The 72,089-nt window shown below is 45.5% G+C and overlaps 1 long non-coding RNA gene across 1 annotated transcript; it reads left to right on the top strand.

Moving 5' to 3' along the window:
• Window positions 1-14,493: 14,493 nt before the first annotated feature.
• Window positions 14,494-71,728, top strand: LOC130300432 (uncharacterized). Its single transcript, XR_008851302.1, has 4 exons — window positions 14,494-14,624; window positions 67,581-67,743; window positions 71,159-71,258; window positions 71,395-71,728. It is a non-coding gene; the product is annotated as an uncharacterized LOC130300432 (long non-coding RNA).
• Window positions 71,729-72,089: the final 361 nt, after the last annotated feature.

Here is a 72,089-nt window from a genome sequence, read left to right as displayed (position 1 = left end):
GCGATACGGTCGTTGCACTCCACAGCCCTGCGTTCCTGCTGAAAGATCCCCCCTGTACCTGCTGTTATCTTATGCTGCAAGCATCGAATAAAGAAGAGTTTTTGCTGTAAGGGTGAGTCGTCCGTCTATCTTCATTTCTCACTGTTGTTGTATAACTACTATAATACTGCCTCCTTTGTACATTAATATAACTACTATAATACTGCCTCCTATGTACAAGAATATAACTACTATAATACTGCCTCCTATGTACATTAATATAACTACTATAATACTGCCTCCTATGTACAAGGATATAACTACTATAATACTGCCTCCTATGTACATTAATATAACTACTATAATACTGCCTCCTATGTACAAGAATATAACTTCTCTAATACTGCTCCTATGTACAAGAATATAACTACTGTAAAACTGCCTCCTATGCACAAGAATATAACTACTATAATACTGCTCCTATATACAAGAATATAACTACTATAATACTGCCTCCTAGCTGTGAGGTTGTGTGTCAGTAGTTCTCCTCATGTCTGGAGAAAGTCCAGGGCGGGGCCACCCTGGGCGGGGAAGCTCCTCAAGCAAGGCCCAGGCTTCTCGGCCTACACTGAAGGAAAACTCCCAGACTCTCTTGGATGGGGATGAAAATCCCAAAGTGGATTCTGTACACCAAAGTCCTCAGCATGGAAGCACTACAAGTGCAAGGATGGAAGATAAAGAAATGGATGTTTGTAAAGCAAAGAAAGAAGCAGCAGAAAGTGTTTGTGAGACACGTGTTATTATACAGTCAGCCAGCCAAGGCTCTCAGTGTGGGGAACAACAAAAAGGCTCCCAGAAAGTAAGTCCTGTAAGATACAAGTCTGCAATCCGAGGCCATTGAGGTGCACAGGAGCTGGGGCAGAGTGGATCACATGGAGGTGTACAGGAGCTGGGGCAGAGTGGATCACATGGAGGTGCACAGGAGCTGGGGCAGAGTGGATCACATGGAGGTGTACAGGAGCTGGGGCAGAGTGGATCACATGGAGGTGCACAGGAGCTGGGGCAGAGTGGATCACATGGAGGTGCACAGGAGCTGGGGCAGAGTGGATCACATGGAGGTGCACAGGAACTGGGGCAGAGTGGATCACATGGAGGTGCACAGGAGCTGGGGCAGAGTGGATCACATTCAGCAGGTGTGCAGCTCCACTCTCCAGCACAGAGACAGAGGAGGACATCTCTGGAGAGGCAAACACTGCAGGGAAACCTGAAACAACAAGAGGTGGTCTCCAGCATGACCCGCTCAGACCGCACCAGATCCCAGGCTGAAGGTAAGAGCCAAAATACTGCAGAGGGGTCTATGGGGGTGACACCTGGGAAATTTGTGGAGAAATCTCAAAGTGTCTGCAAAACTGTTCCTGCCCCAGACTCTTACCTGGCTTCAGCAGATACAACCAGCCATGGCTCCACTGTGTACACTCAGCCTGAGAGTCCATCCAGACCCCACCAGCAGGGCAACGAGACCACCCGGGCACCAGAGCTACAGCTGGCGGAGGAGATCCCAGCACTGGTGAGCAGGATGGAGGAGCTGAAACACCAAAAACAAATGCTACAAATGCAGATTGACTGTATATACAAACTAAAGACTACTAACCCACAATACAAGTCCATGCATGACAACATACTGTATACACTGAGCACAGAGCTGGCCACCATAGTGAGAGAGATGAACTGTTTACTGGAGAGGATGGGACCACTGGCGAAATCCTACAGGAACCAGGAGCGCTTTTCCCAGTACTAGCTAAATTTTGATTCATAGCCCAGATCGGATGTAACACCAGATATCACCGCAGAGGAACCCCCCAAGGAGGTGACAAGACCCCTAATAAAAACCCCAAGCTTCACCTTCAAGGATCAGCATAAGTAGGGAGAACAGCAACATCAGAGACCTGCAGCTGTTCCTAAACAAGAGCCTGCAATTCCGGTACCTGCAGAGGCACCACAAGTCCCAGAGAGCCCAGTACATCAGGAGGACAGTGGACATTTGCCGGTGTATGAAGGTGATGGGGTAATGGAGCAGAGCTCTAATGTTGCGGCACGGACTGGGGGTGAAGATTGTGATAATGTTGGGGCACGGACTGGGGGTGCGGACTGTGATGTTCCTGAGGGGTCGGTGGCTGGAGGGGGTGCACAATCTGTGTGGGGTGTAATGTCTGATAATGATGATATAGAGGTGGATGGGTCAGGTGTTGTACACAATAATGTGCAGGATTTCCCCCCTTTACCCACAAGTACAGCAGATGTGGCATGGCCCCCTAGAGTAGACCCCAACCCTGTAAGACAGGACGCAGGGACCCACCAGGTTCCTCCTAGAAATGCCTGGAGCCATAGTGCTCCATCTTTCACCTCCAGCGCCAATTACACTGGCCAGGCATTTAAAAGGAGGAACGTGGTGGGATTTCGGCACAGAGTTGCCAAGGAGGTCCTCCCAGATAGGAGGTTTGTGGTGAGGGAGCTCCTGTGCCATCAGATGGGGTTTGTGCCAGCGGACATCTTGGCGGTAATAAAACTTCCAGATATACAGGGCTTTGATGTCAGCTTTAAGCTCATGTCTAATCTGGATAGGTTCTGGTCCAAATTCCCCAGGTTCAGAGACACAGAGGGTTGGAATAAATTCAGCTTTATTCCCATATCCAAGCCAGATACCGTCATCATAAGCATCATCTTCTGGAATGAAGCTGTTCCTCCCCAGGACATTGTGGTGTGGCTCCGCAGACATTGTGACCTAGTGTCTGATCTCACCTAGTACAGAAATGATGACGGTATCTGGACTGGAGGGTGGAAGGTCCTGGTTAAACTGCGCCAACATGGGAACATCACACAACATCTGCCCAACTCCTTCTTCATTGGGAGGGAAAAAGGTGTTTGCTTCTACCCCGGTCAGCCCAGAAAGTGCTTTAAATGTGGTAAACCTGGGCATCTGGCAAACACCTGTACTGTGGTAAAATGTAATCTATGTGGGGAAACTGGTCACCTAAGTGCTGATTGCCAAAACATTCGCTGTAATCTCTGTGGTGAGATCGGTCACCCTCACAGGGACTGTCCCAATGCCTGACACAACATCTGCCAGGAGCTTCCTGATGAGGACCTTGTGGCGGGGGCAGAGGCTGTAGAGGAGGAGGCTTTAATATCTGGGTCTAAACTGACCAGACAGGAGGTCCAGACAGATGTGAGTAACACAACACCAGAACCACAGCAGTCAGAGAGCACACAGGGGGACATGGAGGTTGTGCCACAAGACGACCAGCAGCGGGGGGTATCCTCTTCTGTGTCTGAGGGGAATAGGATGCAGCAAAATAAAAGGAGGAAAAAAGACAAGTCCTCCCACAGGCCTGAGGGGGAGAACAGCTCCGGCCAAAGTGTGAAGAAAAGGGCTGACAACAGGGCAGGAGTGATGGTAGTGTCCAAAAGGTACGAGGTCCTGTCAGAGTCCGAGGGAGATTTTGACTCTGAATTGAAAATAATTGAGGATGACTGTGATGGTGGCACCAGGGACCAACCCCCAATAAAAAGGAAACCATAGAGTATAAAACCTCAGGTAGAGTCAGACATGGAGACAGGTGGTGGACAGCCGGACTCAGATTCTGACTTGTGATGATGGGGATCAGTTCTCTGCTCTTCTCTTTGTGGTACTTTGTGATGGCTGGGTTTACTTTAAACATTATCTCAAGTAATGTTAATAGCATTAAAGTGAGGAGGACACGACACATTGTCTATGACCATCTTAGAGATATAGAAGCAGATGTCATGTTTATGCAGGAGACGCGCTTGACAACATCGGGGCACTTACGTGAGACTGAGAGGGAATGGACGTCTGGTCCTTCTTTCTGGTCACTGGCTGTGGAGCCTTATGCCGGGGTGTCCATACTGTTTACTACCAAGACTGTGACGGTACATAGGATGACAGAGGTCGTCATGGGAAGGTGTCTGATCCTGGAGGTCACTATCCATGGTAGAAGGCTCCGGCTCATAAATATCTATGGCCCACAGACAGTGACGGAAAGGGTCCAGCTGTTTAACGAGGTCAAGCCGTATCTATTCCCAGTAGTCATGGCCGGGGATTTTAATGTCACTAGGACATCAGGTGACCTCAGGCAGAGCGGCCCTCAGGCAAGGTCCTAAACAACATGATCTTGCAGGCTGAGCTGAGTGATGTGTTCACACAGGGGGGAAGGAAACCAAAACTTACATACTCATGTTCTGACAGGAGCAGTAGGATAGATATGGCATTTGTGGGTCCTGTGGAAATTATTAGTGAGAGGAATGAGAAAACTGTCCCCTATTCAGATCACATGGCCTTAGTTTTCCATCTTGGTGTCACCAAACGTCTAGATATTGGAAGGAGGCTCTGGAAGCTCAATTCTAGTATCTTGGAGGATGTCTATGTCCAGAAATGTGTTTATTCCTTTATGCAGAGCCAGCTAGAGAGAGTGGACTTCTATGATGATATGGCCGCCTGGTGGGAGGATGTCAAGGATGATATCAGAACCCTCTTAAAGAGACTGTCCTTTAAAAAGGGAGGAGTAAGTATGGCCAGTATCTCAAGCTGCGCAAAGAATTGGAGTCACTATATTTGGCGGGTGGGGACCAACAAAGGATAGACCGGCTGAAATCTGAGATAAGGCAGTATCAGTACAGCAGGTATACCTCCTTGGTTCTTCAACGAGATTATGGGTCCTTAGGGTCTCCTGATCCCTTTGAGAATTGCCGGGAGCGGGTGGCAAATAAATCTGTCACCGGCTTCACTGACTCCCAGGGTGTTTTGCAGGAATCTCGGGAGGGTATCCTGGGGGTGGTGAGATCTTACTATGCTGACTTGTTTCAGAGGAAGGTTTTGGATAGAGAAAAGATGACCCAATTCTTGGAGACAACTCCGCTCCCTGATACTAATGATTTGGACTTTTCTCCTTTGCCAGCAGAATTGACGGTGGCGGAGGTCAAAGAGGCCATTGATAAGTTACATCTGAAGAAGGCACCAGGTCCAGATGGGATAACAGCAGAATTCTATAAAACATTCAGAGACCTCTCTGCCCCAATCCTCGTGGATGTTTACACAAATTGTCTAGAAAGTCACCTGATGCCTCCATCCATGAGAGTGTCCTCGCTGATTCTGCTGTCTAAAGGTAAAGAGCCGAGTGACATCAAGAACTGGAGGCCAATTGCCCTCTTGAATGTCGACAGGAAGATTCTGGCAAAGATCCTGTTTTCTAGGTTAGTTTGTCTGTCCCCGACACTGTTGGCAGGCTGTCAGTATGGCACTGTAAAAGGGCAGAACATCTCTGGGGCAGTGATCTCCATAAGGGAGAGGTTTGAGAGATGTAAAGCCCTGAGGTGTGGGAGATATGTTGTGAGTCTTGACCAGGCTAAAGCCTTTGACAGAGTAGATCATGAGTATCTATGGGCCACTTTGTTAAAGTACGGTATTCCGGGACAATTCATCGATTCGCTGAAGACTTTGTATTGTGAGGCAGAGAGCTTTCCTCTGATCAATGGTTGGCAGGGTGACACGTTCAGGTTTGAGGAGTGAGGTGAGACAAGGTTGCCCGCTGAGTGCACTGCTGTATGTTTTTGCCTTAAACCCGTTTCTGAGGTTACTGCAGGAGTGTGGTTTTCAGGGGGTGCCGGTCCCCCACTGCCTGCCCCTGAGTGTTGTTGCCTATGCAGATGATGTAACTGTAGTGATATCTGGGCCTCGTGAGGTGGAGATGTTGTCTGCAGCCATCAGAATTAACTCGGAGGACTCTGGGTCTCTGGTCAACCTTGAGAAGAGTAAAGCTCTCTGGATTTCAGATACTGATCCAGACTTTGATCTGCCCCAATTTGTGAGAGCGTCCACCTATATTAAAATCCAAGGGGTTAAATTCGGGAGGGATGATAACACCAAACTAAATTGGGAAGAGAAGTTGGAAAGCGGAAATGCAAAGGTTCAGCGATGGAAGAACTGGAGGCTGACCTATAGAGAAAGGGTTAAAATGTTGAAGACTTACCTGGTCCCTGTCTTCTTGTATGTCTCTGTCGTTTTTCCTTTGCCAGAAGCTCTTTAGTCTGTTCTTCCAACTTTTTGGGGGGAACAGGTTGAACCCAATAAAAAGAGGGATCACCTACCTACACAGGAGAGAGGGTGGGTTGGATATGCTGAATCCAAGGGTGTTCTTTGACTCCATGTTTCTAAAAATAAATGTTGGTTGCCTGGACTCAAACAACAGCTCCCTGTGGGCAATTAGTATCAAAGACTGGATATTGCCTTTTGCAGAGTCTTGGGTGCGATGCGGCAGTCTCAAGAGGAGGAGATGGACGCGTGACTACCTCCACCAGTACCTGGAATACGGGCTCAGATGTCTGAAGAGAAGTCCTATATAGAGAGTAAGACCCATAAAGAGCTATATGTAATTTTGTTTACAGCCAGCTCTGAAGGACTACACGACCACCATGTTACAGGACAGTCTGAGGCTTCTGAATAGTGTGAGGCTACCAAAAAAAGCTCCATGACATTGCCTGGCTGTCCTTACATGGTAAATTGTTTGTCAGGGGAAATTTAAGATACCTGAGTGTGTCGGATCGCCAGTGCCCCCGGGGGTGTCAGGAGGAGGAGACAATGGGGCATTTCATATCGGAGTGCTGGGGAGGGCGACACATATGGCAGGAAATATCCCGAAGGCTAAAGATCCCGCGACTACAGTCCTTAAAATACCCAGATATCATCTATGGGGTACCATCTATTGTGAATGACTTTGACCGTGAGACCATGTATATAATCATCACAGTCATTAAATACTATCACTGGCACACCAGGGCCCGAGTCTCCATGTATAGTGAACCCTTTCATGACAGAAGAGCAGTAGACCCTATCCTGACAGAATTGAGGTGAATAAAGTGTTTGGAGGTCAGGAAGGATAGGAAAAAACTAAAATTATGGAGGAATGTACATATAGATTAATATTCACCTCCATGATACTTTTGTGTTGTTGTTATTTATTTATTTACTTTCTTCTCATTTAGAAGCAATGGTCTTTTTCTAAGTTAACATTAGTGTTTCTTTTGTATTGGAAGTGTATGATTTTTAATACTTGATTATTGTTTTTGTTTTGTTTTTGGTCGAGTGTACTGTAATATTTGGTTGTTTTTTACTAATAAAAATTGCCTCCTATGTTCAAGAATATAACTACTGTAAAACTGCTCCTATGTACAAGAATATAACTACTATAATACTGCTTCTATATACAAGAATATAGCTACTATAATACTGCTCCTATGTACAAGAATATAACTACTATAATACTGCTCCTATATACAAGAATATAACTACTATAATACTGCTTCTATATACAAGATGTTACGCCGAGCGCTCCGGGTCCCCGCTCCTCCCCGGAGCGCTCACAGCGTTCTCCCATTCGCAGCGCCCCGGTCCGACCTGCTGATGCGCATCCCGACCCGCTTACCAGACTCGTTCCCCGTCTGTGCTGTCCCGGCGTGCGCGGCCCCGCTCCCTAGGGCGCGCGCGTGCCGGGTCTTTGCGATTTAAAGGGCCGGTGCGCCACTGATTGGCGCATGGGTTTTAATCAGTACCTTCACCTGTGCACTTCCCTACTTATACCTCACTTCCCCTGCACTCCCTTGCCAGATCTTGTTGCCCTTGTGCCAGTGAAAGCGTTTCCTTGTGTGTTCCTAGCCTGTGTTCCAGTCCTCCTGCCGTTGCCCCTGACTACGATCCTTGCTGCCTGCCCTGACCTTCTGCTACGTCCGACCTTGCTTTTGTCTACTCCCTTGTACCACGCTTATCTCAGCAGTCAGAGAGGTTGAGCCATTGCCGGTGGATACGACCTGATTGCTACCGCCGCTGCAAGACCATCCCACTTTGCGGCGGGCTCTGGTGAAAACCAGTAGCGACTTAGAACCGGTCCACCGACACGGTCCACGCCAATCCCTCTCTGGCACAGAGGATCCACCTCCAGCCAGCCGAATCGTGACACAAGAATATAACTACTGTAAAACTGCTCCTATGTACAAGAATATAACTACTATAATACTGCTCCTATATACAAGAATATAACTACTATGATACTGCTCCTATATACAAGAATATAACTACTATAATACTGCTCCTATATACAAGAATATAACTACTATAATACTGCTCCTATATACAAGAATATAACTACTATAATACTGCCCCTCTGTACAAGAATATAACTACTATAATACTGCTCCTGTGTACAAGAATATAACTACTATAATACTGCCCCTCTGTAAAAGAATATAACTACTATAATACTGGCCCTATATACAAGAATACAACTACTATAATACTGCCCCTACATACAAGAATATAACTACTATAATGCAAGGTAGTAGAGAAAAGGTAGGATGGCACTATTCAGTACAGGTAATAGGTAGCAATGGTCACAGGAGGGGAGGGTAACGTTTGGAGGACAGGGGTGCCAGATGTGCAAAGATCAGAAAGGCATCCAACTAGAATCAGAGGTAAGAAAATCACATCTGCACTCACCTGTAAAAATGCTTCTTTATTTCATCATCAAGGTAGAAAGGTACAAGCTGGCCTAGGTGGGATCGGGAAAAGGAACACAGACAGCCTTGACTGTTGCGTTTTCCTTTTCCATATCCCACCTAGGCCAGCTTGTACCTTTCTAACTTGATGATGAAATAAAGAAGCATTTTTACAGGTGAGTGCAGATGTTATTTTCTTACCTCGGATAACTACTATAATACTGCCTCTTATGTACATGAATATAACTACTATAATACTGCTCCTATGTACAAGAATATAACTACTATAATACTGCTCCTACATACAAGAATATAACTACTATAATACTGCCTCTTATGTACAAGAATATAACTACTATAATACTGCTCCTATATACAAGAATATAACTGCTATAATACTGCTCCTACATACAATAATATAACTGCTATAATACTGCTCTTACATACAAGAATATAACTATTATAATACTGCTCCTATATACAAGAATATAACTATTATAATACTGCTCCTAGATACAAGAATATAAGTACTATATACTGCTCCTATATACAAGAATATAACTGCTATAATACTGCTCCTATATACAAGAATATAACTACTATAATACTGCTCCTATATACAAGAATATAACTGCTATAATACTGCTCCTATATACAAGAATATAACTGCTATAATACTGCTCCTACATACAAGAATATAACTACTATAATACTGCTCCTATATACAAGAATATAACTACTATAATTCTGCTCCTATATACAAGAATATAACTGCTATAATACTGCTCCTACATACAAGAATATAAGTACTATAATACTGCTCCTATATACAAAAATATAAAAGAATATAACTACTATAATACTGCCTCCTATATATAAGAATATAACTACTATAATACTGCTCCTATGTACAAGAATATAACTACTATAATACTGTCTCCTATATACAAGAATATAACTACTATAATACTGCCTCCTATATACAAGAATATAACTACTATAATACTGCTCCTATGTACAAGAATATAACTACTATAATACTGTCTCCAATATACAACAATATAACTACTATAATACTGCTCCTGACATGTTAGCTATCTTTCCCTCCTTATAGTTGGGTTGATCTGCCCTTTCTATATTCCAACTGAACCATTTCTCTATTTTTCAGTATATTTTTTGTTCCTCCCAGACACACATGTTGTTAATGCACCTGGCGGTCAGAGAAGCAGATATGTGACAGTAACATCAATCAGCCTTCATGGTTCTCGACACACGTCCCAGCAGGAGACGCCGAATATTTCCTTAATAAAGACTTGTGAAATCCTCATTACGGCCAGGAATCAAGGCACATTCTTATAGATTACAATAATAGCTACAGGAGGCGAAATCAGATACATGTTAAGTACTGAGAATGGAGGATTAAACAGTTTGATCCCTCGGCAATGAGAGTGTAAAGACTCTCGAGCACTAGGTATTTCTAATTTTATGGCACTCGGGGATGAAGATTAAAATAACTGGATCATAAAGGAATGAGGAGTGATATACAGCAGCAATATATCCTTTATAGTTGTGATATAAAAGGCAGGAACAAGAATATAAATTACTGAAAGTAAACCTCCAGCTTGTATGAAATTAGATAGGACAATATTTCCCCTCCTGCCGCGGTATTACCTTGTTAGAAGGCAGAATGCGCTAAAACATCAAGTCACGTGTAATTCCAAAATAATAAACCCTTTGTATCAAAGTCTATGTACGACTTTGCTAAATGATCTGACAGTTTTAATGGTGTACTCCGCCCCTAGACATCTTATCCCCTATCCAAAGGATAGGGGATAAGATGTCTGATTGCGGGGGGTCCCACCGCTGACTGCCGATGTGGGGTGGAAGCTCGTGACGTCAAGGACAAGCCCCCTCATTTCAAGTCTATGGGAGGGGGAATGGCCGTGACATCACGAGTGGGGCGCGGCTGTGACAAGCCTTCGGCACTGCACTCAATGCTCTAAACGAATGCCGGGTGCAGCAGGGAGATTGCGGAGATTGGGAGCGCTAAGCAGCCGTCAGAGACAGACGGCTCCCCGCCAACGCGGGTTTAGTGCGCTCATCTGAGAACCATAAACCGGACGTGTGGCTACAGGAGTGTGAGTATGATAGCTGGTGCGATGCGCACTGTTTGTATTGCAGGTACTAGCATCTCCCATATTGATTGGGACCCTGTATCTTTATTATAGGTATCCGGGCAAACACTTGGAAACTGTGAATATGTGTCTTTTCTCTAGGTATTTATATTGATACTATAAATGGCCAGTAACTATGGAATTCGGATGGCACATTGAAACCTTTTTTCTATGTTTATGTTTTACTTACAGGTTGCCCTGAAGGATGATTGTACCTCCTGTTATGATAGCCACACCATGGCAATAGGGATATACACTATGTATCGGGTGTTTCCCTATTGGTTGAGCTAAAATTATTAAGGGATATACACTGTGTATCGGGTGTTTCCCTATGAATCAAACTATATCGTTTGTTTTATACTCTATTGATATTCTGTTATATAGCAGTATTACTATCTATTGCATACTGTATACATTTCCCCTGAGGAAGCCACGTAGTGGCAGAAACGCGTTGGGTGATATTTGGCAATAGTTATGCTTCTCCTTGATTGTAAATCCAAATAACATGTGGTAACTGCTATCTGTGTTGCTTTGCAATTTGGGCACTTATTCTTTATCACAAGGTGTGGTGCATTTTAGAGTACTATATTAAAAGTTATGTTTTTTAAGGTTTTTCCCCCTCTCAGCATCGAGAATTAGGTATTTCGAGTTGATTTTTGATACATTTATACCGGGAATTTTGGGCCCTTGCAGGCTCATTTATATGCAACTGTTGCAAATTTTTCCTAATTTAGATTGCGGGGATCCCCAGCGGTGGGACCCCAGCAATCAGACATCTTATCCCCAATCCTTTGGATAGAGGATACAATGTCTCAGGGCGGAGAACCCTTTTAATGCTACATAAAATATTAAGCAACTTTGTAAATACTTTGCTTAACTTAGTGTGTGCGGAGTTGTAGCATAAACTGTACTCACCTCCAAAGCTGCTTTCAAAATGGCGCAAGAAGAGCTTGAAAATATATACTGGACAGCCACTTAAACCCCTTTATCCCAAGATTAAAATTTATTCCCTATCTACATACTGGGGATATCTAGCTGGTATAGGTTTGACCACTGTGATCCCTACGGATCACGAGGGTGGACATCCATTGTCCCCTGAGTGAATGGAGTGACAACGTGCTTGTTTAGTGGGCACTCAGTTCATTCTCTATGGGACTTCTGAACATAACCGAGTGCAGAGCTCACCAATGATCAAAAGTCCCATACAGTATAAACTGAATGGCGGTCGAGTATGCGCTCTGAAATTCCATTCACTCAAGAAACAGTTGACCTATTTTCTCCCTGTGGTTGGATCTCCACCGATTTGCTGGTTTTCCCAAATCTTGTGGATAAGGGCTAACTTTTAAATTTGGGAGACCCCCTTTAAAGTGTTTCTGTCCTTTGGAGCGCCCTTCTTTGTGTCCTCTTTTTGTGTTTTTTCATATGTGAACTATTATTCATAGTTAAAACTTAATTTTCTTGGAGTCTCACAAGGGAACTTGAAGCTTCAATCATTTGATCTCTGATATAATGCTTTGGAATACTTGGAATTTATTAGTACTTATGGTATACGTGAAGCCTTAGCCATGGTAATTTATTGGCATCCCAAGAACAAATCATAGGGTGTCGATGGGTTGACACCTGGGGTGTTGTTAGAGGAGGGTAATGTGGCTATAGCTCCAGGTCTTAGGCCCATAGCCCCGGGTCTCAGGACACCACTATTTGTAATTATTATATATATTTTTTTAAATTGCCACCACTTTAAGACAGTGGTGGCTTATGGGAGGTGGCGTGGTGCAGCACAGCATGCCACTGCGAGCAGATGTGGTGGCGGGGTATGTGGTGCAGGACAGATGTTGTTACCCTAGGGGCAGATGGCATTAACCCATTGTATTCCTGACGCCAGGGCATGGTTTAGCCTATAACCACATAAAGGTATACCGCTGGATCCAGGGCTAGGCACGGGGGCAATAAAGACTCTGACGCCAAGTTACGGACAATGGTAGCTTTACTGAGGATAGACAGTTGGCAAAGTCTATAAAGTCTATACAGTTCAGCTAGGGCCCAAGGAGGTGACCAGTGTTGTAGAGACCTTAAGGGCTTGCTGGGACTTGTAGTAGGACTGGACAATTGACTGCAGACCACGCTGACTTGACAGATGACAGAGACTGACTTGACTTGACTCATAAAGCTGTGACTTTATCTTACTTGACTTGATGGTGGCTGCAGGACTGGACTTTGAGGTCTCCAACATTCTGCGCACACACACTAGACACGAATGCACTGGACCTCAGCTTAGCAGAAGAGCAAAGCTCAAAAAGTGAAAGGAAAGAGAGAGAAGCTAACTCCACCCAGGGCTTATATGGGGGAGACTAGCAGGGAGCCCATAGGTCACCCTTGGGATCACCTGGTCACTGGTACCTCCTGGGTAACAATCAAATGACATATCACGTGGTATAACTCTTAAAGCAACATTACATTTTATAACACTTTACATGGTAAAACATATTTACAATGGGGAAACAAGTGTAGGAGGCCTTGGGAACACTGAGGGAGGCTGCCTGACAGGACAACAGGAGCACGGGTTTGGAGGAGGAGGAAGAGGGGTCTGGAGGAGGGGGAAGAGGGGTCTGGAGGAGGGGGGAGGAGGGGTCTGGAGGAGGGAGGAGGAGGGGTCTGAAGGAGGGGGGAAGAGGGGTTTGGAGGAGGGGGGAGGAGGGGTCTGGAGGATGGGGAAGAGGGGTCTGGAGGAGGGGGAAGAAGGGTCTGGAGGAGGGGGAAGAGGGGTCTGGAGGAGGGGGAAGAGGGGTCTGGAGGAGGGGGGAGCAGGGGTCTGGAGGATGGGGAAGAGGGGTCTGGAGGAGGGGGAAGAAGGGTCTGGAGGAGGGGGAAGAGGGGTCTGGAGGAAGTCTGAGGGGTATGAAGGAAGACAAGTTTGGGATTCAGCCGAACTGAGAAGAAACTTTGTGTGAAAGTGTTATTAAAGGTACAGTGTGTGTCAGGTGACACGGTTTCTGACAGGGTTATATTCAGGTGACACGGTTTCTGACAGAGTTATATTCAGGTGACACGGTTTCTGACAGGGTTATATTCAGGTGACACGGTTTCTGACAGAGTTATATTCAGGTGACATGGTTTCTGACAGGGTTATATTCAGGTGACACGGTTTCTGACAGAGTTATATTCAGGTGACACGGTTTCTGACAGAGTTATATTCAGGTGATACGGTTTCTGACAGAGTTATATTCAGGTGACACGGTTTCTGACAGTTATATTCAGGTGACACGGTTTCTGACAGAGTTATATTCAGGTGACACGGTTTCTGACAGTTATATTCAGGTGACACGGTTTCTGACAGAGTTATATTCAGGTGACACGGTTTCTGACAGAGTTATATTCAGGTGACATGGTTTCTGACAGAGTTATATTCAGGTGACACTGTTTCTGACAGAGTTATATTCAGGTGACACGGTTTCTGACAGAGTTATATTCAGGTGATACGGTTTCTGACAGAGTTTTATTCAGGTGACACGGTTTCTGACAGTTATATTCAGGTGACACGGTTTCTGACAGAGTTATATTCAGGTGACACGGTTTCTGACAGTTATATTCAGGTGACACGGTTTCTGACAGTTATATTCAGGTGACACGGTTTCTGACAGAGTTATATTCAGGTGACACGGTTTCTGACAGGGTTATATTCAGGTGACACGGTTTCTGACAAGGTTATATTCAGGTGAAACGGTTTCTGACAGAGTTATATTCAGATGACACAGTAATAATGATTATTGTCTTTATTCAGAGGATGAGAATCTGCTGACAAATTAAGGGACCAATGATGTCCGGATGTCAGACTCTGCAGAGAAGATGGAGCTGGAAAAAGTCCAGATGGGGATGAAAAGGAAAGACAACAGAGAAGATATCACTCAGGTCACTGTTATGACTGTGTATTCTGTCTGTCTGTCCCATCACACTTGTATGTTCTGCAGATATGAATGGGTGATACTGTACCCCAACCTGTGGCTCTATAGCAATTGCTAAACTACAGCTCCCATAATGCCTACGGCTCTCCAGGCATGATGGGAGTTGTAGCTGTACAACAGCTGGTGGTAGGGTGACCACGTGTCCCGAGTCGACCGCTGCTGTGCTTTGACAGATTCCTTTTACTATGCGATCGCCGAATCAGATCGGCATCGCATAGAACTGTCCAGTGTGCGCGGCCGAGTCACGTGACGACGGTGACGTCAGCCGGAGCGGAGATCTCTGTGCAGTCATGGCCTGGAAGTCTGGGGGAGCCAGCCACTCCGAGCTGGTCGGCAACCTGCGCAGTGAGTGTGTGAGGGGCAGTCAGATGGCATATGTCCCCTGCCTGGGCCCAGACACAGTGACATGATCGTGTGTTATAGTGTGTGTGGTGGGTATGATGAGCCGGGGTGGTGGGGCTGCAGCTCCCATCTAGCCTGTGTGATCCTAGAGCTGCATTCATTTATAATGTGTCATTAGTGCATATTAATGGGACTGCTCCCTCATGTCTGTGTGAACAGGTGCTTACTGCAACTTAAAGGGTACCTCTCATGAAATAAACTTTTGATATATTTTAGATTAATGAATGTTGAATAACTTTCCAATAGCATGTTAATGAAAAATATGCTTCTTTCTATTGTATTTTTCCCAATCAGTCCTGTCAGCAAGCATTTCTGACTCCTGCTGAAGTCCTAAACACTCAGAGCTGCCAGCCTGCTTTGTTCACAGCCAAGCAGGCTGTGAACAAAGCAGACTGGCAGCTCTGAGTGTTCTCCTTTGTGAACAAAGCAGACTGGCAGCTCGTAGTGTTTAGGACTCCAGCATGAGTCTGAAATGCTTGCTGCAAGGACTGGTAGGGAGACCCCTAGTGGTCATTTCTTCAAAGTGGAAAACTAAATAGAAAGAAGCATATTTTTTAATAACATGCAATTGTAAAGTTATTCTGCATACATTAATCTATAATATATCAAAAGATTTTTTGATGAGATACCCTTTAACATCTGGGATGGCAAGTCACTGCAGTCGCCTGTAGCCCAAAGCTGCACTGGTGGTTGTGCCCTGTGGTCACTGTGACCCTGCCTGTCATTCCTGGCTGTACTAAAGGTGACACTGCAGACAGTGCCTTAATAATACCGAGCAGTCACCAACATCATGGTAAATGTGGCGTTAGAAATGACAAGGTAACAGGACTCTGTTACAATAGTTTATTTACTACACATAGGTAAGGGGGCTAGGTCACTATGACTCTATGGGGAGATGGAAACGGACAAGTCTCTCCTCCGGTCATGGATATTGGCTTGTGAATTCAGTTTTATGTATGATCTAGAGCAGTGTTTGCCAACCAGGGTGCCTCCAGCTGTTGCAAAACTACATCTCCCAGCATGCCCCGACAGCCTTTGGCTGAAGAGCATGGCGCTATTAACCTGTCCTCTGAGAACACTCAACTCTCCCAGATCCTGTGTTTCATCGCTGCTCTGGCCTCTTCTACTCCCCTGATAATCACTGGAAGGCCGGGCAGGGAGCAGAGTGTTTCCTTGCTGGCGCTCAGCTATTTAGTTGTATCAGATCCCTCTTCTATCTGGTTCCCATGAAGAGCCATGTGTTTGCAGGGGCAGAGGTGCTGCTTAGCGGCCCGGACAATTGGCCAGTGAGTAAACTTGGTCTGAAGGGTTAAACACCTGATATATAAGCCCAGTCACTACCACGCTTCCATCCTTGTGAAGGTGGCATACTGCAGAGCCGGGGGCCGAGAACGCTGCTGTGCAGGAAACAAAGTGAATGGCGCCGAATCGCTGATTCAGCAACAGACAGCGAAAGCAACAAATATATTACTGAGAAATAGAACAATGAAATGATGGGCGAAAAAATCCTGACAACAAGCAGCCACAACCCAGAGGAGATACAATATGTTCTGTAAGTTTACTGCACTTGTAAGTATTAGGGGAAATTTACAGAATGCTGCAGGGATCTATAATTTCCTTACAGATTAACCCCTTAAGGACTTAGCCCTTTTTCACCTTAAGGACTCGGCCGTTTTTTGCACATCTGACCACTGTCACTTTAAACATTAATAACTCTGGAATGCTTTTACTTATCATTCTGATTCCGAGATTGTTTTTTCGAGACATATTCTACTTTAACATAGTGGTAAATTTTTGTGGGAAATTGCATCCTTTCTTGGTGAAAAATCGCCAAATTTGAGGAAAAAAATGAAAATTTAGCATCTTTCTAACTTTGAAGCTCTCTGCTTGTAAGGAAAATGGATATTCCAAATACATTTTTTGGGGATCACATATACAATATGTCTACTTTATGTTTGCATCATAAAAGTGATGCGTTTTTACTTTTGGAAGACATCAGAGGGCTTCAAAGTTCAGCAGCAATTTTCAAATTTTTCACAAAATTTTCAAACTCGATATTTTTCAGTGACCAGTTCAGTTTTGAAGTGGATTTGAAGGGTCTTCATATTAGAAATACCCCACAAATGATCCCATTATAAAAATTGCACCCCCCCCAAAGTATTCAAAATGACATTCCGTAAGTGTTTCAACCCTTTAAGTGTTTCACAGGAATAGCAGCAAAGTGAAGGAGAAAATTCAAAATCTTCATTTTTTACACTCGCATGTTTTCTTGTAGACCCCAATTTTTGAATTTTTGCAAGGGGTAAAAAGGAGAAAATTTTTACTTGTATTTGAAACCCAATTTCTCTCGAGTAAGGACATACCTCATATGTTTATGTAAAGTGTTCGGCGGGCGCAGTAGAGGGCTCAGAAGGGAAGGAGCGACAAATGGTTTTTGGGGGGCATGTCACCTTTAGGAAGCCCCTATGGTGCCAGAACAGCAAAAAAAAAAAAAAAACACATGGCATACCATTTTGGAAACTAGACCCCTCGGGGAACATAACAAGGGGTAAAGTGAACCTTAATACCCCACAGGTCAGAGACGGCCCCGATCAGCCAGTAATTCCGGGTCACCGGGTCACTGGAGACCCGATTGACCCGGAATCCGCTGCAGATCGCTGGGCTGAATTGTACAGCGATCTGCGGCCATCGACGAGATGGTGGGGTCATCATGACCCCCCTGGTTGATATGCCGCGATGCCTGCTGAACGATTTCAGCAGGCACCGGCTCCGCTCCAGCTGGCTGCGGGGGGCCGGGAAAGCTCATGACATTCTCATACGTCATGCGTCCTTAAGGACTTTGAAATTAAGACGTATGAGAACGTCATGAGTCCTTAAGGGGTTAAAGGGGTACTCCTGCACTAAGACATCTTATCCCCTATCCCGATCCGTATCGAACATTCTCCGGGGACTGATTATAACGGGGTGCTGTGTGCAAGATCACGGGGATTCCCAGCGGCGGGACCCCCGCGATCAGGCATCTTATCCCCTATCCTTTGGATAGGGGATAAGATGTCTTAGCGCCGGAGTACCCCTTTAATATGTAGATCTTGTCTGGAGCTTGTATGTGCTCTGTGGACTGTATGAGACTTGTGCACAGAACAAACTCTGTATTGTAGTCTGTGCGGCTCCACGTACTATTATAGCATTTAATACAAAAAAGAAGGTTGCAGCAGCAGTCTTGGTCAAAAAATGGAGGCTCTTAGCGCACTTTTTGATCAAAACGTGTCCCTCATCCACCACGCGGAGGTGGCCTCATTTCGGATGAAGCCCTAACACTCATTTCACTCACCTCTGCTGGGCATATGGCCTCTGACTGGGCGATGTGCTGGATCCACTATCAATTAAAAACCTTCTGTGAAACAGGGGAGGGGTGCACGGCTACAGAGGGTGCCACTCCCTCTAATTGCACAGCAAAAACAAATTGCTGTGCAATTTAGTGCGCTAAGAGCCTCCATTTTTTGACCAAGAGTGCTGCGTCAACCTTCTTTTTTATCATAGTATTTTAGGATAAAATAGTCATGCACTGGAGCATTTATTGACTTAATGTTTCTTAAAGATTCTATCAGTGTGAAGGTCAGTAAGGAGAGTGCACTTCTCATATGTAAGATCCAGTTACTAGGAGGGGATTTCTTCACTATTAGGGTGCGTTCACACGTGCGGATCCCAGTGCGTATTATGCTGTGGATCCGCTGCTGAAGGACCGCTGTATGCTGCCTTTACAGGTGCCTGCTCGGAGCAGCAATACGCCGCTACAAGCAGACACACTGAAGCGATGTGCGAGTCGCTGCGCATGCGCGGTGTACTCTCACACATCGCCTCTATGAGCTAGGCCAATATCGCACATAGCAGTGTGTGATAGCCTGGGGGAGTTGGGTGTAGGGAGTGTAGCTGTGCGGTTACTAAGGGTGCTTGCTTAACCCTTTCTATTCGTGACGCCAGGGTGAGGGCTATTCTCTGTATGCTTGTCCTACCGCCACCCTTCCCAAAAGCGATAGGGAGATAGGAAATAATTGATTGTCCACAACCGGAGATTTGCAGACACTTGTCAGAACTTTTACTGAAGATTTTATGCAGTAAAGAACAGGAACAGTCCATATAACAAAGTCTATTAGAGCTTGACAAGTGGTTGGGACCTTGTGAGTCTATTGAGCTTAGGAAGATATTTGTTGCGGTGATCCACTGGATTTAGGGGTTTAGATTCGGTCCAGTAAACATGCTAGCTTTAGCGGGGATTGAGATTTTAACTCACGGTTTAGGTTAGGCTGAGGCCGGCAGGTTTTCTGGCCTAGTTTGTCTTTGAAAGTTACGCAGAACCGTCCTGATAGTCCGGCATCCACGAGAGCAGCAACACAAGAGAGTGATCATTGGCTACAGCTCCCTTATATGGGCAGGGGCTGGACTAGAGCTCACTGGTCCATGACAACTGTCAATCTTCTGTACAGAGAGTTATGGGTAACATGTTACCCAGGGACCTCCAAAGGTCCTCCAACATACCATAGAGGAATCAACATGGTCACATGACCGAAGGTCCTGCGACGCTAAGAAGGTAAGTAGACTAATATACACTATATTAAATATACACATTATTAAATATATACACAATAGCATTATGAAATTAGAGAAGGAGGAGGCGACTAGGGGCTGTCCCACCTGGGGGACCCTACCTGAACGTAGCAACTCTGACTTTGGGGACCACCATACCAGGTACGGTATGCAATATGGTACCGGGAAACCACAAGTGTGTCTGCTCCTAGCGGTTTATTGCCACTCCGAGAAGGCACCTGTAAAGGCAGCATACAGCAGTCCTTCAGCTGCGGATCCGCTCGTGTGAACGTACCCTTACAATACATTCAAGTATCTGTACAAGAGGAAAGTCATCAATTGTAACAATGAGCATAAATTATTAGTATCAGAATGAATTATCGCCAGTTAACAGTCTTCTAGTACTTGGCTTAGTCCATTTATCCAGACAAGTTCTAATTAATGAGCAAATGTAGTAGATTTATTATGCAATATTCATCTTGTTGCATCCATTAGAAGACAAAGCATAGTTACCAGTAGTAAGAATAGTACCCATGGTCAAAGAAATTCCAGAGTCCCATTCAGACAGTGGAATTTCCGCAGCTTTTTCCATGGTAAAATCCTATAGAAGTCAATGAGGCTTGAATTTCAAAGAAATTCCTCCACAATTCCACGGGAATTCTGCAATTCTGTTCGGCAAAGTTTGTGCAGAATTGAGGGAATTCCACTGTGTGAATGTAGCCTAGGAGGGGGAAGGGCAAATCCCAAAACCCCCAAAAGACCTATAACGCACGCCTATGAAGTTAGGGGGTCCATACTAGAAATAAATACCCTTGAACCTACAACTTTTCCATGTGTATTAGTACAAGTTTCAATATTTTTCTTTTTAGCCAGAATGCTGTTCACTTAAGGCCTCTTAGAAATTCCCCAAGCCTATGGGGTTGTGAGTAGGAATAGATATGGATTGTAGGTGTCTGGTATTAACATTTCCAGCATAACCTCATGTTTCTCGCTGTAGACGGGCGCTCAACTTTCCAGCCGCCTGTTTATGCTTTTGTTTGGACATCATTGTCTAAAGAGCCAGCGGGGAACAATAAAATGGATGTATTGTGGTTGCTAAGCTTGGCTCGTGATGGCTGCAGGATTTGGCAGCCACATAATGCGGAATGTTCGCTTGTTTGTAGAACAGCTTAGATATTCGGGATGTATAAAGAAAGTTTTGTCATAGAAACAAAATATCATGACAAAGTTCTGATATAATAAATGTCATTAAAGTGTACCTGGTGCTTTAAGAAACTTTTGACATGTCAAGAGACATGTCAAAAGCTTTGATCGGTCGGGGTCTGAGTGTTCAGACCCAAATCAGGCTGGGTTCACATCACGTTTTCTCCCATACGGGAGCGCATACGGCAGGGGGGAGCTGAAACCTCGCGCTCCCGTATGCCTTTCTATGCGCTCCCGTATGTAATTCATTTGAATGAGCCGGCCGGAGTGAAACGTTTGGTCCGGTCGGCTCATTTTTGCGCTGTATGCGCTTTTTCCCCGGACCTAAAACTGTGGTCAACCACGGTTTTAGGTCCGGTTGTAAAAGTGCATACGGCGCAAAAATGAGCCGACCGGACCGAACGTTTCACGCCGGCCGGCTCATTGAAATGAATTACATACGGGAGCGCATAGAAAGGCATACGGGAGTGCGAGGTTTAAGCTCCCCCTGCCGTATGCGCTCCCGTATGGGAGAAAACGTGATGTGAACCAGACCTCGATTGTTAGAACAAGTGGGGAGAAAAGTGCAGCTGACCGAGACAATCCCATAGAATTACATTGTAAATTTGTCTCACTTAGTGCCCCCTTCTCCCAGTTAGTTCTAGCCAATGGCCAATGGCCGACCAATCAAAACTTTTGACACGTCACTACAACATTATAATATACTACACTACACTACAACATGCTATATGTACTGAAGAAAGGAAAGGTGATCCGGCACCTACAGGACTAAGGTTGTTACGCCGAGCGCTCCGGGTCCCTGCTCCTCCCCGGAGCGCTCACGGCATCTCCCTCTCTGCAGCGCCCCGGTCAGACCCGCTGACCGGGAGCGCTGCACTGACATTGCCGGCGGGGATGCGATTCGCACAGCGGGACGCGCCCGCTCGCGAATCGCATCCCAAGTCACTTACCCGTCCCGGTCCCCGGCTGTCATGTGCTGGCGCGCGCGGCTCCGCTCTCTAGGGCGCGCGCGCGTCAGCTCTCTGAGACTTAAAGGGCCAGTGCACCAATGATTGGTGCCTGGCCCAATTAGCTTAATTGGCTTCCACCTGCTCCCTGGCTATATCACATCACTTCCCCTGCACTCCCTTGCCGGATCTTGTTGCCTTGTGCCAGTGAAAGCGTTTAGTGTTGTCCAAGCCTGTGTTACCTGATCTCCTGCTATCCATATTGACGAACCTTGCCGCCTGCCCCGACCTTCTGCTACGTCTGACCTTGCCTCTGCCTAGTCCTTCTGTCCCACGCCTTCTCAGCAGTCAGCGAGGTTGAGCCGTTGCTAGTGGATACGACCTGGTTGCTACTGCCGCAGCAAGACCATCCCGCTTTGCGGCGGGCTCTGGTGAACACCAGTAGCCTCTTAGAACCGGTCCACCAGCACGGTCCACGCCAATCCCTCGCTGACACAGTGGATCCACAACCTGTAAGCCGAATCGTGACAGTAGATCCGGCCATGGATCCCGCTGAGGTGCCGCTGCCAAGTCACGCTGACCTTACCACGGTGGTAGCTCAGCAATCGCAGCAGATTGCCCAACAAGGACAGCAGCTGTCGCAGACCGCCACGTTACAGCAACTTCTGCCTCTGCTACAGCAGCAACCATCTCCTCCGCCAGCTCCTGCACCTCCTCCGCAGCGAGTGGCCGCTCCTAGCCTCCGCTTGTCCCTGCCGGACAAATTTGATGGGGACTCTAGACTCTGCCGTGGATTTTTGTCTCAATGTTCCTTGCATATGGAGATGTGGTCGGACTTGTTTCCTACAGAACGGTCTAAGGTGGCATTCGTAGTAAGCCTTCTTTCAGGAAAGGCCTTGTCTCGGGCCACACCGCTCTGGGACCGCAATGATCCTGCCACAGCCACAGTCCTTCTTCGCTGAAGTCCGTAGTGTCTTCGAGGAACCAGCCTGAGCTTCTTCTGCCGAGACTGCCCTGCTGAACCTGGTCCAGGGTAATTCTTCTGTAGGCGAGTACGCCATCCAATTTCGTACTCTTGCTTCCGAATTATCTTGGTATAACGAGGCTCTCTGCGCGACCTTTAAAAAAGGCCTATCCAGTAACATCAAGGATGTGCTGGCCGCACAAGAGATTTCTGCCAACCTGCAAGAACTTATCCATTTGGCCACCCGCATTGACATGCGTTTTTCTGAGAGACATCAGGAGCTCCGCCAGGAAAAAGACTTAGATCTCTGGGCACCTCTCCCACAGTATCCTTTGCAATCTACGCCTGGGCCTCCTGCCGGTGAGGCCATGCAAGTGGATCGGTCTCGCCTGACCCAGGAAGAGAGGAATCGCCGTAGGGAAGAAAATCTTTGTCTGTACTGTGCCAGTACCGAGCATTTCTTGGTGGATTGCCCTATTCGTCCTCCACGTCTAGGAAACGCACGCACGCACCCAGCTCACGTGGGTGTGGCGTCTCTTGGTTCAAAGTCTGCTTCTCCACGTCTCACGGTGCCGTGCGGATTTCTCCTTCTGCCAACTCCTCCCTCTCAGCCGTGGCCTGCTTGGACTCTGATGCCTCTGGGAATTTTATTCTGGATTCTTTAGTGAATAAATTCTGCATCCCAGTGACCCGTCTCGTCAAGCCGCTCTACATTTCCGCGGTCAACGGAGTTAGATTGGATTGCACCGTGCGTTACCGCACAAAACCCCTCTTAATGTGCATTGGACCCCATCACGAAATGATTGAATTTTTCGTCCTTCCCAACTGCACCTCTGAGGTCCTCCTCGGTCTGCCATGGCTCCAGCTTCATTCTCCCACCCTTGACTGGACCACCGGGGAGATCAAGAACTGGGACTCTGCTTGCCATAAGAAATGCCTCCCCCCCCCCCCTCCCAGTCCCGTCAGGCAAGCCTCAGTGCCTCCTCGTACACCTGGTCCCCCCAAGGCTTATCTGGACTGTGCCTTGCCTCCTCATGGCCCCCGTCCTGGTGACACCCTGTCCCGTGCCATGCTTCACCCCCTGCCCTCCCTCCCCATTCCCACTCCTGCTGTACGACCTGCCTTTGAGGAAACCCTTCAATCACTCCCGGTGTCCTCATCCCATGGGAAGCAGTTGCCGGACAAAGAAAGGGGGAGACCTAAAGGGGGGGGGGGAACTGTTACGCCGAGTGCTCCGGGTCCCTGCTCCTCCCCGGAGCGCTCACGGCGTCTCTCTCCCTGCAGCGCCCCGGTCAGACCCGCTGACCGGGAGCGCTGCACTGACATTGCCGGCGGGGATGCGATTCGCACAGCGGGACGCGCCCGCTCGCGAATCGCATCCCAAGTCACTTACCCGTCCCGGTCCCCGGCTGTCATGTGCTGGCGCGCGCGGCTCCGCTCTCTAGGGCGCGCGCGCGCCAGCTCTCTGAGACTTAAAGGGCCAGTGCACCAATGATTGGTGCCTGGCCCAATTAGCTTAATTGGCTTCCACCTGCTCCCTGGCTATATCACATCACTTCCCCTGCACTCCCTTGCCGGATCTTGTTGCCTTGTGCCAGTGAAAGCGTTTAGTGTTGTCCAAGCCTGTGTTACCTGATCTCCTGCTATCCATATTGACTACGAACCTTGCCGCCTGCCCCGACCTTCTGCTACGTCTGACCTTGCCTCTGCCTAGTCCTTCTGTCCCACGCCTTCTCAGCAGTCAGCGAGGTTGAGCCGTTGCTAGTGGATACGACCTGGTTGCTACTGCCGCAGCAAGACCATCCCGCTTTGCGGCGGGCTCTGGTGAACATCAGTAGCCTCTTAGAACCGGTCCACCAGCAGGGTCCACGCCTATCCCTCGCTGACACAGTGGATCCACAACCTGATCGTGCCGAATCGTGACAAAGGTTATCTGGGTCAAGATAGCGGATAATGACACTCAGACGGAAGATGATAGCGGTGGTGCAATGTCTGAAAAAGTACGGTACAATATTGTAAAACAGAAGACAGGACGCGGCATACCAGCCTGAGGAAGCTCTGTGAAAGCGTGAAACAGTCTGTCCAGGTCCTGCATCCCGCCTCCACTTTTGCACCCACTCGCCACCATTGGAACGCCTGAATAAAGCTACATTGTATGGGGAGTGCTGTCCTGTCTTCTGTTTTACTATATTACAACATGTTATATTCTTATACCTAGGAGCAATATTATAGTAGTTATATTTTTGTTCATAGGTGACAGTATTATATTGGTTATATTCTTATACATATTTTCTGTGTTATATTAGGTTTATTCTGGTACCCTTGTTTAAGGGGTTGTAGTAAGAGAATTATTCATTTAATTTTACTCTGGCCCTGTGGTTGTCACGCCCCCTCCCATAGACTTGCATTGAGGGGGCGTGATGTCCCACGGGGCGGAGTCGTGACATAACAATACTTCGGCCCCGTGGTTGTCACACTGCACACTTGGAGCCTCCAGCGCTGTGGAGAGCTCACAAAGGTGGGTGCACAATGACAGATTGCGGGGGTCCCGCTGCTGGGGAACTCCTGCAACCTGTCATTGCACATCCACCTTTCAGACAGATAAGATCAGGGGATATGATGTATTAGGGCCGGAGTACCCCTTTAAACCCCACTGAAGCTTTCATGTGGGAGTGTGACTTTTCATCTTTAAAGGAGTAGTCCAGTGGTGACTCAGTGGTGAGCAACTTATCCCCTATCCTAAGGATAAGGGATAAGTTGCAGATTGCGGGGGGTCCGACCGCTGGGACCCCCTGCGATCTCCTGTACGGAGCCCCGACAGGCCGCGGGAAGGGGGCGTGTCGACCTCCGCACGAGGCGGCGGCCGACACGCCCCCTCAATACAACTCTATGGCAGAGCCGAAGCGCTGCCTTCGGCAATCTCCGGCTCTGCCATAGAGATGTATTGAGGGGGCGTGTCGGCCGCCGCTTCGTGCGGGGGTCGACACCCGCTATCTGGGCCGAGAGCTGGGGCCCCGTACAGAGAGATCGCAGGGGGCCCCAGTGGTCGGACCCCCTGCGATCTCAAACTTATCCCCTAGGATAGGGGATAAGTTTTTCACCACTGGACTACCCCTTTAAGTCAGCTCTAGTTTCTAAGGTCAGTCAGATTCTGGTGTTATAGTGCATCTTAAACCTGAAAACAAAAATGTGAAAAATATTTCTGCTTAGCTTTTGTTCTTATTACTATAAATTTTGACATTTGGTAAGTGAATTATTTTTTCTATTCAACTGATAACAATGTCATTCATCCCCCCCCCCCCCCCCCCCGATGACTGAATGTTATAAAAAAATAAAAAAGAGGTCTCTAATGTGGATTTTCTGTAATTGTTTTCCAAAATCTCCTTTAGCGCTGTGCATAGGGGTGCGCTTTTAAATGTAAACATTTTTTTTTTTTACAAATAACATTTCATTTTTATTGTACCAGTTATTAAAATTATGTTGAGATCAAGTATGGTATTATCTTGTTTTAGTACATGCATTATTGAGTGTGCGCAGGTGTGTTTGGAGGGTCGGGGATACAGGAAAAGTGCCTTTTTGCCTTTTTTGAATCTAAAAATATTGGGGTATTTACCTTCTGAAAAAGGGATTTCATTCCCTTAAAGACAACTATTATGTGTTTTAGTCACTTTAACACCTACTTAGATAAAGGCCATGGCTTCGAGAGAAAGTGGGCACAGTTTAAACACGACATTCTATACCAAAAATCTAGCCAAAATATTTTCAACAAAATTTTACCTCTCCAAGAGATCACCTCATTGAGAAGACCACTCCCTTGTCCAGACAAGTTTTCTGTGCAGATTTTTGGTTCCATCATATTTTTTACATTTTTTTTGAGAAGACCACTCCCTAGAAGACAAAATTTTTGTGCAATTTGCGTTGGCTATATCAAATAAGTGGTCTAAACCTAAGGCATAAATATACCAATCTAAAATTGAAGCAAATTTGTCAAAGAGTTTTATCCTATGTGGTGAAGTCAGATAATTTATAGACTATTTAGTTTACGGCCTTGTTCACATAACCATTGTGCTCCTATAAAGGAAGCTCCCTCAGCCAGTCCGTGGAAGGGGCGGGAGTTAAGTGGAGAAAAAAATAGCACATAACCAATTTTTTTTTGTCAGATCTAATCAACTTCTGTAAAATATTAGACACCCAGCGACCCTATTCAGGTCAATGGGACCATTGGGCGGTGTCAGTTGTGAACTGATCCATTCAGGAAAGAATGTTCTCAGAATGTTCCCAGAAAGATTGTTCTACCTTCACCCGGTATCATGTATGGCTAGTGTTTATGGCAGGATCTGCAAAATGATTGGTCACCAGATGATCATTTGTTCAACCACGACCTACTTCTACATAAAATGCACCTGTCACTTCAGGTGACTTTTCAGGAAAAGCTGCTCTGTGTGTGTATGTGAGGTGCAGCACTATTTCTGGTCATTATGTAACAATTTTTCAGCAGATTTCTGCTCTGCGGGCTTTATGTTTAATTTGCAGTTCTCCCAGAGCTAGTGGGCACAGCTTCTTCCCTCCATAGCCTTGTATTGCTTGTCTTGCAGGCACAGGACAAAGATGAGCTGATTTTCAGAGAAAACTTGAGCAGTAAGAGGGGGTGGGGGAACTTTGATAACAGGAGAAAGAAGCATTTTTGTCTAATAAGATATATTACAAATGTTCTAATATTCGCTTGTAATATAGACCTATGCTAAGTTTGTTCAAATGACAATGTCTGTTTAATGCACTACAACATAAAAAATAGGAATCATCCTGCTATTCCACCTGCTCATTTCTATTAATCTGTTTGGGGCAGTTACTCTCTCACAGCTGATCTATTGCTCTGGATCAGCTATCTTGACATCCAGCCTTCACTTTTTCAAAATGGAGTTCATAATGGTTAGTTTAACTTTAAAAGTCTCAGATTTATGCAGTTTTGTTCGGATTATGGGGTATTATCTAGTAGTTTGTCTTTGGTTCACAAGTTATTTCTTGGTACCGTATATGCTCGAGTATAAGCCGACCCGAATATAAGCCGAGACCCCTAATTTCAACCCAAAAACCCAGGAAAAGTTATTGACTCGACTATAAGCCTAAAGTGGGAAATACATCGTCACCGCCTGTTAATCCCTTCATCAGTGGTCTTCAACATCTGCGGACCTCCAGATGTTGCAAAACTACAACTCCCAGAATGCCCGGACAGCCGATGGCTGTCCGGGCATGCTGGGAGTTGTAGTTTTGAAACCTCTGGAGGTATGCAGGTTGAAGACCACTGCGACCTTCATCATCATCCAGACCCTTCTTTAGTTTTCTACTCACCTCCCCTCGGTGGGAAGGAAGAGTGAGCTGGTCCGGGCCATCTATGCTGCAGGGACCATCCAGTGGAGAGGGTTAGTCGTTCCGGGCTGTCCATCTTCACCGGGATGCCCTCTTCTCCGCTCCGGGCCGGCCCCGGACTAGTGATGTTGCCTTGACGACGACGCACAGGGACGTTCATGCGCAGGGACCTCACAGACCAGCTCACCCTTCCTTCCCACCGAGGGGAGGTGAGTAGAAAACTAAAGGGGGGTCTGGATGATGACGAAGGCCGCAGTGGTCTACAACCTGGGGACCTCCAGATGTTTCAAAACTACAACTCCCAGCATGCCGATGGCTGTCCGGGCATGCTGGGAGCTGTAGTTTTGCAACATCTGGAGGTCCGCAGGTTGAAGACCACTGAGAAGGGATTGACAGACGGAGAGTTCACTCGAGTATAAGCCGAGGGGGACGTTTTCAGCACGAAAAATTGTGCTGAAAAACTAGGCTTATACTCGAGTATATATGGTTTTCACTTCCTTGTCGAACCCCGGTACTTATATTTGCAAGTATCTTCTGTTCTGGAGAGTTATTCAGAGAATATTACAGGGACAACAAGGTTTAGTAGGCTCCTTCTTTGTATTTGTTCCTGTCTGCTTCACTCCCAGTTATTTATATTATCATTCGTTTGTTTCATCATCCATTCATCTCCAGTTCAAGTCCTCTATTTGTGAGATGATATTCTTATATTTATCTGTCAGTATTTATGCGTGTTGTGCCGGATTTTCTTGCAATTGTATGCTTATCACTTTGTTTGGTTGTACTGTAAGTCCTTGGGGTAACTGACAACTGTCACCATTGGGACTCAGGAAAAGTGACAGCTATATATGAAGCCAAGTCATGCTGTCTTTTGACCAGTTAGAATCAATATAGACCCTTCAGCCACTTTCTCACCCATTTCTCTCCAAGCACCCCATATTAGCCACATGGGCTGAATTCATAGTATAGACCTTAGTGGGTGGCATTAGGTCAATGCCAAGTCATTGCTGCATTATCTTTCGTGTTTTAATCAAGATGAGCCACTTTCCTGATGTGTGCTGGCTCAATGTTATTGCTGCCTCAGTCTAGTTAGCAGAAAGATATTTGGCAAACGCCGATGCCAAGCTAAAATGGATCTTCATAGCTGAGTGAAATTTGTTAACTACAATCTGATGAGTCCTTTGAACTTTGTTTTAATAGTGTCTGAATATGTTTGAATACGAGCGCTGGCAAACGTTGGGGCGAATGAAACATAATAAAATAAAAATGTTCCTATATGCAGTGAGAAATATGTGAAAATAATGGACCAGGTTCACCCAAATGAACTTATGATGAGTAGGAGTCATTATTGGAACAAAGGGAAATTGTTGTCATTTTTCACCAGAATCATTTTCTAAGCTTGGAATGAATACGAGAATACAAATCTAATGGAAATTTACTTTTTAAAATGGCCCAGGATTTAAAGGTGCAAATCTAGATTGCCCCTTTGAGAACACTGGTGCCAATGGTACCCAAGGGCAGCGCTAGATGTACAGAGTCGTGAAATGGGTGGTCACTGATAGCTGTTATGTCTACTACTATTCCCCTTCACTTGCATTTATATATTGGTGCAGTGACCCACGGGGAAGACATGGTGGTAGGACAATGTCAGGGAATACTTGTAGTTCCACACATTGAATGGTTAAGATGTCACAGTGGCTGCAGTGTAAAGTTAAGTTGGACCCCAATTGTTACCAAGAGAGGGTTTGCCGACAGTCAATCTTTATTTCCTGGAGCCCTTTCCAACTAACAATGTCCTGGCTGGTGATATCTAAAAGGCCCAGTTGAAAACCAAGAAATCAAGACTCCAGGGTGTTCCAGCAAAATGGGTAATTTTACTGAACTTTATCCACAAAGTTTGAGGCACAGAGCATAAACAGTTCCAAGGACAGTTCATGTAAAGGTAGATGGCACTGAAGGCATTAGCCCATGTGGTGTTAAGGTTGTAAGATAAGTAGTTGTTGAGGCTGTAAACTTCTTGGGTGGACTCGAAGGATTACTGCAGGTTGGATTCCAGCAGTGAACTGTCAATCTGGCCCGATCGGAGGTCCACCAAGCTAAGGGGCTTCCAAATTGCTATCCCATTAGACTTAAATTTCAGTCAAAAGAAATAAAGTCCTTCAGACCAGGGCAAAGTGCATACCTAGGATATCTTAAAAAGACAGCATGGTAGCCATTTCTGGTTTGACATGAGCCTGGTACTCATTAACAACTTACTCGTGTAACTTAAACTCTTGACTTAAAGGGGTACCTAGGGATAAGATGTTTGATCGCAGAGGGGCCGGCTGCTGGGACCTATCCCCCAACACCCCCCACGCGCGTGATCTCCAGCACAGCACCCCTTAATCCGATGCACAGAGTGAACTCCACTCTGTGCCACATGACGGGCGCCGGCCCGAGGATCAGACATTTTATGATCAATCGTTTGGATAGGGGATAAGATGTTTAGGGGCGGAGTACGCCTTTAATACACAAACAGCAGCTTCTTTAGACTGGAGGCTCTGAGATCTGAAAAAGTTGAGTTTCTAAAGGGAACCTATTATACTAGGCCCACCTTTACTCCAGAAAGTTCTAGAGACTTCTAAGGAGTTAAAGAGGTACTGGTGCCAGAAAGTTATACAGATTTGTAATTTATTTCTATTTGAAGATTGTAATTCTTCTAGTACTTCAGTTGTTGTATGCTCCAAAGGGAGTTGTGTAGTTCTTTCCAGTCTGACCACAGTGCTCTCTGCTGCCACCTCTATCCATGTCATGAATTGTCCAAGGCAGGAGAGGTTTACTAAGAGCATTTGCTCATGCTCTGGACAGTTTCTGACACAGACAGAGATGTCAGCAGAGAACACTGTGGTAAGAATGAAAAGGACTACGCAACTTCCTCTGGAGTATACAGCAGCTGATAAGTACTGGAAGGATTAACATTTTTTAATATAAGTAATTTACAAATCTGTTTAACTTTCTGGCAACAGTTGATTTTAAAACCTTTTTTTTTTTTTTTTTCCTTCCGGAGTACCATTTTATACTAAGGCACAACTTGAAACAATACAGGATCTAACACCATTGACCATTCCCTTCAGGCGGTGGTGATAATTGGCCTGATGTAGCTGTGTGTGTATAGCAGAGCTGACTATGTGTGTGTGTATAGCAGAGCTGAGTATGTGTATGTGTATAGCAGAGCGTAGTATGTGCGTGTGTGTAGAGCAAGGCCTGCAGCTGATTGGGGATCACACTGACGTAAGGCTGCATTCACATAACGTTTGGGGCATACAGCAGCCGGCTGCCGTATGCCCAAAACATGGAGTAACTATATGGGGTACTGAGGGGGTACCACCCAGGACTATGTGCTAAAGGAGACCAAAAATTTTGAATTTACCCAACATGAAGAGTTCGGATAAATAACATATGATAGTTGTAAGGCCGTGGTACAGATTTTACACTGGGGTCCAAGTGCTTCATGTTATGTCTTAAGAAGAGACTGAATATAATTATTGACAGTATTTGATTCAAGGGCTTATCTATTTCTATCTAACCTTAGAAGAAAATAAAGATGTCTCTGGCCCTGACTGCACATACGTCAAGAACAGTGGCATTCAGGAATTAAAAGAACCTTTCTACAGCAGGTCTTACGTAAACTACTATAGACATGTAGATTGGGACCATTTCCGTCCTCAGTGGGGGCAGCGATCGATTCCTGCCTGTTATACGTGCAGGCGGTGATTCTCAATACCGCAATTTAGAATGATTCAGATCTCACTGTAAAGTTCCAGAAACCAGCAGCTTCAGTCCCTGCCAGAATCAGCCCAACCTTCTCCTTAATCACAGCGAGCGCGATTCTTAAAGTTCGCAGTCTGAGGATGACATTAGGAATCTTATCACAAAACATCCTAAAGGTTATCAGCCATCCTCAAAGCAACTTACCTAAAGAGCCAGCAAAACGGAGGATCTGCAAACCACACGGGTCACATCGGGCTACAACATGATGTACATCACCAGCAGAAGGGGTGGCTGCGGGCACAATTATTTATCAAATTAGAATAAAAGGGTTCCCTTTACAAATATATTATAAAATGACACTGATACAGAATTTAGGACCCGACATTTAGAGTAGGTTTTAGTGGGGAATGAGGAATATTTAGGGTTTTGTTAGGAGGGTCCATGACATCTGTGTAATCCTTGACTACCTTTTCGGAAATTTTTTTTTTTTTAAAAAGGCACATTAGATCCCTCTACTCTCAGACTTGTCACCTAATACTGTGTAAATCCCACTTGTCCTATCGAAACAACTCTGATTCATTGAGGCATGGACTCCATAAGTCCTCAGAAGGTGTCCTGTGGTATCTGCAACAAGATGTTAGCAGAAGATACTGTAAGTCCTGTAAATTGTGTTACAGTCTTAAAGGGGTACTCCACTGGGGAATAAAAATCTTTTAAATCAACTGGCCCCAGAAAGTTAAACATATTTGTGAATTTCTTCTACTAAAAAATCTTTGCTGCTGTATGCTCCACAGGAAGTTCTTTTATTTTTGAATTTCCTTTCTGTCTGACCACAGTGCTCTCTGCTGACACCTCTGTCCATGTCAGGAACTGTCCAGAGCAGGAGAGGTTTGCTATGGGGATTTTCTCCTACTCTGGACAGTTCCTGATATGGACAGAGGTGTCAGCAATGTAGTCAGTCAGAAAGGAAATTTAAAAAGAAAAGAACTTCCTGTGTAGCATACAGCAGCTGATAAGTACTGGAAGAACTAAGATTTTTATATAGAAGTAATTTACAAATCTGTTTAACTTTCTGGCACCAGTTGATTTAAAATAAAATAAAAGGTTTTCCGGCAGAGTGAGTACCCCTTTAATGGGTTGGGCTTGTTTTTCCTGCATATCCTACAGATGCTTGGTCAGTTTGAAATCTAGGAAATTTGAAGGCCCCCTTGCGCTCTGGTCATGTTCCTGAACAGTTTTTGCAGTGCGGTCGGGGCATTATCCTGCTGGAAGAGGCCAATGCCATTAGGGAATTCAGTTGCCATGAAGGGAGGACTTGGTCTGTTCAATGTTTAGATGGGTGGTTTAGTTGCGCAACTAGAGTCACTTGTTCTTCTACAAAATTGTGGCTATATTCTGACACCCTGTGGCTTTACCACAGCCCCCTCAGGTGAGCACTGCCTGACATTTATATACGATTTACACTCTGATAATGTTACCCGATGTGGTGCTCCACCTTTTTTCTTTTTGTTATTCCCATAGGTAGGTGGTACGTGTCACAGTAACTCCTGCCTCTGCCGACTTATCTTCTTCCTATAGAGCAGTAGTCTTCAACCTGCGGACCTCCAGATATTGCAAAACTACAACTCCCAGCATGCCCGGACAGCTGTTGGCTGTCTGGGCATGCTGGGAGTTGTAGTTTTGCAACATCTGGAGGTCCCCAGGTTGGAGACCACAGCTATAGAGCATCCTGTTGCTATCTCTACCTGGTAAGTGATGCACCCAGTGTGATTGTTTTTACTAGGCTGCCTTCTATTATTATTCCTTGATTTAGTTCTGATGATCCTGTACTTACTGTAAGCACTTACAACAATGCACAAAGGCCAACATGGGCACTATGACTGGAATGTAGGGGTGTGAATCGCCAAGAATTTGGCGATTCGATTCGAATCGCGATACCAGTGTGGCGATTCGATATATCGCGATATATCGCGATACCGTCTAGGTGACGATACATCGCGATATATCGCCCACCTGGGAGCATTCATAGATCCCAATAGACGCCGCTGTCAGCTTTGACAGCGGCGATCTAGTACTCCGGTGCTCACTTTTCTCATGTTATCCCGTCCGGGCTGCAAAATAAAATAAAACGCACTTTATCTTACCTGCCAACGAGCCCGCGGAGCTCCGGTACAGTCCGGTACAGGTGTTCGGTCCCCGGGCTGTATTCTTCTTACTTCCTGTTAGTCCGGCACGTCACATGGAGCTTCAGCCTATCACCAGCCGCAGCGATGTCCCGCCTCCGCTGGTGATAGGCTGAAGCTCCATGTGACGTGCCGGACTAACAGGAAGTAAGAAGAATACAGCCCGGGGACCGAACACCTGTACCGGACTGTACCGGAGCTCCGCGGGTTCGTTGGCAGGTAAGATAAAGTGCGTTTTATTAAAAATTCCACATCCCTAAAAGAATCGATTCAAAAATATTTTGAATCGATTCTGTATCGGCAAATGAAAAATCGCGATTATCGCGAGAATCGATTTTTTCTTACATCCCTACTGGAATGTGACTGGGTAGCACAATACACAGGAACCCTTAGTCTACATGTTGTCCTTTCTTGGAGCACTTTTGGTAGGCACTAACCGCTGGGAACACCCTACAAGACCTGCCATTTTGGAAATGCTCTGTCTCAGTCATCTAGTCACCACAATTTGGCCCTTGTCAGAACTCAGAATCACTCAACATTTCCTTGTGTGGTGTCCCGATACCGTATTGCATACCATACCTAGTGTAGAGGTCCCCAAAGTCAGAGTATCTACTCTCAGGTAGGATCCCTCAGGTGGGACAACCCCTAGTCGCCTCTCCTCAAGTCTAATTCTCTAATGTTGATATATATATATATATATATATATATATATATATATATATATAAAATAATAATGTATATCTAAGATAATGTAAAGTACTTACCTTGTTTAGCGTCGCAGGACCTTCGGTCATGTGACCAGGTTAATATCCTCTATGGTATGTTGGAGGACCTTTGAAGGTCCTTGGGTCACGTGTTGCCCACAAGTCTTTGTAATCGTGATTGACACAAGTATGGAGCAATTAGCGTTAGTCCAGCCCCTGCCCATACAAGGGAGCTGTAGCCAATTATCGCTCTCTTGGGTTGCTGCTCTCATCAATGCCGGACTAGCAGGATGGATCTGCGTAACTTGTAAAGATACGCTAGGCCTGAAAACCTACCGGCCTCAGCTGAACTAAAACTGTGAATTCTAAACTACCCCCGCTAAGGCTAGCGTGACTTCTGGACCGCAACTTAATCCTCTAAATCCAGTGGAACAGCACCTAATACTTAAAGACTCTAAATTGCTAAAGTCCCAACCTTTGGCAATCTCCAAAGAAAGCAGTTGTATGTATAGAGACTGTTCAGTTTATGAAGCTTGCAGAAAATCTTCAGTAAAAGTTATACCTGTTTCAGAAAACTCTTCGGTTGTGGACATTCCATTATTATCTACCTCCCTATCGCTCTTGGGAAGGGTGGCGGTAGGACAAGCATTACCGAGGAGCCCTCACCCTGGTGTCTCGAATAGCAAGGATTAACAAGAACCATTTAATCAATGTACAGCTACACTCCCCATACCCTACATCCCCCAGGCTATCACACTTGTTTCCAAGATCAAGTTTAAAAACTCATAGGGGGAGAGTTATCAATACCACTGTAGAGGAAAAGTGACCAGTTGCCCATAGCAACCAATCAGATTGCTTCTTTCATTTTTCAGAGGCCTTTAAAAAAAAAAAAGTTTATGGGAAGGGGGCACGACCACCGTCACATAGAGTGACGTCACACTTGTAGTGGCTAACGGGACCGGTTTTAACTGCAACCCTTGCGTCCCCTTTTGCTACCCAACTGACAGATCCCTTCATCATTAAATAATTCAGTTTCTTTACTGCCCATTTCACTGGTCTAATCAGGAACAAACTGCCTATGTCTAATTAACCAGAGAAAGGCCATAGGCCCCACCAGAAAAGGAGCCTTGCTCTGGTTAATTAGAAATGGGCCGCTTGACCCTGATTAGGCCACTGGAAGTAAAACGGGCAGACATTGATATCGCTCTTTTCTCCTACTAATTGTAAAGGGTGGAAAACTGGGCAGTAGCCAGAACCTCGAAGATAGGATCACAAAAGCAAATTAACAATGAAGTCATAACCATGTACACTGAGAGGTGTTCCTAAATGGGCACCATCACAGAATGTTAAAGGGGTTATCCAGGAAAAAAACTTTTTTTTTATTTATTTTTATTTTTTTTATATATCAACTGGCTCCAGAAAGTTAAACAGATTTGTAAATTACTTCTATTAAAAAATCGTAATCCTTTCAGTACTTATGAGCTGCTGAAGTTGAGTTGCTCTTTTCTGTCTAAGTGCTTTCTGATGACACCTGTCTCGGGAACCGCCCAGTTTCGAAGCAAATCCACATAGCAAACCTCTTCTACTCTGTGCAGTTCCCGAGACAAGCAGAGATGTCAGCAGAGAGCACTGTTGCCAGACAGAAAACAACAACTCAACTTCAGCAGCTGATAATTATTGAAAGGATTAAGATTTTTTAATAGAAGTCATTTACAAATCTGTTTAACTTTCTGGAGCCAGTTGATATAAAAAAAAAAAATTAAAAAAATAAATTAAAATTTTTTTTCCCTAGAATACCCATTTAATTATGTCAGCGGGAAGAGGTTTAGAGGCTTTAAACATGACTGGGGATATTATATAAGCCAGAATCTTTTCCAAAAGGAAAAAAAAAAACAATTTGGTTGTTACATCAAACAGTGCAATCCCGGTATCCTACAGTGCACCTATCTATAATGCAATATTTTTTGGCATTTACAGTATGAATAGTGTTGAGTGGCATAGGCCATATTCGAATTTGCGATATTTTATATTCGCTAAATTCGCATATTCGTAATATTGGCTTTTTTTTGCATATGCGTAAATTTGCATATGTTAAAATGTATGCACTTTATAGCAAGTATACCAGTGTAACTTGATAGAAGCAGCAGAAGGGAGGGATCAATATTCGTGAATATTTGCATATGCGAAAATTTGCACGCCAGTCTCACACAGTAGTACTAGAGCCTTCTTTACACCACACAAGCTGGAAGCAGAAAGGGATGATCACTGGGGTGTGTACTGTGGAATAAAAAGTGAATATTCATAACTTCGAATATATAGTGCTATATTCGCGAATATTCACGAAATCGCGAATATGCAATATTCGCGAATAAAATTCGAATTATGAATATTCGCGAGCAACGCTAAGTATGAACAGTATTGTGCATATACTTTATGGGAGAATCATATGTGTATTGTATTGTATTATTTAACTCTTTGTCATCTTTGTCATTTAACTCTTTGTCTTTGGCATCAACCAGGCCACAATTTTACCAATGGGCCCAATGTTCATTGTATGCTATTGGGGCAGTCTGACCCTATGAATTAGTCTCCTTATGGCTCCTGTTGAAGTACCGCATTTTTCGCCCTATAGGACGCACCAGCGTATAAGACGCACCCAATTTATAGGTGCAAAACCTAAAAAAAATTAAGATTTTGAACCCAATAGTGGTCTTCAACCTGCGGACCTACAAATGTTGGCTGTCCGGGCATGCTGGGAGTTGTAGTTTTGCAACATCTGGAGGTCCGCAGATTGAAGACCACTGCATAGGAGGTAATACTCACGTGTCCCCGCCGCTCCGGACCCGTCACCGCTGCCCTGGATGTCGCTCCATCGCTGTCGCCGTGTCCCCGTCGCTCCGGAACGTCTCTGCTGCCGGCCGGGTATCCTCGCTCTCCATCGCCGCCATCACGTCGTTACGCACGCCGACGCACGTATGCGACGACGTGATGATGAGGAAGGAGAGCGCCGGCCATACAGGGGATCCCTGAACGGAGAAGACACCGAGGAGGCAGGTAAGGTCCCTCCCGGTGTCCTGTAAGCACTAACCCAGTTATTCAGTCGGGCTGTTCGGGACCACCGCGGTGAAATCTCGGCGGTCCCGAACAGCCCGACTGAACAGCCGGGTTAGTGCCACTTTCCCTTCTGACGCGGCGGTCAGCTTTGATCGTCTGAAGGGTTAATACAGGGCATTACCGCGATCGGTGATGTCTTGTATTAGCCGCAGGTCCCGGCCGTTGATGGCTGCAGGGACCGCCGCGATAGGGGTGTATTCGCCGTATAAGACACACCGACTTTTCCCCCCAGTTTTGGGGAAGAAAAAGTGCGTCTTATATGGCGAAAAATACGGTATACCTCTAATGATGGTCCAAGTGGTGGCAATTTCTGGTTTTGCCTGAAGTCCCATAAATTTACATGGGATTTCTGCCATATACGTCTCCACATAGCGATAGTCTCGGGGCAAGTCCCAGGCTCAGAAGCTGCCACAAATATTAAACAGTTATCCTTCTGCTGGGACCAAGATTAGAGGTACACTTTAAAAGGGATACTCTGGTGGAATTTAAATTTTTTAAATTTTTTTAGTTTTTAGATCAACTGGCGCCAGAAAGTGATACAGATTTGTAAATTACTTCTATTTAAAAATCTTAATCCTTCCAATATTTATCAGCTGCTGTATACTACAGAAGAAGTTGTATTTCTTTCTGGAATTCTTTTCAGTCTGACCACAGTGCTCTCTGCTGACACCTCTGTCCGTATCAGGAACTATCCAAAGTACAAGCAAATCCCCATAGCAAACCTCTCCTGCTCTGGACAGTTCCTGATAAGGACAGAGGTGTCAGCAGAGAGCACTGTGGTCAGACAGAAAGGAAATTCAAAAAGGAAATAACTTCCTCTGTAGTATACAGCAACTGATAAGTACTGGAAGGATTACGATTTTTAAATAGAAGTAATTTACAAATCTGTTTAACTTTCTGGCAATGGAGTACCCCTTAAACCACAAAACACCTCATGAATGTTCCAACAACCATCTTAATGAAAGTATAATTGTGTAATTTGGGATTGAAATATTGATAAGGTTATTCTCAGACAACCCAAAGCTCATGTGAAAGTACAAGGTGTTCCTTATAAATAATGGGAACATACAGGCATGAGTCTGACTTTACAAGCCAAAATATGAAGAAAAAATTAAATACTTTTTAAATAATTAAGAAGAAAATTTCCATTTATGTGGCTGTGAATCACTTCTATAATACAAGGTTTATTGCTCTTACTTAGCATTTTATTCTTCCTTCTTTATTAATATGTATCCACAGGGTCTTTCTTATAGAGAAACAGGTGACTCTTCACCGCAAAAAACTTCAGATATCAAATGAACACATTGTGCCGCAGACTCTTAAAGGGGTTTATCCAAAGCATAGGGGATAAGATGTCTGATTGCGGGGGGTCCCACAGTTCACGGCGTTCATTTAGATTGGCCGCGTGGTGATTGGCCGGCACCATCCGGCCAATCACTGCTCTGAGCTGCAAATATGAATCAGTGATGTGAATTTCTATTCACATCACTGGCAGAACAGAGTTCCGAGCAGAGTTGTGGAGCACAGAAGAGCCACTCCGCATCTCAGCAATATAAAGGACGATCGCAACGGGTGTCAGGAGTGACACCCGCTGCGATCTGTCTATTAGTACAGGTACTTCAGTTCCCAGCATGAAACAGTCTGTTCCATGCTGGGAGTAGTAGTGCCTAAATAATGTATAAAATAAAGTTACAAATAAAGTAAAAAACACACTTTATTTAACACATAATTAAAATACATTATTAATAAAAAGTTTCACAAAATGAATTACATAGTTAGTACGGTCGAAAAAAGACATATGTCCATCAAGTTCAACCAGGGAATTAAGGGGTAGGGTGTGGCGCGATATTGGGGAAGGGATGGGATTTTATATTTCTTCATAAGCATTAATGTTATTTTGTTCCAGGAATGTATCTAATCCTGTTTTAAAGCTGTTCATTTTTCCTGCTGTGACCAGTTCCTGAGGTAGACTGTTCCATAAGTTCACAGTTCTCATGGTAAAGAAGGCGTGTTGCCCCTTGAGACTAAACTTTTTCTTCTCCAGACGGAGGGAGTGCCCCCTCGTCCTTTGGGGGGGTTTAACCTGGAACAGTTTTTCTCCATATTTGTTGTATGGGCCATTAATATACTTATATACATTTATCATATCCCCCCTTAAACGTCTCTTCTCAAGACTAAACAATTGTAACTCCTTTAATCGCTCCTCATAGCTAAGATGTTCCATGCCCCATATTAGTTTAGTCGCACATCTCTGCACCCTTTCCAGCTCCACAGTGTCCCTTTTATGTACAGGCGACCAAAACTGAACAGCATATTCCAGGTGAGGCCGTACCAATGCTTTATAAAGGGGGAGTATTATGTCCCTGTCCCTTGAGTCCATGCCTCTTTTTATACATGACAATATCCTGCCGGCCTTGGAAGCAGCAGCCTGACATTGCATGCTATTCTGTAGTCTGTGATCTACAAGTACACCCAGATCCTTCTCTACCAGTGACTCTGCCAGTTGAATCCCCCATAAGACATACGATGCATGCAGGTTATTAGTACCCAGATGCATAACTTTACATTTATCCACATTGAACCTCATTTGCCAAGTGGATGCCCAGACACTTAGTCTATCCAAGTCATCTTGTAACTTATGCACATCCTCTATAGACTGTACCGTGCTACAAAGCTTGGTGTCATCTGCAAAGATAGAAACAGAGCTGTTAATACCATCCTCTATATCATTGATAAATAAATTAAACAACAGCGGGCCCAGTACTGAACCTTGGGGTACACCACTAATTACCGGGGACCAATCAGAGTACGAATCATTGACCACCACTCTCTGGGTACGATCCATGAGCCAGTGTTCAATCCATTTACAAATTAAAGTCAGATGTCTATGAGGGACAGTATCAAACGCTTTAGCAAAATCCAGAAACACTATATCCACAGCCATTCCTCTGTCAAGGCTTCTACTCACCTCTTCATAAAAGCAAATTAGATTGGTTTGACAACTTCTATCCTTAGTAAACCAATGCTGGCTATCACTTATAGTACAATTATCCCCTATGTATTCCTGTGTGTAATCCCTTATAAGTCCTTCAAACAATTTACCCACAATGCACGTTAAACTTACCGGTCTATAGTTTCCTGGGGAAGTCCTAGAGCCCTTTTTGAAGATTGGCATCACTTTCGCCTTGCGCCAGACACCAGAGAATGTCTAAATATCATGAACAAGGGTACAGATATTACTGAACTTACCTCTCTAAGAACTCTTGGGTGCAATCCATCCGGCCCTGGAAATTTGCTTACATTTACTTTACTTAACTTACCTTGTACCATCTCTACATTAAGCCAGTTCAGTACATTACATGATGTGTTACCAGCACTGACCTGGCCAATGTCAGCTCCTTCTTCCGTAGTGTATACAGAACTAAAGAACCCATTCAGTAGCTCCGCCTTCTCTTGATCGCCCGTGACAACCTCCCCATTATCATTATTAAGGGGTCCTACATGCTCTGTCCTTGGTTTTTTTGCATTTATATATCTAAAAAAATATTTAGGATTAGTTTTGCTTTCTTTGGCCACCTGTCTCTATTTTTGCATTTTTGCTGTTTTTATTACATTTTTACAGATTTTATTAAGCTCCTTGTACTGTTTAAATGTTATCGCTGACCCATCAGATTTGTATTTTTTGAAGGCTATTTTTTTGTTGTTTATTGCTCTTTTAACATCATTTGTCAGCCATGTAGGATTTAGTTTTAGTCGTTTATATTTGTTCCCCTTTGGTATATATTTAGCTGTATAGTTATTTAGAGTTGATTTAAAGATGTCCCATTTACCTTCTGTATCAGTATTTGAGAACACCTCCCCCCAGTCTATGTCCTGTAGTGCAGCTCTCAGCCCAAGGAAATTTGCCTTTTTAAAGTTATATGTTTTTGCCTTCCCCCTCTGTCTTTGTTTTCTACATTTTAAGTCAAAAGTAACTATATTGTGGTCGCTATAACCAAGGTTTTCTCTCACAGTTACATTACCAATCAGCTCTGCGTTGTTGGAAATGATCAGATCCAACAAGGCATCACTTGTTGTTGGGTCCTCCACAAACTGGCCCATAAAATTATCCTGCAATAAATTTAGGAATTGTCGCCCCTTTTGTAGTTTTAGCCAACCCCGGACCCCAATCTATATCTGTATAGTTAAAATCTCCCATTATTACCACTGTACCTGCCCGGGCGGCCCTCTCTATTTGTTTATGCAGCCGACCTTCTATCTCTTCAGTGATATTAGGGAGTCTGTAGATTACACCAAGTATTATTTTTTCAGTATTTCCCTCCTTTTGTAATTCTACCCACAGTGATTCCACCTCCTCAGAATCATCACACACTATGGCATCGTTCACATTGACTTTCATACCACTTCTTACATACAGACAGACTCCACCACCTTTTCTGTTCATTCTATCCTTGCAAAACAATGTAAACCCCTGCAGATTAACGGCCCAGTCATGCGAGGAGTCCAGCCATGTCTCAGTGACCCCAACTATATCAATATGTTCCTCCAGTATCAAGGCCTCAAGCTCCCCAATTTTATTTGCTAGGCTTCTGGCATTTGTGAACATACACTTTACATTTCCATCCTTTATGTTATTGGGGTTAATGGGATTCAAGGGTGTAAGTTTTATTTTCCTATGAAGCCTATTCCTATTAACTATTCTAATCCCTCCCTCCGCTCCACCCCCAGGTACATTTATAATTCCCAGCTCTCTATCTACACTATCTTCCCCCTCTTTGCTGTAGGTTCCCTCCCCCCAAGTCCCTAGTTTAAACACTCCTCCACGCTTCTAGCCATCTTCTCCCCAAGCACAGCTGCACCCTCCCCATTGAGGTGCAGCCCGTCCCTACGGTAGAGCCGGTAACCGACAGCGAAGTCAGCCCAGTTCTCCATGAACCCAAACCCTTCCTTCCTACACCAGCTTCTGAGCCACTTGTTTACCTCCCTGATCTCCCGCTGCCTCTCTGGTGCGGCTCGTGGTACTGGTAGTATTTCAGAAAATACTACCTTGGAGGTCCTTGCCTTAAGCTTGCGGCCTAAGTCCCTGAAATCATTTTTAAGGACACTCCACCTACCTCTTACTTTGTCATTGGTGCCAATATGTACCATGACTGCTGGGTCCTCTCCAGCCCCGCCCAGCAACCTGTCAACCCGATCCGCGATATGCCGAACTCGTGCGCCAGGCAGACAACACACTGTTCGGCGATCCTGGTCTTTGTGACAGATTGCCCTGTCTGTCCCCCTAATAATTGAGTCCCCCACCACTAGTACCTGTCTGGCCTGCCCTGTACTCCTGCCTCCCTCCTTACTGGAGCAGACACCCCCTTGGCGGTCAGAGGCAGTATCCTGCTGCAGTTCTGCTAGCTCTGTAATGGCAACCCCCTCATCTGCCAAGCGGGCAAACTTGTTGGGGTGTGCCAGTTCAGGACTAGCCTCCCTGACACTTTTTCCCCTACCCCTCTTTCTAACTGTAACCCAGCTAACTGCCTGACTGTCCTGCAACTCCGTCCCACTGTCCTCCCCCACCTCTATTCCCGAGAGTGCCTGCTCAGTGAGCATTAGACTCCTCTCCATGTTGTTAATGCTTCTCATTGTTGCCAGTCGCCCCTCTAGATGCAGGATCTGGGCTTCCAAACGGACAACTAGCACACATCTCACACAACAATATGCACCCTCAAACTGTTGTTCAAGGATTGCATACATTGAACAGGATGTACATTGGACTGCATTTTCCAACATGGAGGCCATCTAGTAATGGGGATTTCACAAATGTATAGGCAAAAACATACAGTCAAAATTACACTTAAAATTTTTTGGAGACCTTGTGGGTTCAGAAATTAACACTCACAGCGATCTCAACTTCCTGCTTTCAAACTCCTGTTTTTGAAACTCCTCTTTCACGCCCCCTCTTACACAGCAACACTCAGAAGAGCAAGCTGTATATTAGTAGTATATTATTATTAGTAGTATTATTATTATTATTAGTAGTATATTATGTTTATTATTACATTACATCCATTTTTAGTATTGCCGGCTACATTTTTATGTCCCTGCCCGTTCGCATAAATTGGTCCCTGTTCGAAAATTTATAAAAATTTTGTTCTAGAAAATATAAATTTCATACCCTACAATTTTTTCCATCTGTACTGTATTTTTTTTTATTTTATTTTTTCAATGGTGACCTACGAAATTGAAATTGAAAAAAAAAAAAGCTAACTCCATTCCTTTTTTGGATCGCGTTATAGAAAGGGAGTGGGCGAAGGGCATACAGGTATTCCCTCTGTCCTCAACAGGTTAATGACATAGACAGTGCATGTTTAGGGTCCATGTCAGGAACTGCCGGAGCAGGAGAAAATCCCCATAGCAAACCTTTCCTGCTCTGGACAGTTCCTGATATGGACAGGGTCAGCAGAGAGCACTGTGGTCAGACAAAAAGGAAATTCAAAAAGAAAAGAACTTCCTCTGGAGCAGCTGATAAGTACTGGAATAGTTAAGATTTTTAAATAGAAGTAATTTTCAAATCTGTTTAACTTTCTGGCACCAGTTGATTTAAAAAGTTCCCCTGTAAAGAGGACTAAGCTAATGTTTTTCCTAGCAGCGACAACTGAACTGGACACAAGGCAAAAATCATACACATGAAATAAAGACATGTTTTTAGCTGTTATTAAAACATAAACATTATTTTTTTTTTGTATGTCATGGTGTCCATCAAGTTGATGGGAAGAAAGATGCCCAATGAAAGACCTGAACACTACATTCAAGTAAGTAGGCTGTAGAGAGATCTGTACCGCTTCATAAAGTGAACGTTTCAAGCATTGTATTGTAAATAGCAAATTAAGTTGTGCTGAGTGGCCTTACTGATCTACTGATGTTAAGTTGAGCGTTCCTTTAAGGATGAGTGCCTCTACTATGAGGGGTTTGGACTATGTTAACCACTTGATGGCTTGGGACTGTATTCCTGCTACAGAATTGATTGTGCAACACTTATTTCTGTAACAACTATTTGTATTCACAGCCATGGATATTTGGGAAGTTCATGGAAGTTTATGGCATAGTGTCCCAGAGGAAACATGGGAAATGTGGCAGGGATTAACAGTATAAGGCGGGCAAAGCTGACAATGATTCTGACTGATTTGTTGGAGCACCAAATGGTCCCCAGCCCGAGAATAAGGATGGCTCAGAAATTGTTCATACAACTAGGATTGTTCTGCAACCTTCATTTGTACTCCACAACTAACTTTGTACGACATCCAACAAGTGTTCTGTGCCACTACATTTGTGTAAATTGTACCACTGCTCAAGAAGAAGCCCAGAAATTATTCATATCACTAAGGTTGTTCTGCAACATTCATGCTAAGTTTGTATGACAACCATCAAGTGTACTGTGTCACTAAGTTCGTTCTACAATTATGAAGAACATTGTGACATAATTACAGAAATTGTTCAGATCACTAAGTTTGTTCTGCAACTTTCATGTGAACTCCACTACTAAGCCTGTCAGCTGCCAGCACAGCTCAGACCGACATTGCCAGGTTCACGCGAGTCCAACCTGGCAAACCTGACAAAGTTCGTTTCGAATCTGTGTTTGGGTGGCTTGGCTCTCTCAACTCTATACGACACCCTGTCGTTCTGCAATTATCAAGTATATTGTGCCACTGTTCAAGGAAAATGAAATAGTTTTGTTTATACTGTGTCATTCTATGGGAGCTCTCAGATAAATTCTAAGTGAATCAAAGAGAGTTAATTTATTAAAGATTATTTGCTAAAAACTGACTTCCTATCTCCTTGAGAACCCATAACTAAATATTTTGTTGTCTACTCTAGATCTCCTTTCCTATTCTCTCTCAGCTTGCTATCAAGTTCTACCTACTTTACACTAATAAAACATCCCTCCATTTATCATTTTGTTATTAAACAGAAGACTCGGCTCAGGATTTTCTTGTTTTCTTCATGAGGTCTGTGAAAATAATAACTCATTGAAGTCACCCAAGAGAAGCCGAAAATCCAACCTCTACACAATAAAATTTTGTATACGATTGGAGCTGTGTCAGAAGCCAAGTGTCTGGGATTTATTAAAGGGGTATTCCAGGAAAAACCTTTTTTTTTTCTATATCAACTGGCTCCAGAAAGTTAGACAGATTTGTAAATTACTTCTATAAAAAAAGATCTTAATCCTTTCAATAATTATCAGCTGCTGAAGTTGAGTTGTTGTTTTCTGTCTGGCAACAGTGCTCTCTGCTGACACCTCTACTTGTCTCGGGAATTGCACAGAGAGAGTAGAAGAGGTTTGCTATGGGGATTTGCTTCTAAACTGGGCGGTTCCCGAGACGTGTGTCATCAGAGAGCACTTAGATAGAAAAGAACAACTGAACTTCAGCAGCTCATAAGTACTGAAAGGATTAAGCTTTTTTAATAGAAGTAATTTACAAATCTGTTTAACTTTCTGGAGCCAGTTGATATAGAAAAAAAAGTTTTTTCCTGGATAACCCCTTTAATTCCATTAACCCCCTTAAGGACGCAGCCCTTTTTCACCTTAAGGACTGAGCCCTTTTTTGCAATTATGACCACCGTCGCTTTACGAATTAATAACGCGAAAACGCTTTTACCGAATATTCTGATTCTGAGAGTGTTTTTTCGTGACATATTCTACTTTATTTTGGTGGTAAATTTTCGGTGTTACTTGCATCCTTCTTTGGCGAAAAATCCCAAAATTTCATGAACATTTTGAAAATCATGAAAATGTTTCTAACTTTGAAGCTCTCTACTTTGAAACTCTAGCAAAATGGATATTCCCAATAAATTTTATTTTTATTCACAAAAACAATATGTCCACTTTATGTTGGCATCATAAAATGGACATATTTTTGCTTTTTGAAACAATTAGGGGGCTTCCAAGTAGAGCAGCAATTTTCAAAAATGTCATGACAATTGCTAAATCTGAAGTGACAGATGTTACAGAACTGAACTAAAACTCCCAGCATGCCTGGGCAGTCCAGGCATGCTGAGAGTTATAGTTTGGCAACATCTGGAGGGCTACCGTTTGGGCACCACTGTAACAGTGGTCTCCAAACTGTGACCCTCCAGATGTTGCAAAACTACAACTCCCAGCATGCCCAGGCTGTCTGGGCATGCTGGGAGTTGCAGTTTGGCCTTTCTAGTGGTTGATCACTTTACTTTCACTTTCAATTGCCCCCCCCCCCCCCCCCCCCACCGTCGCTTCCCTACCTGAGCCAGGATCCAGCAGTCTCCAGCGAAGATCAGGGGTCCCCAGGCATCTTCTTTGCAGGTACCCGGCCCCCAGGACCCCCCTGGGCGATGTGCTGGGATGCCTGCTGAATGATTACAGCAGGCATTCTGGTCCGGTCCCCAACCGGCTAGCGGCGGGGACCGGAATTCCCACGGGCGTATGCATACGCCCCACGTCCTTAAAGACTCGGGATGAAGGGCGTATGCATACGCCCGGCGTCCTGAACAGGTTAAGAAGTTGTGCCCATCTTCTATATACCTGATATATTTATATATTTAATTTATTTATGTTTTTATTTATTTTGTTTATGCATTTTTTATATTATTTATTAATTTATTTTTTTATTTTGTGAGACAGATTTTTCTAATCTACATATTTCTTGTTGTTGTTGCTTCGAGGCCTTCTCTATATTCCGCCGACTTCCTAATTCAATTTGTTTTTGTTTTTTAAATAATTGATTGCCTTTTTGATACGGCTGTTTTATTCCGAGCTCGGGAAAAACCGTCAAACTTGAAGAAGTACGCCGCCCTCCCTAAATATTCTTCTCACATACATAATCTATTAATTCTCTCTCCTTATCACATTGTCTTCCTACAAGCTGAATTACAACAGAGAAAGAAGAATCATGGAAATGAGTCTTTATTTAGTTTTTCAATAAGCTCGGAAACATTGGAAGGTAAATAAAACCAGACTATAATTATTATTTTTTTAAATGTATTTATTTTATTTTATTTTTTTCAATAAATTTTTTTCTTGTTTGACTGAAAACAGTATATTTTCCTACATCTCTAAAGATCAACAGAATACTCTAGAATCAATCATGCATTTTGTTTTTGTTATATTAATGTCTTTCTAATTCCGTCTGTAAAGAGCAGAACAATCTTATTAATATCTAATTTTCTTTTATGTCTCCAGAAACGGCAAAGAGACACAAATGCAATTTAAGGAGCCTAGGATTAGTCTCTAGAAATTCAAATAAAAAGGGATGATTTGTAAAGAGTAATACATTAACTTACGTTATCTTTTGGAATGAAGATGTGAAATGGTATAAGATGTGATGTATAATATATTATAATTAATAAGGCATAAACAAGCACAAGCTCTAAAGTAGCAAGAGTGAAATCGGACCAATATATCTCTTCTCGGATAAGAGGACCTCAATGGAAATCCCAAGGCCTATAGAATATAATAGTGTAGGTTCACCCTTCCCCTTTCCTATGGCTAAAGGGCCTATTGAGAGATATAACTCTCAATAGGCCCCTAAGCCATAGCCATAATAATTTTTGGGTCATTGTAATCTTTACTATTACTTTCATAGTATGCACCCCCCTTTGATATAAAGGGTAAAGACCCTCTGGGGTGTGGTTAGTTAGAGTACGAGAATACAAGGAGTTTGACATGGGACATGGGTAAATAACATCAATCTAAAAAGGTTTGTAAATGATTAAGGGGCAAAGAAGAAACTATCTTTGTAACCATGAGGCCAAAACTGACTAGGTTTAAATATTTCCAGTTTTACTTTAAAGTCAGTCGATCAGCTGTATTTGCTACTAAGAGATGTAGACACCATGTGGGTAGCTGTTAGTGTGTAAACGTAAACTATAGCTTACCTAGAGTTGGCAGTGGATGTCAAGAGGGCAGGGCCAAACTGATCAAGTGCTGCATTCTGGCAAACCTCCTTGCGAGTCCTTGACTGATGTAAAGAGCCCCATATGTCAGTCAAGGAGAGGCTGGAAGATGAGGGCAAGCACCTCCTTGACACTTGGCTGGGAACTAAAACAAAGGCAAATGAGTCCCCTGGCCTGGTAACCATACATACGCTGTACATTGCCAATTGAGGTAGCCAGTAGAACCAGAGCTACGGTAAAAAAAAAGTTTAATATGATTGACACATGAGATTTGTCTAGGTGAACTGGGAGGAAGTCAGGACTGGGGATGTCTGGGTTTTGCACTTCCTACAGAGTAGATCCAGAGTCCTTCCCCTCCTGTATGCTAATTACTCTGACTGAGAAGAGGTTGCCAGTCCTTATGCCAAAGTGACAGCTAAGAATGAGGACTATCTACCAATCTACCTCTTCTATCTTCTATATATCTATCTAAACATTGGAGAGACCAAAAAGATATCCTACACTTTGTGTTATCTAACCTGCGGCCAGCACTGGGTGAGAGCCCCTCTTTTCTTCTCATCTAGCAGGGGATAGTGGTGGGGATAGAGTCCAGTGATAGCTTGTGAGCTCCTGTGGCTCCGGACTGGATACCTTGATCACAATGAATGTCGGATGATAGAGATGCTGAGACACTTGGTTAACCCCCTGGGGACGGAGGGTTCGTTTTTTTCCTCCACGCCTTTTAAAAATCATAACCCTTTCAATTTTGCACCTAAAAATCCATATGATGGCTTATTTTTTGCACCACCAATTCTACTTTGTAATGACATCAGTCATTTTACCCAAAAATCTACGGTGAAATGGAAAAAAAATCATTGTGTGACAAAATTGAAAAAAAAAACACACAATTTTGGGTGCTGTCGTTTCTACGCAGTACATTTTTCGGTAAAAATGACACGTGATAGCCTGGGGGAGTTGGGTGTAAGGAGTGTAGCTGTGCAGTTACTAAAGGGTGCTTTCTTAACCCTTTCTATTTGTGACGCCAGGGGCTATTCTCTGTATGCTTGTCCTACCGCCACCCTTCCCAAAAGCGATAGGGAGATAGGAAATAATTTATTGTCCACAACGGGAGATTTGCAGAAACTTTTCGGAACTTTTACTTAAGGTTTTAGGCAATATGGAACAGGAACAGTCCATATAATAGAGTCTATTAGAGCTTGACAAGTGGTTGGGACCTCGTGAGTCTATTGAGCTTAGGAAGATAATTGTTGCCGTGAACCACTGGATTTAGGGGTTTAGATTTAGTCCAGTAATCATGCTAGCTTTAGCGGGCATTGAGATTTCATGGTTTAGTTTAGGCTGAGGCCGGCAGGTTTCTGGCCTAGCTTGTCTTTGTAAGTTGTGCAGATCTGTCCTGCTAGTCCGGCATCCACGAGAGCAGCAACCTAAGAGAGCGATCATTGGCTACAGCTCCCTTATATGGGCAGGGGCTGGACTTAAGCTCACTGGTCCATAACAACTGTCAATCTTCTGTACAGAGAGTTATGGGTAACATGTGACCCAAGGATCTCCAAAGGTCCTCCAACATACCATAGAGGAATTAACATGGTCACATGACCGAAGGTCCTGCGACGCTAACAAGATAAGTAGACTAATATACACTATATTAAATATACACATTACTAAATATATATATAATAGCATTATGAAATTGGAGAAGGTGGAGGCGACTAGGTCCAACCTGGGGGACCCTACCTGAATGTAGTAACTCTGACTTTGGGGACCATCATACAAGGTACGGTATGCAATACGGTACCGGGACACCACACATACGATTAAAATGATACCCTAACTATAGAGGTTTGATTTTGTGATACTTCTGGAAAAAAATCATAACTACATGCATGAAAATATATACGTTTAAAATTGTCATCTTCTGACCCCTATAACTTTTTTATTTTTCCGCGTACGGGGCGGCATGAGGGCTCATTTTTTGCTCCGTGATCTGAAATTTTTAGCGGTAACATTTTTGTGTTGAGCAGACTTTTTGATCGCTCTTAAATTTTTTTCATGACATAAAAAGTGCCCAAAAATACGCTATTTTGGCCTTTGGAATTTTTTTTGTGCGCACGCCATTGACCGTGGGGCTGTGTCTCCAGTCTCGGAAACCTCTTTCCATGCAGGACTGCATCTCCAGTCTTTGAAACCTTTTTGTTTCCGGGACTGGAGATGTGACGTCTTGCCATGCCCCCTCCATTCATGTCTAGAGTTAAGCTTCCAGCCCTTCAGCACTGGGAGTGTAAATAAGGCCACTTCAGGTGCTGCTCTGGGCTGGTAACTACACCTATTACTCAGACCAAGTTTTCATTATTTTGCTATGTCTGTGTGTGCACACTAAAGTATTTAGGCATGGCTCCATGTCCTAGTTATTTGATATAGATTTTAGCTTGCCTTGTTTTAGTACCTTTGTCAGGTTTTAGTATTCTTGTATTGTTAATTCTGCTTTGTATTGTTTGTTCTACTTTGCCTTAGTTTGTATTTACACTGTGCGTTTGTCAGTCCTGTTTTGACCTTGTTTTATCCTGGATCTCCGAGGATAGATTTCTGTTCTGAGCCCTGTGCTAATCCGTCTATCTAGGAGTGAGTTAGTCTTGTGTCTGTACCCATATTTGCTTGTATTTAGGATTTTTTTGTTCCCTCCTCGGCTAGTATCCTGTTCACACTGTGGAGTGTGCCCACTAGCTAGGAGCCTAGTTAGCTTTAGTATTGATGTCCCTCCATGATTGAAGTGGGGTGTCCTGTGTGCTTCTTGTTCTGAGTCCAGAGTGAACAATTCTCTTGATTTCTTGACCTGTTTAGTGTTCTGACATTCAGTTAAACTGTTCATCCCCTGCATCTCCTGGTTTTGTCTGCTGTGTACTTATCTTCATATATACTCTTGTTCATATTATCATATCTGCTATTAATCTTGATCCTGGTTCTTGAACTGTTTGTTAGTATGCTATATCCTGCCTGGTATATCTGTTTGTAGCTTTGTAGTATTCCCTTTATGTTCCTGACTTGTTTCTCGACATGTACAGTTTGATCTGTTTTGTTTGACTCTTACGCCCATGCACTTTAGCACAGTATAGGGTCCCTCCTCGTGGTTGTCTATCCGTCGTTTACGGTGGATGGGCAATAGGAAGGGACAGTGGTTGTAGGGACAGTTAGGGCTCACTAACTCCCTGCCAACCCCTCTCATGACATAGGTTGCTGGGTCACCTCACTACCTAATCTCCAATTCAGACTTTTTGTGGGTATTATATAGTACTGTACACAACGATGAGTGACTCACAATGCCTCTCTCATTACATGATCCAACACTAGCAGGTTGGTAGTGGCACATCTGACCAAATGAGCAAGCAGATGGCCTACAGTATATCACAAAAGGGCTGGATGAAGGTGGTGCTGCATATATTGCCTATTTGGACCTCAGCATAGCCTTTGATCCGGTTACACAAAAAGAACTAATAGAGATGTTGGTAAAAAAAAAAAAATTCTAAATCCCTGGATAGTTCAGAAGATATGCAGTTGGCAGAATGATAGATATCAGAGGGTTATTGGCAATGGTGTATATTCTGAGCAGAGGCTGGATACAAGTGGTGTGCTACAAGTGTCTGTCCTGGGTCCTTTGCTCTTTCATATGTTTATAAGTTACATAGCATAAGGTTTGTTAGGTAAGGTTTGCCTGTTTGAACAAACTGTTCCAAAAGCTTGAGATGGTGCCAGTAGCTCATGACATCATAGTCCAGTCCCCTCATGACCTCACGCCCCTTCCCCTCAATGGAAGTCTATGGGAGGGGGCATGATTCCGTCACGCCCCCTCCCAGAGACTTGCATTGAGGGGTTGGGATGTGACGTCATGAGGGGGCTGGACTAGGATATCACAAGCTCCAGGCGCCGTCTCCATCATTCAGAACAGTTTGTTCCAAACGCTGAGCAACAGAGTACCCCTTTAAAAATGGTGAAAGCTCTTCTGCATGAAACTTATTAGGAAAGACTTAAATAGGCACTGTTATTTCAACTAACCTTGCATAGATCAGTAGCACAAGTGAATATAAGAAACTTTTTATTTTCCATTATATATTGTATATCACATCTTATTTTATATTTTTTGTGCTTTCATGAAAAAATGCCCTGAAGAAACGAGTTGAGGTGCAATGAAACTTAAGATGGATTATCAGAGTTTGTCTGAAAGTTCAATGGACCCCTGGAGGATTGGCCTATCATCTATTGTGATGGAGAAATGTAATAATTCTTCTTCCATCGCGTTTCACTATCAATTATCCTTTGTAAAAATAATTAAGTTGCTTAGATTTGTAAATCCTAAAAGTGTCAGAACTATTTCACACCCTTAGTGGGAGTTCTGTAGGGGGAGATAAGACGCAATAATTCAATTTGGGCCCTGTCGTCGTCAGTCTATGATAATTTGTTACCAGTCATTATGACTTCTTCTTTACGCACGCAAAACTTCATTTTCGAGAAGCATACTATGCATAATTAGAATGAAGACAATGAGCTGTAGAAAAATGTGGCTTGAATAAACTGATAATCTGTTAAATTGGTGAGAGACTATGACTGTGATGAAACTTTTTGTGAAAGAACCGGAGATTTTATGTGTGAACATATTGAGCGGTTGCTCATTACAAGATCCACACCTGTTGAATACTAGAAGGAGCCGGATTGTCGGTTCACAGATCTGAGGTTAGGATTTTTCTTTTTTTTTTTTTAATAAAAGATGTCTGAAAAGATAGACTGAATCTGCACAAAAGATACTTCATGGTCAGGGGGTCAATAAAACAGAAAGAGAATTAATGAATCCAGTACATCTGAAAATTAAAGAGGTATTCCGGGTGTGCAAAACGTATCCCCTATCGACAGCATAGGAAAGAAGTGTCTGATTGCCATGGTGTCTGACCACTGGGACTCACCAAGATCTCCAGAATGGGGCCCATCTCTTATCCCTGAGTGCTCAGGCCCCCACCTTCCAAGACAGAAACGGACTGTTTCTGAAGTGACTGCCCTCCATCACTCCTGAGACCATTTTATCTTGGAAGGTGGGGGCTGGAGTGCTCAGAGATAAATTCCGAGCCCCGTTCTGGAGGTTGCTGGGGTCCCAGCGATGAAATCCCCTACCATCAAAAACTGGATAGGGGATATGTTTTGCATAAGCTGGCCCTAGGACTATGTTACCCTCAGTAAGCCAGATGTTTATTAATACATAAATATGTTAATATAGTAATATAAAAATCTGTTGCTATGCTGCAGTGTATATGTACCCAGCAGTACCACCAAGTTGGACTGGCATAGTTGGTAACAGGAATGTTAAGGGTATTCCGGTTTTGTGCATCTTATACATCCCATCACTGGGGACCACCGCAATCTCGGTGCAGCCCCCGGAATTCTGTGCCGGGCGCTGCTTCTGAGATGGGGATGTCACATCATGGCCAGGCCCCCCTAGTGATGTCACACCACGCCCCCTCCATTCATGTCAATGAGAGGGGGCATGATGGTCATCATGCCCCCTCGCATAGACATGAATGGAGGGGGCGTGGAGTGATGTCACTAGGGTGTATGGTGTGACATCACGTCCCTGTCTCGGAGCGCAGAAGGTCAGAGGCTGCACTGAGATTGCAGGGGTCCCCAGCGGCGGGACCCCTGTGATCATACATCTTATCCCCTATCCTTTGGATAGGGGATAAGATGTATGAAGCCAGAATAACCCTTTAATCTTCTAGACTGCCAACCATAGGAAATATAAAGATTGTCATAGGTCCTAGTGGGAGCCTGGTACTGACAAAGGGTTATGCATATTCATGATGACATGCTGTGCCATCAGTGTGAGAAGGGAAGGTACTACTGACTGCAAAGTTGGTTTATGCCTGGTGTATCCAGCTGGTGCCCATAGGAGTAACCTGCATCCCTCGCATAGTATGTGGCATTGAGGGTAAAGATAAGCCCTTTCCTAGGTTGGCTTGATAAAAAACTTGTATTTCTCTAGTGTCCATAACATGATAAATCCCCTTATCATTGCTCCCACCCCTGTAAATAGTCTCACTGTAAGATGATTTGACCTAAGCTCCTGGGAGGAGAAGAAGAACCTAACATCAATACGAACTGTTGACTATTGTTATATTCTTGGGGTACTCCCCTGGAAAACAATACTGTCCAAATAGATCCATATGACATTATGTACATTTATAGGTCTATATTTCATATAGTTCCTCTACAAAATGTGAACATTACCCTACTATTGTCCCTCTTTGCCCCTTTGCTGTTGCCTCCGAGCTGCACTCCATACAATTATGTATTGTTCCTAATGGCCTTATCGGGAATGGTACTATCCACATCCATACCGATATAAGCGCGCTATATACTTACCAGTAAATCTGTTACATGTTTTCGTAATAGTCCGGCCACTGATCGGGAGCGGTGTATACTGAGCATGTGCCATTGGCTAGGCGACGTTACACCCATCTCCGCTAGCGTCACAGAGATGGGTGGAGCTAAGCACATTACTTCCGCTCTATGCCGGAAACTATGTCAGACGCCGAGACACTGCCATACTAGGTGGCCAGAGCCGGAGTTCTCGGCTCCCTGCATAACCTGCAGGTTGTCTGCACGTTCGGGACATAGCCACTAACTGTGAGTAGATAGGGAATGTAACTACATACCCCCATCGTTGCCTTGGCAGGTCATGTACTGAGCAGGCCTTTCTGTGCCTGTCTTGCTTTTATTTTGCAGGTGAAAAACGTGGCATCCTGAGGCTATATAGAGGGGACAATTGCAATGGCACTACTGCTATACATGATTCCTTTGCAGGTTTTGTCTCCTTACAGGTGGAGGGATACTTTCCCTTATTGTGCAAAAGACTTATGATACAATATGTTGCTTCTTCCCTCTATTGGCCATAAATAATACATTTTACCTTGTCTTTTTTACTGTGTATATTTGCCATAAACTGGCTCTTATATGGTGACAATTCGCCTCTCTGTTTATAAAACCACCCTGATGACGCCTCTGTTAATGTAAGAGGCAGAAACTCGTCGGCGTTTTTTTTTATGCATATTGGCATTCGGGCTGTTCTGGGCCCATGACTGCCTGGATGACCATGTGTGTGGCAGATACACCACATTTGTATAATTAGGTGATTGGGTGCACAGGCACTATTTTGTTTTTGGTGACTTTTAGATTAATTATTAAAAGTTATATTTTAAGCACACCCGTATGACATTAACTTGATGTTATAATTTGAGTCTTCTTTATGCTGGGTGAGATTCCAAGTGCTAAGCAGGGGTACATGCAGAACCCACAACATAACACTGCAGATATTGTAATTGAATTTCCTTTTTGTCTGACCCCAGTGCTCTCTGCTGACACCTCTGTCCATTTTAGGAACTGCCCAGAGCAGGAGCAAATCCCCATAGCAAACCTATCCTGCTCCAGACAGTTCTTGACATGGACAGAGGTGTCAGCAAAGAGCACTGTGTTCAGACAGAAAGAAAATTCAAAAAGAAAAGAACTTCCTGTGGAGTATACAGCAGCTGTAGGACGTATGCATACATCCCAGCACCCGACACGTTCACACGCTGGGATGTATGCATACGTCCTAGTGATCTCCTGCACTGCCTCAGGCAGAGCAGGAGATCAGCAGCAGGACCTGGCTGTCAATCACAGCCGGAATCCGGTCCTGGCAGCATTAACCCTATAGATGCCATGATCAATCCTGATCACGTATCTATGGTGTTGACAGGGGGAGCGCTCTTCCCCTGTTCACAATCGGCGGTGCCGCGATATGATCGCGGGTCGTCATTGGTTGCTATGGCAGCAGGAGGTCAGATCATGACCTCCTGTCTGCCTGCTACGGAAACCGGAGGCTGTACTGTGTGCAGCTGATCGTGTCAAACTGTGCTACAGTACAAATGTATTGCAGCATAGTATAACCTGTAAAAAATAAAATACAAAGTTCTTAACCCCTTAACGACCACGGACGTAAATGTACGTCCTGGTGCGGCGGTACTTAGTGTACCAAGATGTACATTTACGTCCTGTGTATGACCATTTTCCTCCCTCCCACACATCAGCCCATCAACCAATTGAAACATAAATGAGCTGCATCCATCAAAAGACCTGTGGTTTTCAATCAGTGTGCCTACAGCTGTTGCATTAGTTGCAGATTGATCTCTCTCCCACCAAGCGATCACTCCACCCATTGAAGCAGACAGGCTCCCTGTCATCAGCTGACTAGTGAGTCAGGTCTCGGCAGCATTGCAACCTGGGAAAAATTTGAGACAACAGTCATTTTGTATGCTGGTAAAAATAAATATTGGAAAGAAAATCACAGAAGAATTGTGAGAAAACTGTCACACACAGGTACAGACACTATATTATGAACTATACTAACTTTACAGCCCCTGTACCATAGTCAAATAAAAAAATTGCTGGAATACCCCTTTAAGAACTGTCCAGAGCAGGAGAAAATCCCCATAGCAAACATATGCTGCTTTGGACAGTTCCTAAAATGGACAGAGATGTCAGCAGAGAGCACTATGCTTGTGATGTCAGCAGAGAGCACTGCGTTCCAAAAAGAAAATAATTTCCTCTGTAGTATTCAGCAGCTTATAAGTACTGGAAGGATTAAGAATTTTTAATACAAGTAATTGACAAATGTGTTTAACTTTCTGGCACTAGTTTATTAAAAAAAAAAAGTTTTCCACCAGAGTACCCCTTTAACCTCTTAAGGACCCAGGACGTACGGGGTCATCCCAGCACCCTGGGCTTTAAGGACCCAGGACGTCCCCGTACGTCCTGGCGTTTTCCGGTCCCTGCCGCGCGCCGGGCAGAGATCGGAAGCGGATGCCTGCTGAAATGCTTCAGAAGGCATCCAGGGCAAACGCCGAGGGGGGCCCGACCGCCCGGTAATTTTGCATGATCCCGGTTGTCACAGACAGCCAGGACCATGCTGGAGACTAGGAGCGAGGTGGCAAGCCTAAACCGACCAATCGCAGGGGGGGGGGGGGGGCGGTTACTTCCTCCTGCCTGGCCCCTGGAAGTCCGGAGAGAATGGGAGGAAGACCGGAGGACACGGCGGGGGACGTGGGAGTTCTGGGACCCAGCCCCGGTACTTACCTCGTCCCTGAAGACCCGGATCCCCGCGGCAGAGACGGCGGCGGTGGCGACAGGTGAGTTGATCTTCGGCGGCGTCGCGGGACCTTTGCAGCAGTCCAGACCGCCGTAAAGCGATCCACTGCTCCATCTGGTCCCCTTACACTAAAACTCCCAGCATGCCCAGACAGCCCTTGGCGTCTGAGCATGCTGGGAGTTGCAGTATTGCAACATCTGGAGGTCCACAGTTTGGAGACCTCTGTGCCCTTCCAGATGTTGCAAAACTACACATCCTCAGCATGCCCTTACTGTCCAGGCATGCTGGGAGTTGTAGTTCTGTAACATTTGGCCCTTCAGATGTTGCAGAACTACAACTCCCAGCATGCCTGGACAGTTTTGTCATACTGGGAGTTGTAGTTTTGCAACATCTGGAAGGGCACATGACTAGGGGATATTATAGCTGCTATGACCCCCACCAGTTCATCTATCATTTAACACCGATAAATGACACAAGACATGTGTTGGTTAAACAAAGGCCACAGCAGCCCATTTATTAAATAACATAAATAATCAATTACAACATTGTAAACCGATGTATGAACGTCATACATAACAATATAACCTGTCCTAACATTAGGATGTCTATTAGCACAGGAGAAGAACCTGAGGGGCACCGTTACCAGACCAAAAGGTGATGGGATCTTCACTTGCTCCTAGCCGTAGCTCACCTGCACAGGAGTACCATTTTGTGAAGCCCACCAACCTGAATTCCACTTTCGGGCTGGGAACTGCTCCCAGCCCACCTCCACACCATCCAACATACCATGCCCATCCACTGGTGCCTCCCCAGATTCCTCTCCTGACCCCGCCACAACGGGGACAAGTGACCCCTTACTTGCCCCTGTTCCTCCACAGCCTCAATGCCCTCTCCACTGTCTCCTTCAACTCAAGAAGCCAAAGATCCATACCCATCACATTAAGATGAATACCATCGGAGGCAACAAAATCCGCACCCCCCTCCTCCAAATCCCGGTGCCGCGCCACCAGACCCCTATTTCTGGCCACAAACTTACTCACCGCCTTATTAACCTTAATCCTCGCCTTGTTGATCGCCACCACTGACCGAGCCTGCCTCCATTTCTGCCAGGCAACCATCTCGGACCACACCAGGACCAAATCCGGGAAAGAGGACCACAAGCGCAACAGGTCCAGTTTAATGTCCCTGATTAAGTCCCGAGACCTGCGCACCCCCACATCATTCCCACCTAAATGGACAACTAGGACATCTGGGGACCGGTCTAGCTGAACAAAGAACTGGACCCTGGACAACAGTTCTGACCACCTCATGCCCCCCTTTCCCAACCAGCGAACCTGGGCCACTGAACCGTCCTATCCCAACTGTCTGCCCGCCGGCCGAACCCCCGCCCGTACTGCCCCACGCGTCACATAGGAATGGCCGACAATCCAGACAAGCCCAGCCGCACCACCTGAAACGACTAAAGAAAAGAATACAGTACAACCCACAAGCGCAAACACATGCACATCACAACAAATGAGGACGAACGTACAGCCTATACCTCTCAGATTCCCACCTCCCAATCCGCTTAACCATCTCCGATACCAGGCCCAACCGAGATGCCTCGGTCGCCGCACCTATCCGGAAGGAATGAGAACTGTATTCCTCCACCACGTATCCCGCCACACGCAAACACTTACGGAAAACCCCCACAAACTGAAAACGAGACAAAAAACCCCCGTCAGCATGGACCAGCAACGGACCCACAACCCCCACCCGCAAAGCCAAAAACGCGGAGTAACAAGCCACCGGGCACATCTCCGAACCCCCCAGTCACGCCAAACGCACCACCGCCCCCCCGACCTATCTGATCCGTCTTTGACCGCCGAACGCGGCACTGCAAAACCCCTTCCACCAAAACCTCATCTGAAAAAAGAAGCCCCCCGGCCCGACAACGACTAGGAGACACCAACTCCGATATACGAAAAGCCCCGAAAAACGCCAACCAAAAGCCAAACGGAACAAACATTGCTCATATACCGAAAAACACACCCCTGCCAATAAAGAACCCAAGCGCAACAACAAAGAAAACGTCACCGGTTTGCGCAAATCCCTAGAACTAGCCCCCTTACGAAACCCCCGCACCGCCTGCCGCACCAGAAAAGACTTTGTCCCATCCGGCACTCCCCTGACCTTGAACCAGAAAGCCAGAGCCGCCATCCGGCGATCCAGACCCGACACCCGCTCACAAAAAGCCCTGCCCACATAAAACAAAAGGGCCACCTCCCTTCCGAAGGGGCGCCCGCAATGGAAAGCTGCCGAAGCAATAGCTCCCAATCTGCCCACCACCAACTATAGGACTCCCACGTTGACCTGGCCACAGACGGCCCACAAGGCCCATCACCACAGCTTAACCAGCCTCCACAGCTACTCCGGATAAAGGATCCCCCTGCTCCTTGGCCTCCGGTGCCAACTCCCGAAACCGGTCCCACTGCAAACGAGAGAGAGCATCAGCGACTGAGTTAATCACCTGCAAAGCGACAATCACATGCAAAGCGACAACATGCGAATTAAGCTCCAAACCCCGTAGCACCAGGTGACGCAGTAGCGTAACCACCGGCAGAGAATTCACCGTCTGGTTATTGATGGCCTGTACCACCCCCATGTTATCGCAATGAAAGCAAACCTTCCTATTGCGAAACAAGTCCCCCCACACCTCCAGTGCCACCACAATCGAAAACAATTCAAGCAAAGCTAAGTTCCGTGTCAAACCCGCCACCCGCCAGACCTACGGCCACTGTCCCACACACCATTGACCCTGCAAATAGGCCCCAAAACCACAACCGCCCGCCGCGTCGGTAAACAACTCCAAATCCCAATTAGAAACCGGGCATCCCATCACCTCCGACCGACCGTTGTACCTGCCCAAAAACTCCTGCTAAACCAGCAAATCCGCCCTCAAGTCTGCCGACAACCGTACATAGTGAGTAGGCCGCGAAACCCCCGCAGTAGCCGCCGCCAGCCGCCGGCAAAAAACCCTCCCCATAGGCATGATCCTGCAGGCAAAATAGAGACGACCCAGTAGTGACTGGACCTCCCGCAACTGCAATTTCTTAACCCTGCATGCCCTATCGACTTCCCCCTTCAGCTCACTCAGCTTCTCATCAGGCAGCCGACACTCCATCGCCACGGTATCAATAATGATACCCAGAAACTTAACAGCCGTAGACGGGCCCTCTGTCTTGTCTGGTGCCAACGGGACGCCAAAACACGTTGCGACCCGCTCCATCTCCTGCAACAGCACCGCACAGACCCTAGACCCAGCCAGGCCCAAAAAAAGAAAATCGTCCAAGTAGTGCAACACCGAGTCCAACTGGGACTCCCGCCGCACCACCCACTCTAAAAACGAACTAAACTTTTCAAAAATGCACACGAGATAGAACATCCCATGGGCAAACAAAGGTCAACGAAAAAACGATCGCCTAAACAACAACCCAACAAGTAAAAACTGTCCGGATGAACAGGCAGCAGGCAAAAAGCTGCCTCTATGTCAGTTTTCGCCAATAAAGCCCCCTGCCCGAAGCGCCGCACTCACACCAACGCAGCGTCGAAGGAAGTGTACAACACCGCACACAAGGCCGGGTCAATGCCGTCATTCACCGACCCCCCTTCAGGGTGAGAGAGACGGTGAATGAGGCGAAACTTGCCAGGCTCCTTTTTGGGCACCAGGCCCAAAGGCGACACACGCAATCCCTCAATAGGAGGGCCACCAAAGGAGCCAGCCATCCTCCCCAGCTCCACCTCGCGCAAAAGCTTTTCTTCCACAAGCTCCGGACGGGTCCGTGCTGAAACCAAATTCCGCACCAGACCCCCCGAACCCGCCGACCCGGAAAAAGGGATCCGAAAACCCTCCGCAAAACCCAGGCGCAACAGCTCCGCCGCCTCCCTATTTGGGTAAAGCACGAGGAAAGGCAACATCCTTTCCACCCACACTGGCGTCACCTCTCTTCTGGTCAGCCTCTCCCTGCTTACCCTTCCCACGCCAAAAACAGCGTGACAAACCGTGTCCCCCACCCCCGCAACCGGAGCATTCGTGCTTGAACCAGCAATCCGCCCCGAACTTGCAGCTCCCTTCGTTAAATTGCCAACAAACCCCACGCCCGGCCCCCCCGGACCGCCCTGACCCCAAACCCGAACCCCCGACACCGTCCCGAAAGGACTGCGGCCCAGTCCGGCTACGAGGAGCCGCCATCAGCCGCATCAACAAACCGATATCCTTATGCTCCCAACGCAGATCCGGACGCACCGCCATGCGTTGCCGGAACTGCTCGTCGTACCGAAGCCACGCCGTGCCCCCATAAACACGATACGCCTCCCCCACCGCATCCATGTAGCAGAAGAGACCAGAACAGGACTCCGGCGCCATCTCACCCACCACGCTAGCCAAAATGGCGAAGGCCTGAAGCCAATTGGAGAACGTCCGCGGTATCAGTCGATACCGCCGACGCTCTTCCTCTTCCACTTTCTCCAACCGCTTAGACTCGTCCGGCCGGACCCTTTCCAAGTTGAACTTATCCAGCGGCAGGAGCGAAAAAATGTCGACATACTCCCGCTTCCAATTTTTTTCCCTGACCTCCGCCTTGAGATGAGCGCCCAACGGGCCCTCAAAACAAACATAAATCTCCCCCCTAGCCGCATCCGCAAGCCGCACCCCTCCCCCAGAGCCCGACGCCGCCACCACCGGGGCCCCCACCGACGTGCCCGACCCAGTCCCCCCAACCGGGCCTAACACCCCAGCACCCCCCCCCCCCCCAGACAGGTATCGGAGACACCTGGGAACCCCCCGCCCCCAGACCACTCCCCTGCAGTAAAGCATGCAAGCCATTAAAAAACAATTGTAAATCGCCCCCCCCCCCCAAAACGCCCCAAATCCAGAAGAAGGGCGACTCCGGACATCACGGGTTGCAGGCACATCAACCAAGGAGAGGACCGGGGGGACCCGGTCCGATGACTCCGCAGCAGCAGAAGGCGCCCCACCAGCTGCATGGACGGACAGTGGCAGCGACCGGAGCCCGCTGACGCCAACACCTGCTACAACCCCGGAGGGGAGCAGGGGACAAGACAGCGGGTCCAGGGTCTCCGTGGAAGCTCCAGCCAGCAGCAGCAGATCATCTTGACTGACCTCACTGAGATCAGCCTCTATCTTGTCTCCTCTCAGAAGCACCACCCCCCTGCCGGCAGCAGCAGCAGGGGACACTGCAGAACCAGCCCTCCTGCTCCCCCTGGAAGAGAAAGCAGAGGGCGCAGCATGAATCACGGCCCGGGTTGCAACCAGGCCTGCAGGAGTCTGCCCCCCCGACTGAGGGGCAGAGGAAGCAGCAGCTCCGGATCTCCGCCGGGCCCGCCCTCCAGAGCGGGCCGCACCTCGCGCCGGTCCCTCACTTAGGCCCTGGGATGCTCCGACAGCACGCACCGCTCCTCACAACAGGCCGACCGAGGGGTGCCTGCCCGAACCGCCCCCCGCCCGACGCTCCGGACCCACGGCAGGAAGCGGCCGGAGAAGGACTCACCCGTCGGTGCCTGGGAATGGGGGAAGCAGCAGGTGACAGGCGCTCCGGCGGGCGAGAGCGCCGGCCGCTAGAACGGGGCCCGGACTCCCCCGCCGAAAGCACCGGAGAGGCGGTGAAGGATGGGAGCGCGTCCTCCAGCCACTGGGAGCCGCACCGGAGGACCTCACCCCGCATGCGCCGCTGAATCGCTTCCATATCCGCCATGGCACAGGTAGGGACACTTCTTCAGCCACGCAGATTGTGGCCCCTGCACAAAATCCCCTATCCTATATACCCTCCTTAACTCCTCCCCACTCCCTCACTAAAAGCCCGCGCTTCCCTAGCTCCCTCCTCCAACCTCCTCTCTTTTAACCCCTACCTGCCCGCATAATACCCCTGTCATGGGGCCCCTCCGTTCCCATTCTGTCCCCTCCAGGGCTTTCTGATTGGAAACCACTGTATTAGTGGTCTGCAAACTGTAGTCCTCTGGCTCTAAAGATGTTGCCGAACTACTACTTCCAGCATGCCTGAGAATGTTTGGGAGTTGTGGTTTTGCAACAACTGGAGGCTGAATATCACTGAAGAGATAGAAGGTCGGCTGTATAAACAAATAGAGAGGGCCGCCCGGGCAGGTACAGTGGTAATAATGGGAGATTTTAACTATCCAGATATAGATTGGGGCCGGGGGTTGGCTAAAACTACAAAGGGGAGAAAATTCCTAAATTTATTGCAGGATAATTTTATGGGCCAGTTTGTGGAGGACCCAACAAGAAGTGATGCCTTGTTGGATCTGATCATTTCCAACAACGCAGAGCTGGTTGGTAATGTAACTGTGCGGGAAAACCTTGGTAATAGCGACTAGTGTTGCTCGCGAATATTCGCAATTCGAATTTTATTCGCGAATATCGCATATTCGCGAATTCGCGAATATTCGCGAATATAGCGCTATATATTCGTAATTACGAATATTCGTTTTTTTTATTTATTTTTTTTTTTTTTCACAGTACACATCACAGTGATCATCCCTCTCTGCTTCCAGCTTATGTGGTGTAAGAAGGCTCTAATACTACTGTCTGAGACCGGTGTGCAAATTTTTGCATATGCGAAAATTTGCATATGCTAATTTTCACATATGCTAATTTTCTCATGTGCGAATTTTCGCTAATGCTAATTTTTGTATATGCGAATTTTCGCATATGTTAATTTTCGCACACGCGAATACTCGCATATGCGAAAATAAAACGGGAATATTACGAATATGCGAATATTCGCGAATATGACGAATATTCGTACATATATTCGCGAATTCGAATATGGCCTATGCCGCTCAACACTAATAGCGACCACAATATAGTTACTTTTGACTTAAAATGTAGAAAACAAAGACAGACGGGGAAAGCAAAAACATATAACTTTAAAAAGGCAAATTTCCCTGGGCTGAGGGCTGCACTACAGGACATAGACTGGGGGGAGGTGTTCTCAAATGCTGATGCAGAAGGTAAATGGGACATCTTTAAATCAACTCTAAATAACTATACAGCTAAATATATACCAAAGGGGAACAAATATAAACGATTAAAACTAAATCCTACATGGCTGACAAATGAGGTTAAAAGAGCAATAAACAACAAAAAAATAGCCTTCAAAAAATACAAATCTGATGTGTCAGCGATAAAATTTAAACAGTACAAGGAGCTTAATAAAAACAGCAAAAATTCAAAATGAGAGACAGGTGGCCAAATAAAGCAAAACTAATCCTAAATATTTTTTTAGATATATAAATACAAAAAAACCAAGGACAGAGCATGTAGGACCCCTTAATAATGATAATGGGGAGGTTGTCACGGGCGATCAAGAGAAGGCGGAGCTACTGAATTGGTTCTTTAGTTCTGTATATACTATGGAAGAAGGAGCTGACATTGGCCAGGTCAGTGCTGGTAACACATCATGTAAGGTACTGAACTGGATTAATGTAGAGATGGTACAAGGTAAGTTAAGTAAAGTAAATGTAAGCAAATCTCCAGGGCCGTATGGACTACACCCAAGAGTTCTTAGAGAGGTAAGTTCAGTAATATCTGTACCCTTGTTCATGATATTTACAGATTCTCTGGTGTCTGGTATTGTGCCAAGGGACTGGCGCAAGGCTAATGTGGTACCAATCTTCAAGAAGGGCTCTAGGTCTTCGCCAGGCAATTATAGACCAGTAAGTCTAACGTGCATTGTGGGTAAATTGTTTGAAGGACTTATAAGGGATTACATACAGGAATACATAGGGGATAATTGTATTATAAGTGATAGCCAGCATGGGTTTACTAAGGATAGAAGTTGTCAAACCAATCTAATTTGCTTTTATTAAGAGGTGAGTAGAAGCCTTGACAGAGGAATGGCTGTGGATATAGTGTTTCTGGATTTTGCCAAAGCGTTTGATACTGTTCCTCATAGACGTCTGACAGGTAAGTTAAGGTCCTTGGGCTTGGAAACTTTAGTTTGTAACTGGATTGAACCCAGAGAGTGGTGGTCAATGATTCGTACTCTGATTGGTCCCCGGTAATTAGTGGTGTACCCCAAGGTTCAGTACTGGGCCCGCTGCTGTTTAATTTATTTATCAATGATATAGAGGATGGTATTAACAGCTCTGTTTCTATCTTTGCAGATGACACCAAGCTTTGTAGCACAGTACAGTCTATAGAGGATGTGCATAAGTTACAAGATGACTTGGATAGACTAAGTGTCTGGGCATCCACTTGGCAAATGAGGTTCAATGTGGATAAATGTAAAGTTATGCATCTGGGTACTAATAACCTGCATGCGTCGTATGTCTTAGGGGGGATTAAACTGGCAGAGTCACTGGTAGAGAAGGATCTGGGTGTACTTGTAGATCACAGACTACAGAATAGCATGCAATGTCAGGCTGCTGCTTCCAAAGCCGGCAGGATATTGTCATGTATCAAAAGAGGCATGGACTCAAGGGACAGGGACATAATACTCCCCCTTTATAAAGCATTGGTACGGCCTCACCTGGAATATGCTGTTCCGTTTTGATCGCCTGTTCATAAAAGGGACACTGCGGAGTTGAAAAGGGTGCAGAGACGCGCGATTAAACTAATATGGGGCATGGAACATCTTAGCTATGAGGAGCGATTAAAGGAGTTACAATTGTTTAGTCTTGAGAAGAGACGTTTAAGGGGGATATGATAAATGTATATAAGTACATAAGTATATAAATGGCCCATACAAAAAATATGGAGAAAAACTGTTCCAGGTTAAACCCCCCCAAAAGACGAGGGGGCACTCCCTCCGTCTGGAGAAGAAAAGGTTTAGTCTAAAGGGGCGGCACGCCTTCTTTACCGTGAGGACTGTGAATTTATGGAACGGTCTACCTCAGGAACTGGTCACAGCAGGAACAATTAATAGCTTTAAAACAGGGTTAGATACATTCCTGGAACAAAATAACATTAATGCTTATGCAGAATTATAAAACTACATTTCCCTTATCCCCTTATACCCTTCACTTCAATTCCCTGGTTGGACTTGATGGACGTATGTCTTTTTTCAACCGTTCTAACTATGTAACTATGTATGAATTTAGAGACTATGGCCCCTTATATACTAGGGAGGCTGGACTAAAGCCCAATGGTTGCAAAGCCTGTAGGTCCTGTACCCAGGGAACTCTGGGTACATCACATGACAGTAGATCACATGACCCAGGAAGGTCCTATACATTTTATACATTTGAACAACCTTTATACATACCGAACAATATGCACATAATGCATACAATGCATTTATATGAAGGTGAGCAAGGGGTGAGCCCTGCAGGAGAGCCCAATGGACTTCAGGGACTCTTCCTGAGGGGACATAGAAAGGGTACAGGACCATGTCCTGTACTGGGACACCTTAACAGCCTCTCAATTACATTGCCTTTTCCGAACACTCTGTCCAGAAACTTAAAGTTATCTATGAGGAAAAATAATGGAATTCATGGTTAATAATCTGAAATAAATACATCAAAGGGATGTTGCTCAGGCTGGAAGAAGATGTTTATTCTTTACTTGACCACACACTTTATCCTCTGCTTGACCACAGGTTTCTCAAGCGTAGTACACCTGGGGGACGATAAAGCTGTTAAGATGCTGAATTTGATTATTCGCAACAGAAGAAAAGGACAGATTGTACTCGGCAACGTAATCACAGATGTGTAGGGAGGTATTCGCTGAACCGAAAATCTTCTTTTTCTCTGAACATCAAGGTATGGGGGGGAAATTTATTATTATATTACCATAAAACAAGTGTAAGCTTTTTTTTTTATCACTAGACCTCAAGTGTAGTGATGGTGTAGACCAGTGTTACCCAACCAGTGTGCCTCCCGCTGTTGCAAAACTACAACTTCCAGCATGTCCGGACAGCCAAAGGCTGTCCGGGCATGCTGGGAGTTGTAGTTTTGCAACAGCTGGAAGCACCCTGGTTGGGAAACACGGGATATAGAACAATAAATGTCATATTGCTATTATGTCATCTACTATGTCAACTCTATGAGGAACTCACCACTAGTTTAATACTAACTGTATATATCCATATACCGTAAACTCCCCCTAGTGGTGGTGGCACGCATAGACAGCAATGCATTTCTGAGTGGATTCCACCAAATGAATAATAAACATTCTTTTGGCGGACACCGAAATTGGAATTATCAAACTACATTTTTCTGCCAGATTCCGTCTTGTGAGGGAACCAATCAGCAGATTTTAGCATATATAATGCTGGACAACGCATTAGATATATATACAGTGGTCCCTCAACATACGATGTTAATTCGTTCCAAATGAACCATCGTTTGTTGAAATCATCGTATGTTGAGGGATCCATGCAATGTAAAGTATAGGAGGTAATACTTACGTGTCCCTGCCGCTCCGGACCCGTCACCGCTGCCCTGGATGTCGGCCTCCATCGCTGTTGCCGCGTCCCCGGGGTGTCCCCGTCGCTCCGGAACGTCTCTGCTGCACGGGATCCTCACTCTCCTGTGGGGAGTTAAGGCTCACTATACCCCTTCTTACGTTCCGTGAGGGGTGTACTTTCCAAAATGGGGTCACGTGGGTATTTATTTTTTGCGTTTATGTCAGAAACGCTGTAAAATCAGCCACCACTGTGCAAATCACCAATTTAGGCCTCAACTGTACATAGTGCGCTCTCACTCCTGAGCCTTGTTGTGCGCCCGCAGAGCATTTTACGCCCACATATGGGGTATTTCTGTACTCAGGAGAAATTGCGTTATAAATGTTGGGGGTCTTTTTTCCTTTTACCCCTACCCCTTAAGGGGTACAAGGAGAACCCCCCCCCCCCCCCCACCCCCCAAAAAAAAAAAAATAAATTGTAGTGCAATTTCTCCCAAGTACGGAAATACCCCATATGTGGCCCTAAACTGTTTCCTTGAAATACGACAGGGCTCCGAAGTGAGAGAGCTCCATGCGTATTTGAGGACTAAATTAGGGATTGCATAGGGTTGGACATAGGGGTATTCTATGCCAGTGATTCCCAAACAGGGTGCCTCCAGCTGTTGCTAAACTCCCAGCATGCCTGGACAGTCAGTGGCTGTCCGGAAATGCTGGGAGTTGTTGTATTGCAAAAGCTGGAGGCTCCATTTTGGAAACACTGCTGTAAGACACGTTTTCATTTTTATTGGGGGGGACAGTGTAAGGGGGTGTATATGTAGGGTTTTACCCTTTATTATGTGTTAGTGCAGTGTTGTGTTTTTTGGGTACATTCGCACTGGTGGCAGTTCTGTTACCTAACTCGGTATTTTCCAACCAGTGTGCCTCCAGCTGTTGCAAAACTACAACTCCTAGCATGTACTGATCGCCGAAGGGCATGCTGGGAGATGTAATTATGCAACAGCTGGAGGTGTGCAACTACAACTCGCAGCATGCCGAGACAGCTATTTGGGCATGCTGGGAGTTGTAGTTTTGCAAGATCTGAAGGGCCACTGTTTCGAAACCACTGCACAGAGATCTCCAAACTGTGCCCCTCCAGATGTTGCAAAACTACAAATCACAGCATGCACTGACAGACCGTGCATGCTGGGAGTTGTACTTTTGCAATGGCTGGAGGCACACTGGTTGGAAAACCTTCAGTTAGGTTATGTTACCTAACTAAGTATTTTCCAACCAGTTTGCCTCCAGCTGTTGCAAAACTACAACTCCCAGCATGTACTGATTGTCGAGACAGCTATTTGCTGTTTGGGCATGCTGGGATTTACTGTTTTGCAACATCTGGAGGGCTACAGTTTAGAGACCACTGCACATTGATCTCCAAACTGTGGCCCTCCAGATGTTGCAAAACTACAAATCCCAGCATGCCCAGACAGTAAACTGCTGTGTGGGCATGCTGGGAGTTGTAGTTTTGCAGCATCTGGAGGGCTACAGTTTAGAGACCACTATATAGTGGTCTCAAACTGTAGCCCTCCAGATGTTGCTAGGCAACTCACGGGCTTCCATAGGATCCAGGGAGCTGCATCGCCGTCCTCTTCTGCCACGATCCTCGCCACCAATCGTCGCCTCCGCCACCGCCGATGGGTAAGTGGATCTACGGCGCCGGTCCCCTTCCGTTTCCCCGTTCTGCTCCGCCTATTATGGGTGGGCAGAAATGGGAAACCGAAAGTTAACCCCTCCGCCCCCTATCTGCTATTGGTCATCGCTTCTAGACAACCAATAGCAGGGATAGGAGGAGTGGCACCCCTGTCACCTCACTCCTATCCCTTCTTGGGATCGTGGGTGTCTTGGACAACCCTGATCCCCCTTATTTTCCGGGTCACTGTAGACCCGTATGACCCGGAATAGCCGCAAATCGCCGGTTTGAATTCACCTGCGATTTGCGGCAGTCGCCGACATGGGGGACCCCCCTGGGCATTGGCACGGGATGCCTGCTGAATGATTTCAGCAGACATCCCGGCCCGATCACCGCCCGGCGATCGGCAGTGATCGGAAATGCGGAGGAGGGCATACAGGTATGTCCTCTGTCCTTAAGTGACGAGACGCGAGGGCGTATCCTTAGGCCCTCCGTACCTAAGGAGTTAAACTTTTTTGTTAGACTTTTGTTTTACACTTTTAGTCCCCTCAGAGGACTTTTAGGAGAAATCATTAGATTCTTCATACAGATCAATAGAGTTCCATAGAACCACATTGATCCGTGTGCTCTGCGCTCAGTTGATAAAGCCTAGTCCTGCCAGGCTCTATCATTCTCAGCACAGCAGCAGCCACAGGTAGCCCTCCAGCTACCTCAGAAGTGGATCGCACCCCCGTGAACGCCCTGCAGGGGGGAGGGGGGCTGGGCTGTATGTGCGATCCACCCCACTACACCACCAGGGAGCAGTTAAAGGTACCATTTGACGTCTCTGTCAGCTTTCACAGCGGCAATCTAAAGGGTTAATAGCTGGCCGTGGCAATCGCAGCATGTCGGCTATGAACGCAACAGGAATCAGCTAGGGCCCGGCCGGTATAGTACGGGCTCGGGTCAGGAACCCGCGCCATACCTGCTTAATGGCACATGGACGTGTACACGTGGTCGTTAAGGGGTTAAATGCTTCAAGCTATGCCTCTTCCCAGTATAAGGATGCAGAGAAATGCTCCTCAGCCTTCCCTTATGGCTTTTCCCTTCTGCTCTGTTTGCAGGAGAGCAGATCTGCAGAATGCGCTGTGAATAATGGGAGCTCTGAACATTTCCCATTTGGGGTTTATCGGCCATTTAATGACTTGATGGAGGATAATGCAGGTAAATATTTGCTTAGTTTTCATCTCTGTTTTTTACTGTTCTGCATTCCGAGGCTTTATGTAACTGAAGAATAAAACTCATAATAAGCCAAGAAATCTAATTGAACCTTTTTCTCACTTTTTTTTTTTTTCACCAGAGATTTGGAGGAAATTTACAGGGAGATCTCAGGTGACTGTAAGTACAGGCTGATACCGGAGGACGTTAATCTAGAGCGTGCCAAGCTCCGCTCTTCAGAGAACCGGCTCATAATGAGAAAACTGGAATCAGGACACTTACACTTCAAGGGGCACATTATAATTAAACGGGTCAGGAACCTTTTATCTATAAAGCTGTAGAGACAAGAAAAAAGTCACTCAGTCATATAAACCTTATAGGGTTATATCCAGCGGGGGTGCCCCTAGTACCTGGGATCTGCTGAACCTCCGAACCGTTCATTATAGGATGACTTAAATGATAAAATTGCAATTGCAAAAAAAGAGTAAATGAACCCTTTGGAATGACCTTAGTTTCTGCGTTTATTACCGTAAAAATGTGGTCTGATTGTTATTTAAATGGGCACTGTCAGATACAATAACTTTTGATATGTTATAAAGCATGCAAAAATAATATGTTTTGCAATTGCTTTCATCAGAAAATGTTTTAGTATTTCAAACTGAAAAAGCCAGTAAAAAAAATGGCCACTAGGGTTCCCCCTGCCTCCTGGGACACATCCCAGTCCTGCAGTGTCCAGTGGTCATCGAAACGTCATGGACACCATGAGTGATTGACAGGGCTGCAGGCAGGTCCAAAGCTGCTGTGCTTGCTCCCAGCCCTCTGTGAGTCAGAGCAGAG

The sequence above is a fragment of the Hyla sarda genome, chromosome 1 (genome assembly GCF_029499605.1).
Source record: "Hyla sarda isolate aHylSar1 chromosome 1, aHylSar1.hap1, whole genome shotgun sequence".
In the NCBI taxonomy this organism is placed as follows: Eukaryota; Metazoa; Chordata; class Amphibia; order Anura; family Hylidae; genus Hyla; species Hyla sarda.
Note: the sequence above shows the minus strand (reverse complement) of the source record. Positions and strands in the feature narration are given on the sequence as shown.